Here is a 60,948-nt window from a genome sequence, read left to right on the forward strand (position 1 = left end):
TGGGTAGTTCATTCATTATTTTTTTTATTAATTTTTAAAATTTTGAGACATTTTTTAAAGTTACAATCAATAATGTAATAAGCATATGCCCATATTCTCAAATGAATCAATTATAAACATTTTTCGTATTTGTCCCATATTTTTGCTCTCTACTTTTTCATTTCTTTTTACTCCTTTTAATAGAGATATGGCTTAAATAGCACGAAAGGGCATGTATTTGAATATACAGCTGGATGAAGTTTTCCATACGTAGACTCCTGAAATGGAGCAGGACCCTATGGTCCTTGCCCCACCTCGCCATGTCCTCAGCCTGCTTTTGTCTGTGGAAAAACTTTAGCCAAGGAATAAGTTTAATCAGAGAAGTGGGAAAATGCAGAAACAAAGGAAAACTGTCAAAGGAGGCAAAATAATAGTAGTTTAGTCATGAGGCATAGTCAAGGACATTTAGTTCCTCCTTAAGGTCTCAGGTAATATTCTGGGCCACGTCCTGTGAGCTGTCTTATGGACACTGAAACCCCCACCAGGTAGAAGAAGTTAACTACATGATGACCAGGCTGTAGCCATGACATAAGCTGCCACAATTCTGAGAATTGGCCTCAAAGACATGGAAACAAATCAACCCTGGAACTGAAGATTAACTGTACCTAAAACAATCAAGATGACGTTGGTCAGACCACCAATGACCAATTTCAAGATGACTGTCAGAGATGACGGTGCTGTTTCTACATGTAGCCCCGTCCCTCCATCTATAAAAGCTCTTGCCCACTGATTGTCAGTGACGCGGATTCAGCCTTTGGACAGGTGTCCACCCCCGGTTGCTGGCATCCAAAATAAAGCAAACTTTCCTTTCCGCCAACCTTGCCTGTTTATTGGCTTTTGAGCAGTGAGAAGCTGGACCCCACTTTCGGTTACACTCCTAGGTAATTTGCCAACCAGAGTGGGATGTGGAACACTTCCTTCCCCAGGAACTTCTTTCATTCCCCCTTGACATTAATAACTACCCCTCCCCTCTGCAGAGGGAAGCACTCCTCTGACCTCCATCACCATATACTAGGTGTGCCTGCTTTTGACGTCATATTAATGGAATCACGTCACATAGTTGGTCATGTTGTTTGGTTTCTGTGTTTCTGGCTCCTCTGTTTCAGCATAATGTTTTTGAGATTCGTCCACAGCGTTCTGTGGGTCCGTAGTTCCTTTGATTGCTTAGTAGTACCTAATATTTGAATATTTCATGCTCCAATTATTCATGCTCCTGTTAATGAAAATAATCTTCTGGAGGAGACAATTAGAAGGCTTCTATCTAAAAAGATCTCCAAAGATGTTTTGGAGTCTTTATTTCCTATTTGGTCAGTTACTAAGCTTAGCTGTATACCACATCACTTTTGTTTCAAGAATTCTTATTTATAACATGAGTGATATAAAATACTACTCATATATTCTTATTTATTAAGCCATAATTATGCATATATACTAAGATTGTCCTGTTTATTATTCCTTTCCCTCTTGTTTCCTCCTGAAATCTGTTTTGATTTATATGTTGTTTATTTTTGTGAGAACACAGATTGCTGCCCCTGTCCCATTTCTGATTTGTATTTCTAACATGTGCCCAGGTGAGGCTGACGCAGCTGGTCAGAGGACCATTCTTTGAGAACCACTGCCCTAGATACAGACTGTTACCCAGGTTATGCTAAGACCACATGTCGAAGGCCTACTTCACCAAGGAGAGAGCAGTGAAACCAGCTGGGAGAGGTATGCAGGGGACTCGGAGAGCAGGAGCTCCAGAGAAGATGGATTTCCTAGTGCCCTCCCTCTCTCTGCACACCCCTCACCATCTCACTTCTTTCTTTTTTTATTTTAATTTTTATTGGAGTATAGTTGATTTACAATGTTGTGTTAGTTTTAGGTGTACAGCAAAGTAAATCAGTTATACATATATGTATATCCACTCTTTTTTTTTAGATTCTTTTCCCATTTAGGCCGTTACAGAGTATTCAGTAGAGTTCCCTGTGCTCTACAACAGGTTCTTATTAGTTATCTCTTTTATATATAGTAGAGTGTATATGTCAATCCCAATCTCCCCGTTTATCCCTCCCCCCCTTACCCCCTGGTAACCATAAGTTTGTTTTCCACAGCTGTGACTCTACTTCTGTTTTGTAGATAAGTTCACTTGTACCCTTTTTTTTAGATTGCACATATAAGCTATATCATATGATATTTGTCTTTCTCACTTCCTTCTTTGATGTGAAGCGTCAAATAAGCTTCTCCCCTTCCTTGCCTGTCCAGAGAAACCTCTGCAAATCCTCCAACCCAGAAATATAGGCATTGCAATGCAGTCAGAAAATCCTAACACCAGCATTATCAAATGCACATAGGAAGTCTCAAGAGTATACAGGTAGTGAGAAAAAAAGAAAAAAGAAAAACCACTTAAACTGGTGGAAGAGATCATGTAAATACTTCTTAACTTAATGTCCTTGCCTCAAAGCGATGAGATTCAAATATAAGGAATTTTATTATTATTTCACTTATTATTATTTTTACTTTAAGACATGATTATGAATTTACTATTAAAATAAAACCCCAATTGGCTGTCCCTGTCACAGAAATCTCTCAAAATAAAATACTTTCCAACAGATAAGACATTAAACAGATTTGAATTATTAATGTTAATATTTTTAGTAAAGATGAAACCAGGAATTTTTCATAGAAAAAAATTCAGAAGCAACCAGACTAGTTATTGCATACATAAATATACCTCGCCATAAAATACATGTCTGGAAACTAGTGCATTTTTCAGTCCTTGGGCATGAGAACAGGCCAGTCTCAGGTGGGGCTGTCTCCAGCACCACTTCTTCTCTAATGGTGGAAAAGGGAAAGAACAGAAGATAGTCATTGGAGAAATGTCTATTTAGGTCTTCCACCCATTTTTGGATTGGTTTGTTTGTTTTTTTTGATATTGAGCTTCATGAGCTGCTTATATAATTTTGGAGATTAATCCTTTGTCAGTTGCTTCATTTGCAAATATTTTCTCCCATTCTGAGCATTGTCTTTTTGTCTAGTTTATGGCTTCCTTTGTTGTGCAAAAGCTTTTAAGTTTCATTAGGTCCCATTTGTTTGTTTTGACTTCCATTACTCTAGGAGGTGGGTCAAAAAGGATCTTGCTGTGATTTATGTCATAGAGTGTTCTGCCTATGTTTTCCTCTAAGAGTTTTATAGTGTCTGGCCTTTCATTTAGGTCTTTAATCCATTTTGAGTTTATTTTTGTGTATGGTGTTAGTGAGTGTTCTAATTTCATTCTTTTACATATAGCTGTCCAGTTTTCCCAGCACCACTTATTGAAGAGGCTGTCTTTTCTCCATTGTATATTCTTGCCTCCTTTGTCAAAGATAAGGTGACTATATGTATGCGAGTTTATCTCTGGTCTTCCCATCCTGTTCCATTGATCTATATTTCTGTTTTTGTGTCAGTACCATACTGTCTTGATTACTGTAGCTTTGTAGTATAGTCTGAAGTCAGGGAGCCTGATTCCTCCAGCTCTGTTTTTCTTTCTCAAAAAGACATACAGATTGTGAACAAACACATGAAAAGATGCTCAGCCTCACTAATTATTAGAGAAATGCAAATCAAGACCACAATGAGGTATCACTTCACACCAGTCAGAATGGCCATCATCAAAAAAAATCTACAAACAATAAGTGCTGGAGAAGGTGTGGAGAAAAGGGAACCCTCTGCACTGTTGGTGGGAATGTAAATTGATACAGCCACTATGGAGAACAGTATGGAGGTTCCTTAAAAAACTAAAAATAGAACTACCATATGACCCAGCAATCCCACTTCGGGGCATATACCCTGAGAAAACCATAATTCAAAAAGAGTCATGTACCACAATGTTCACTGCAGCACTCTTTATAGTAGCCAGGACATGGAAACAACCTAAGTGTCTATCAACAGATGAATGGATAAAGAAGATGTGGCACATAGTTACAATGGAATATTACTCAGCCATAGAAAGGAACAAAATTGAGTTATTTGTAATGAGGTGGACAGACTTAGATCTGTCATACAGATCAAAGTAAGTCAGAAAGAGAAAAACAAATACAGTATGCTAACACACATATATGGAATCTAAAAAAACGGTTTTGAAGAACCTAGGGGCAGGACAGGAATAAAGACGCAGATTTAGAGAACAGACTTGGGGGGGGGGGAAGGGGAAGCTGGGACGAAGTGAGAGAGTAGCATTGACATATATACACTACCAAATATAAAATGGATGGCTAGTGGGAAGCTGTTGCATAGCACAGGGAGATCTGCTCGATGCTTTGTGGTGACCTAGAGGGGTGGGATAGGGAGGGTGGGAGGGAGACGCAAGAGAGAGGGGATATGCGGATATATGTATACATATAGTTGATTCACTTTGTTGTGCAGCAGAAACTAACACAACACTGTAAAGCAATTAAACTCCAATAAAGATGAAAAAAAAATTTTTTTTAAAGGAAACAGTCAATTTAGGTGAATGCTTCATGAATTCTCATGTTTGAAATCAGAAGATCTTCAGCCTCATTTTCAAAAGTACTACTTTATTAAAAATTATTACTTTAGGTATTAATCAACAGAGATGCTACTGCAATCAACTTTAAAAGACAAAGACAAAATTGTACTGGTAACTTTTTCAAGGGCAAATGATAGGTATATCCAATTACAAATTTGGTGAATGGAGAGAATATTCAGTTATTCTGTGCTTCCCAGATACTTTTAAAAATTAAGTATCTTAAAGTTTTGGGTACAAATCACATGGCATTTAACAGACATCAAAGAAGCTCTGTCCTATTATATATTTTTCATATAATTACGGCTCCTTTAAAAGAAACAGCACTGCTCTAGAAAAGTTTTTATTTGTAATCCAAAGAAGATCAGCTTATCTTTCCACTTATTCAGTTATAGAAATTACCACCAAGTAATAGGCAATAAGAGAATGAATGTTCTTTTAAAGTCAAAGGAAGGCATCTCCAGAGTCAGAGAGTAATCAATCCACATGCAGCTCAGTACTATTTATTCCTTCGCAAAATGCCTCAGTGACATACATTATGGTGTGTATACACGTGTGTTCTATATTTGCATTATGTGGAGGCTTAAGTACCGAATTTCAGTTATTGCACATTCACAGAGAAATGTATCCACGTATTATACTTCCATTCATACTCACTACATCAATGTTTTCTTTAAAGCTGCACAGAAAAATAAACATAACACTGCTGCAAACAGATGTCTCCACCTGAGTTTCACAGATTTATTTCTTTTTCTTCCGAATTACATCAAATATCACATGGTCCTCAAGTGGTCCCTCTGGACCACACGTGAGAGGGTGGTCATCAGAGCCCCTTCACTAGCATCCCTTTCCCTCTGGGAACCCGGAAGGAATAACGATGCTTGCTGCTGTGGTGTCGGACCATTTGCTTCTGTTGATTATCTGATGTTTCTGGAAACACCAGCTCATCTCCATCTATATGTATTTTAAAACAAAAAAAGCAATGTCATTCTTTAAACTGTTAAGAGGCCTCCCACCCAGTTTCTCATGTTAATTTCACAACTGTTCATTAACTGCACAAATATCACTGCTCTGATTTTCTAAAGTTAAAAATGGATGAATATGGCAAATTTCTCAAGAATAGAAGCAGAGTATTAATGAACAGAATTTAATGTTCAGTGTAAGCAACACTTAAAAATGAATTTATTGTGACTCTTATCTATGAAATGACATCATTTCACTGGAAGGAGAGGTCAATCATGTTGGTGTCTTTCCACTTTGATTTGCCCTCACATTTCTATGCTATGTTTTTCTCCTATCAGATTTTTGTGGCTAAAGGGTATCAAAACGGTCTGTTATGCTTCAGGGGCAAGCATAAAGGGCCAGTCATTCTGTAAATGAAAACAATTACAATAATTGTAACTGAGCAAAGCATTTCTGAGGTCCACTGCTGGAGGAAGAGGTGTTGAGGTGGGGTAAGGAGACCCCACTTCTTCTCTCCTGGAGGTAAAAGTCATTCTCTACTTGCTGCCTCTTCTGATCTTGGGGAAAGATGCACCCCTCTTTAGACTTAAGACTTACTCTGTTTAAGTTCTTAATATCTAGAAGTCAACAAAATGTCACCCAGAAACACTCAAAAGTGTCTTAGACTACAAAAAGAAAATAAGAGAGCTTCTTATAGGTTAAATTGTGTCCCCGCAAAAGATGTTGTCATACTAACCCCCCCAGAGCATGTGAATGTGACCTTATTTGGAATTAAGATCTTCGCAGATCATCAAGTTAAGATGAAATCATTGGGGTGGGCCCTAATCTGATTGTGTCCTTATAAAAAGAGGAAATTTGGACACAGACATGCACAGGGGATATGCCACATGAAGATGAAAGCCGAGATCAGGGGTGATGTATCTAAAAGCCAAGGAACACACAGATTGCCAGCAAGTCACCAGAAGTTAGGAGAGAGGCCGGGAAAAGGATTTCTCTCACAGCCCTCAAAAGGAACCAACCCTACTGACATCCTGATCTCGGACTTCTGGCCTCTAGGACTGTGAGACAATACATTTCTGTGGTTTAAGCTGTCCAACCCTGTGGCACTTCTTAGCAGCCCCAGCAAAATAATTCTCTGCTACATTAAGTATTCCATCCTATAAATAAAATAAGAAAGAAAGATAAATGAATCCCTGTGGCTTTTCTCACACTCTAAATCTGCTAGAGTCTAAAATGTAGGTGGGAGAAGTTGGAGCAGGGCGGTGGGGTGGGCCGCGTCTGCTTCCCCCGTGTTCACTGCAGCTTGGAGCACATCTGGACGCAGAGCCTGCTGGGAAGTGAATGAATTTTCACAGTGAGCATTCAAATGGTAGATTAGTGTTTCCAGGTGCTTATGTCCAACCATCAGTCCTGCTTAAAAATAGCTGGAGTGTGCCACAAGTAAATGCTTTTATCTCTACTGCTATGCGAGGATGAAGGAGAACCACTTTGCCGGGAGCGCATCCCAGGACTGTGTGTAAGGGGCACAGGTGTCCAAATCAGACCCTCTCCACTCACTAGCTCTGTGACCTTGGGCAGTCAGTTAGAGACATGGTCTCTTAGAATTACTTCTACTAAGAAGAAGTCATTTCTTACTTGTCTTCTTATTTTTGAAATATATTAATCTAATTGTCTCCAAAAGCAAAATATTTAGGGATCCTTCACTATTCAAGGGTTGAACCTAAAATAATAAAAAAGCAAGATTACCATTTCAATGAATACTTTTTTAAAATTAAGTTATGACTATTTGCTTACATATAAAGAATTAAGAATAAATATATTCTACTTAAACTCCCCCCTCAGAATAATGTAGTCTCAAAAAAAAAAGACCCCCAAAACATCAATTAAAGAAAATAAATGGTGTTACAAACTCATATTGATAAAATTTCAGAAACATGAATATCATAGATTAAAGAAATCTGAACATTACTAACTTAAATAGCAATATATTTAATTTTTATATTAACTTTTAAAACATCATTAGTAACTAAAAAATTATCCTGAGAAGATTCACCTGCCTTGTGAATTCATTTTATCAAACAGTAAATGTGACTGGTTCATGTTTAGAATGCTGAAAAAGTGTATTTTAATATTTTATATAGTGGGACCGTCCTTACAAAAGCTTTTCCCATTGCTTATATTGTTTAAAGTGAGGCAAAATCTCACATATAATTGTAAATACTTCCTTCATCCTTTCCTGTATAAACTCCTTTTTGGTGGCTCCTGCTATGTATACTCCACATATGCCAGAATTTAATCATTCTTAAATCTTCAGTGGTCTTTTAACAAAATAGAGGTTTTTACTTCTAAATTTTACGTAAATTTTAAATTATTTGTAGTAAAGATACAAAATTTTTATTTTATTATGAATCTGTGAGAATCTAATTGAGAATCCTAAAAACAGCTTTGGCTATATACTTTTCCTTTTTTTTTTTTTTTTTTGCCAGTAAAATTTTCCTTCACAGTATGCAAAATTATACTAAGTGAAAATTAGTAATAAACACAAGTAACTAAACTGAATGTGGGAAGTAACATCTATAATGTATGATATAAATATTCATATTATATTATCTACATAAATAAATAGTACATTTATTTATATCATGATAATCCTACCTTATATAGTGCAACTAAATATCACAAAATAGCTCTTGTACTAGTAAAAAAATTAACCCATGTGGGTTTTGGTGGTTATTTTCACTCTTAGCTAAGCCTTCAAATCACCAAGTACACATTAGTAAGTCCAGCAAAGGCACAATTGAGTTTCCATTTTCAGTCAGTAATTCATCAGTCACATGATCTCAATGTCAAATCACCTTCTTGAGGGGGATGGTTTGGATCCATTCCATGGAGTTCACATCAATGATATCCACTGCATTTTCACTGTACACTGAGAGATATGGGGCATTGTAACCTGGGAAAAGGAGAGGAGGTGACAGCAAGCATGGGGTTCATGATTCATTTTTTAATTGGAATTTTTATTAGGATAATTATAGATTCACATACAGTTGTAAGAAAAACACAGAAAGATCTCTTGCATGCTCTGCTCAGTTTTCCCCAATGTAACATTTTGCAAAGCTAGCATACTGACATTGATAGAGCTGACCTATCCATCTCAGGCAGATTTCCCCACTTTTACCAGCACTCATGTGTGTGTCTGTTTGTGTGTGTGAAGGTATATACAATTATATCACCTGTGTAGGTTCAGGTGTTCACAGCCACAGTCAAGATACAAAATAACTCCAAGGATCCCTCATCATGCCTTTTTATAATCTCACTCACCTCCTTTCCATCCTCCCCTCCTTCCTTAATCCCTGGGAATCAGTATAATCTGTACTCCATTTCAAAAATTTTGTCATTTCAAAAATGCTATATGAAAGGAATCAATTTCCTCTAAGATCAGGAACAAAACAAGGTTGTCCACTCTCACCACTATTATTCAACATAGTTTTGGAAGTTTTAGCCACAGCAATCAGAGAAGAAAAAGAAATAAAAGGAATCCAAATTTGAAAAGAAGACTTAAAGCTGTCCCTGTTTGCAGATGACATGATACTATACATAAAGAATCCTAAAGATGCCACCAGAAAACTACTAGAGCTAATCAATGAATTTGGTACAGCAGCAGGATACAAAATTAATGCACAGAAATCTCTTGCATACCTATACACTAATGATGACAAATCTGAAAGAGAAATTAAGGAAACACTCCCATTTACCATTGCAACAAAAAGAATAAAATACCTTGGAATAAACCTACCTAAGGAGACAAAAGACCTGTATGCAGAAAACTATAAGACACTGATGAAAGAAATTAAAGATGATACAAACAGATGGAGAGAATTACCATGTACTTGGATTGGAAGAATCAACAGTGTGAAAATAACGATACTACCCAAAGCAATCTACAGATTCAATGCAATCTCTACCAAACTACCAATGGCATTTTTCACAGAACTAGAACAAAAAATTTCACAATTTGTATGGAAACACAAAAGACCCCGAATAGCCAAAGCAATCTTGAGACAGAAAAACAGAGCTGGAGGAATCAGGCTCCCTGACTTCAGACTATACTACAAGGCTACAGTAATCAGGACAGTATGGTACTGGCACAAAAACAGAAATTTAGATCAATGGAACAGTATAGAAAGCCCAGAGATAAACCCACGCACGTATGGTCACCTTATTTTTGATAAAGGAGACAAGAATATACAATGGAGAAAAGACAGTCTCTTCAATAAGTGGTGCTGGGAAAACTGGACAGCTACATGTAAAAGAATGAAATTAGAATACTCCCTAACACCATACACAAAAGTAAACTCAAAATGGATTAAAGACCTAAATGTAAGGCCAGACACTATAAAACTCTTAGAGGAAAACATAGGCGGAACACTCTTTGACATAAATCACAGCAAGATCCTTTTTGACCCATCTACTAGAGAAATGGAAATAAAGACAAAAAAAAACAAATGGGACCTAATGAAACTTAAAAGCTTTTGCACAGCAAAGGAAAACATAAACAAGACGAAAAGACAACACTCAGAATGAGAGAAAATATTTGCAAATGAAGCAACTGACAAAAGATTAATCTCCACAATTTACAAGCAGCTCATGCAGCTCAATATCAAAAAAAACCAAACAACCGAACCCAAAAATGGGCAGAAGACCTAAATAGGCGTTTCTCCAAAGAAGATATACAAATTGCGAACAAACACATGAAAGGATACTCAACATCACTAATCATTAGAGAAATGCAAATCAAAACTTCAGTGAGGTATCACCTCACACCGGTCAGAATGGCCATCATCAAAAAAATCTACAAACAATAAATGCTAGAGAGGGTGTGGAGAAAAGGGTGCCCTGTTGCACTGTTCGTGGAAATGTAAATTGATACAGCCACTATGGAGAACAGTATGGAGGTTCCTTAAAAAACTAAAAACAGAACTACCATATGACCCAGAAATCCCACTACTGGGCATATACCCTGAGAAAACCATAATTCAACAAGAGTCATGTACCACAATGTTCATTGCAGCTCTATTTACAATAGCCAGGACATGGAAGCAACCTAAGTGTCCATCGACAGATGAATGGATAAAGAAGATGTGGCACATATATACAATGGAATATTACTCAGCCATAAAAAGAAACGGCATTGAGTTTTTTGTATTGAGGTGGAATGACCTAGATCTGTCATACAGAGTGAAGTAAGTCAGAAAGAGAAAAAGAAATACCGTATGCTAACACATATATATGGAATCTAAAAAAGAAAAAAAAAATGGTTCTGAAGAACCTAGGGGCAGGACAGGAATAAAGACACAGAGGTAGAGACTGGACTTGAGGACACGGGGAGGGGGAAGGATAAGCTGGGACGAAGTGAGAGAGTGGCATAGAAATATACACACTACCAAATGTAAAATAGATAGCTAGTGGGAAGCATCCACATAGCACAGGGAGATCAGCTCAGTGCTTTTTGACCTCCTAAAGGGGTGGGATAGGGAGGGTGGAAGGGAGAGGCAAGAGAGAGGAGATATGGGGATATATGTATATGTATAGCTGATTCACTTTGTTATAAAGCAGAAACTAACACACCATTGTAAAGCAATTATACTCCAATAAAGATGTTAAATAAATAAATAAATAAATGGAATCATATGGTATTCATGATTAATTATATCTGCTACGCCCAAATACATTATAAAAACACCTTCAGAGTGGAATCCAAAGAGAATCCCATAATAATATTATAATTATCAAAATCTTTTTTTTGATACACAGGGTTAACATAAATTAAAATGGCACATAAATGATGCACATGGGTCCAATTATATAGTACAACACGTATGTAAAATCTGACAAAAATCTTTCTAACACCTACATCTAACAGCAGCTTTTTTAAGAAATTCCATAACATTTCAAAATCTGTGGCTCCTAAACCAGGTCAACTCCCAAAAAGAATATGGTGTAAGATTAGAAAAGTATATCTGGGGAGTAAAATTAATGAACAAAGCAGAAAGAACTTCCAGCCAGTAACATTTTTGGAACTTTCCACTTTATTAATAATAACCTCTTATGGCTCTTAAATACTCACCTCAACATGAATATGTCTCCCCATTAAAGCAACAGCAATATAATTAACAACACTTCCTACACTCATGTTGTGCCTCTCTTTCCTTTTTCCTGTGGCCAACTCTTGAAAGTGTCATTTACGTTTCACATCCTCCACTTCCCAGCCCTACTGACACCCAGTCCATGGCAATCTGACTTGTGTCTTAACCCATCCATTAAAACTGCTCTCACTACAAGTCATTAACCGTCAATTATTCCTAAAACCAACAGACACGTTTCAGTCTCTGTCTTACTTGAAAGCTCAGCGATACTTGCCTCCTACAATTCTCCCTCTCAGTTTCCTTTGTGGGCTTCTTGCCCTCTGACCACCTCTCTAATATTTATGTTTCTTGGTCCTCTGGCCTATGTCCTATTCTCTCTCACTCTGTTTACTCTCGCACTGGAAGTACAAACTCAGCATGTCCAAGGAACCAGGCTGATAATGCCAGAAACTAGTCATTGATTTTAGCTTTACCACAAATGGGATGGCCAGACATTGTGTGCTCTGATGTGTTCAGTGTGACATACAAAACTAGTAAGAAATTACTCTTATTAGAAGCCGTTAATGCTCATTTTCAGTTGTAGGAAATTCAGGACATAGAGGAAGAAGTTAGAAAGCACCACGAGGAAACAGACAGATCTAGATTGTAGAACATCCTACAGGAGAGCAAATCAGTGGTGTGGAAAACCACTCAGGATTAGAAGATATTTAAGAGTTAACCACAACATGCCATGTGTGGACCATTTTTGGATTCTGATTCCAAGAAATACACTGTCAAAAGAGATGTCTTTATGACAATCAGCAATATTTTAATATGGACTATTGGATGGTAAAAAAGAATCATTGGTAATTTCTTCAGAGGTGGTAATAGTTTTATGAGAAAATGACCATATTTTTAGAGATGTATGTTAAGGTGTGTAGAGCTGGAATGAAAATAATGTTTGGGATTTTATTTCAAATACTTCAACAACTCAACAAAAAAGAAAAAAATTAAGTTATCATATTCCTTCCTCCTCTGCCCATCTGAATCTGTCCCACCTTGTGTTTTATTATCTCAGTAATATCAGTGGCATCACTCATTTGCTCAACTAGGAAATCCTGATTCTCTGGTCCCTGAGCTTCCACTTCTAATCAAAGCTTTGTAAAGCAAAGTTTTGTCAATGATATCTCCTCAATATCCCTCAACTTGTCTCCTCTCTATCCCAACTGTCTCTACCGTACATAATTTTAATCCACAATTTCTACAAAGACCTCCTAGTTGGTCTCTTGGGCTCCAGTCTGATCTCTCGTTTATCGTTTACCTCACCACTAGAGCCTAGGGATTTTTCTGAAGTGCATCTTTAACCATGTCAGTGCGTCTGTGATCTGGCTCATGAGAACTCCTCCAGTCCCATTTCTCGAACTCTTATCTTGAACTCCATGTCTGAAACAGTGACCTTATTATAGTTCCTCACAAAATGCAGTATCAATGGCCTTTTCCAGTTATGACAGAGTTGTCTGCTATTGGAATTACCCTCCCACCATCAATAATTATAAAATGGACATAAAAATATAAAAATGGACAAGTCATATGAAATAACTGTTTTTAGGCATTAGTTAGTAGACAGCACAGGACTGCCATTCCTAAAAGAAGATAAATATATAAGGTGTGTCCCACATTCCGCTGTTTCTCTGCCTAACGGAAATCTCCAAAACTGCTATGTAGGAAAATGGAACCCAAGCAGAGAGTTGAAGTTTTGCCAGGCAGAGGAAACAGATTCTAATGTGTCTGGAATTTGCAAGGCAGAGTACACAGAGGAAAGAGCCACAAAGAAAGGTGTCCCAGAAATCTGCACAGCTGTTCCCTCGAAGTTCCTGGCCAAATCCAAAACTGCACACAGACAGAGCAAGATTCCACAAGACTCAAGCAGAGCATTGAGAGTGAACAGAAATTTCATAGGTAGTACAGTGCTGGAAAGACATTAGATTTCTGAACCAGACAGAGTAGAGAGACGTTGGTGAAAACCCTAGGCATTCAGTTGAGACCCAGAAAGGCCATTCTTTGGGCATGAGGACTAGAAGAAAAGCCAAAATAGGCCCGCCCTAACAAAGTCTAATTCCAAGCCTCAGCAAAACTAAAGTGATCCATCAGTAGGTTAATTGTCTGTCAGAACAAAGCACACAACACTCTCTAGAGAAATACATAATATAACCCAGAGTCCCTGTATCATAGCATTCATAATGTCCAACAAAGATAAAAAAATAATAAGACTTGTAAAAAAGCAGGAAAATAACAGCTTTAATCAAAAAAAAAAACATTCAGTAGAAGCAGACCCATAGATGCCATATGTTGGAATAATTATAAATAATTGTATAAATAGTTTAAGACTGTGAAAAAATATAAACAAATTGGCAGAGAGGAGAAATCCAGCAAAGAAATGGAAATTTCAAAAAAATACTTGAAATTATAGAACAGAGGAATATAATACCTGAAATGCTTAAAAATCCCTGGACAAACCAGGGGTAAAAGATCGGTGAAACTGAAGATACAATCAATATAAATTATCTAAACTGAAGTAGAGAAGGAAAAAAAGATTTTTAAAAAACAGAGCCTCAACGATTTGTGGAACAAAGTCAAGAGGTCTGATATACATGTAATTGGATCTCCAGAAAAGAGAAAATAGGTTAAAAAAATTTTTAGAAAATATAATGCCTAAAAATTTTCCAAAATTAATGAAAGATATCAATCTTCAGATCCAAAAAGTCCTGAAAATCCCCAGCAGAATATATACAAAGAAAATCACATGTAAGCACATCACAGTCAAATTGCTGAAAACCAAAGATAATGAGAAAATCTTAATGTCTGCCAAATAGAAAAGACAGAGGGAACAACAATAAAAATGGTTGATTTCTCACTGGAAACAATGGATACCAGAAGAAAATAGAATGACATTTTTTAAGTGCTGAAAGAAAAAAACGCTTCTCGCTTTTTTAGCTGGCCTTTCCAGACTCACCAGTTTAGATTGTGTCCCTCCTACGTGCTCTGTAGAATACTGTACTCCCCTATCACAGCACTTGCTTAATTATTGATCTCATATCATGATTATAATCTCAATAAAGATACAGACTATTTCACCATGTTTAATATTGTGCCCTTAACTTTTAGCATAGTAAGTTCATATTAAGTGCTCAATTACTATTCTCTAAGTGAATAAAAAATGCTATATTAAATTTATAAAATGATGGCCTGCATCAATGAAATATCAAATAGGCTAAAATTATTTAGGAACATTCTATGTAGACTTTACATAAGCTAAATCTAAAAGGCAAAAAGTAATCTACTTAGTAACTATTTCTTATGGTTAATTAATGCTTATGTGGTTTTCAGTGACCATGAAGATATCTACTTAGGAGCTTACAAAAAGCAACAACCTGGATTAAGAATATATTCAAGGTAAATTATCCTATGAATATAGTATAAATTAAAGGCTAAGTTATTTCACATGTATGACTTAGATATAACTTCTTTAGAGCTATTCTACTTAAAAAGACATAGACAACTTAGGAAAATTCTTCAGTGATGTAGTTTTCAAAAATAAAACCGTCATTAACAATATTTAGTCATATGATATAGAATTGTAATAACAAGGTTGGAAATGTACAGAGAGACAAGGAAATAAATTGTAAGATAGCCTTACAGCAATAACTTGCAGTTGCTGGCCACATCAGTTCAGCTGGCCTAGATCTGAGGCCCCTGCTGTCGGTGTAAATTCCAATGCTCTTAAAACATAACAGATACTCAATACTAGAGATCTCAATTGCACAGAGAGCATCCACTGGTTGATGTGCAATAAATGACAGTGTAGGGTCATGGGAGTGCAGCATCCTGTATGGAATTCCTTCTCTCCTCAAGGGGTATCTCAGGAATCCTGATTGGAATCCTACACAGAGCTGTTCACTGAAGATGCCCATCCACTGGACATTGGTTGGGATTTGGAGCTCTTTAAATTTTCTGTGAGAAATTTTCTTGCTCTGAAACAGCTTGTAACAGAAGATTTGGCTTTTCCTAGCCACACAGAGGCATGTATGGGCCCCTTGGCACACTGTTCCAGAAGTCACGGTCTGGCACCCTTTGGTTTCTGCCAGCTTGTGAATATCAGTCTTTCGTCCATCCAAAGCTGACATGGGAAACAGCTGCACATGGTGACTTCGTCCTGAGATCACTGCAACCATCTGGCCATGGGGGATAAGCTCAATCTGGTGAATCTTCTTCATGTAGCCAATGCGAATAATTTCTACACAAATAAGCATATTTGTAAGTCATTTTAAAATTCATAATAACTTCTGTTTACTTATTTCAACTGTTCTCCAAATTTTACTCATAAGCAATTAAGAAATTTTTCCCAATAAAAATGATCTGATAAATCTTCTTAGTGTCATTAACTTGAGTAATTTCTCTACAACTAAAACAGCAAGTCACCTTCAAATAGCAATGTTTTCTTATTTTTTAATTTTCTTTATTGAGGTATATTTGACATATAACATTATACTAGCTTCAGGTGTACAACATAATGATTCAATATTTGTGTGTATTGAGAAATTGTCACCACAATAAATCTAGTTAACATCCAACACTGTAGATAATTACAATTTTTTCTTGTAATAAAAATTTTTAAGATCTATTCTCTTAGCAACTTTCAAATACACAATATAGTATTATTAACTATGATCATGTTTCTGTACATGACATACCAAGGACTTATTTATTTTATGATTGGAAGTTTATACCTTTAAAACCCCTTCACCCATTTTGCCCATTACCCCCACCTCTGGCAACCACAGATTGTTCTCTGTATCTATGAACGTGTTTGTTTAGATTCCACATATAAGTGAGATCATATGGTATTTGTCTTTCTCTGTCTGACTTCTTTCACTTAGAGTAACAACCTCGAAGTCCATTCATGTTGTTGTAAATGGGAAGATTTCTTTCTTTTTTATGGCTGAATTATATATATATATATACATATATATATATATATATATATATATATATATATATATATATGTATGTATGTATATATATCTCACATCTTTACCCATTCATCCATTGGTAGACACTTAGGTTGTTTCCATATCTTGACTATTACAAATAATGCTGCAAGGAACATGGAGGTGCGATATCTTTTCAAGATAGTGTTTTTGTTTTATTCGAATAAATATCCATAAGTGGAATTGCTGGATCATATGGTAGCTCTATTTTTAATTTCTGAGGAACTTCAATACTGTTTTCCATGTGGCCGCAACAATATACATTCCCATCAACAGTGAACAAGCGTTCTCTTTTCTCCACATCCTCACCAACACATTATTTCTTGGCTTTTTAATAATAGCTATTCTAACAGGTATGAGGTGATATCTTATTGTGGCTTTGATTTGCATTCCCCTAGTGATCTTGAGCACCTTTCATGTATCTGTTGGCTATCTGTATGTCTTCTTTGGGAAAATATCTATTCAGATCCTCTGTCCATCTTTTAATCAGATTGCTTAGGTTTTTTGCTATTGAGTTTAATGAGTTTTTATGTATTTTGGATATTAACCCCTTATCAGCTATGATTTGCAAATATTTTTTCCCATTCGATAGGTTGCCTTTTCCTTTTGTTGATGGTTTCCTTTGCTGTGCAGAAGAATGTTTTCCTATTTTAAAATTCTTTCCGATTTTTACTCCAATGGATTTAAATCAGGTTCTAATAAAATCACAGACATAAACTCAAAGAGTAGGTTTGAGAAGGACCAAAAAGGGATAGGAAGAGAATAAGAGATCAAAAATTATATAGGTTAAAAAAAAAAAGATAATTATTCCATAGATAACATAATTACCTTAAACATAAAATTAGCATAATAAAGCACTAAACTCAGTCCTGAGATTCCAGACAGCAAGGCGAACACCCTCAATGTCTAACAAGTGGAAATATACTGCTTTTTCTTTTTTTTTTTTGGCCTTGCCATGCAGCTTGCAGGACCTAGATCTGAACAGGGATCAAATCCAGGGCCCCGGCAATGAAAGTGCCGAGTCCTAACCACTGGACCACCAGGGAATTCCCAATATACTGCTTCTTTAGGGAAAAAAACTGTCCTTTTTTTTCTGGCACTAAATTGATTCCTTTATTACACAAATATTTGTTGATTGACTACTATGTGCCAGGCACTGTTTAAGTGCATAGGATACAGTGCTGAACAAAAAGAGACAAGTCCCTGCTCTTATGCTGGCACCTGGTGGACCTTTCATGGGTCTCCTCACCAGGACTGAGTCACCCACACAGCATGGGAAGCCTTCAATGGAGAATAGCTAATGCCCTTCAAATGCAGGTTCTCCTTTAACTAACTTATCATTAGAGTGCAAGACATTCAAGAGAACATCTATATTACAATGACTCCTCTTCATTTCATCTACTCCCCCATTTCTCCCTCAAACAACCATGAGAGCCAAACAAAAACAAACAAAACAGAAACAGAGAACTCTGCGGTTTTATCTGGGAAGTATTCACTTTATGTTGTTACTCTTTGTGGTGTCAATGTACTAGTGGGGGAGGGGGATTCAAGCAGAAGTGTTTCCTTTCATGCGCCAACTTGAAGATGGTAAACTAAGTTCTTACAGTGCACTTATTAGATAAAATCACTTGTGAAGACAGTTGGACACACTACTATATATAAAATAGATAACCAAGAAGGACCTACTGTATAGCACAGGGAGCTCTACTCAATCTTCTGTAATAACCTATATGGGTAAAGAATCTGAAAAAGAATGAGTACATGTATATGTATAACTGAATCACTTTGCTGTACACCTGAAACTAACACAACATTGTAAATCAACTATACTCCAATAAAATTTTTTTTAAAAAGATATTTGGACTCTGGAAGATTATGGATCTCTGAAAGTAGAAAAGTCATCAGTTGACTTGAAAACACATCGAACCAGATGTGGAAAATTTCTTTTACAGAAAAGAAGAGAAGAACCTGATATTATTACTATTAGAGTTTAAAGTTATTCCAGAACAGTAAATACTCTCCTTACCATCTATGGTAACGTGGACAACAAATAACCCTTCTTCATTTCCCAGAGCGATTCTTTTGTGATCTATATTTGACACATAAATTAAAATATCAAGTATTTTGGGGGGTAAACATTAAGTGAAGCTAATAAGATAAACTGGACAAGTTTATCAATGTTGAAAAAGTTTAGAAGTCAAATTAAGTATATATTTAGCAATACTACAGTGAAAAGAAACATAAAAATAAATAATTGGCACTATGATTTTTCTTTCACATTACAGAAATAAGCATAATAAAACATTACTTTTCTCAGCAGAAAGATCATTTTACAAAGTAATCTTTATGAATACTTAGAGAAAGTATAATATTCAAGTAATGATAAACTGTCAAATTTGCTATAAATAAGTGATGTTTCATGAATGAAAAAATTTTATAAAATAATTTGGTGACTTTGGCCTGAGCTAAAACAGCATAGGGAGGTATGTCACAACAGAGTAAGAACTAAAAAAGTGCAAAGATAGCACATTACGTGAAGGCTTTGAATACAAAGCACAGATATTACATATATAAGCTCATTTAATCCTCTCCATAACTGAAAAACTGGAATTATCTGCATTTAACACATGAAGTTTAGTAACTAGCTCCGTGACCCCCAGGAGGAAATAGCTAAGTGGCTCTATTGTCACCAGTATCTAATGCAGAAGAAATGCTGTTTAAGAAATGCAAGTATTCTTGTCTATTGATAAAACTTTCAGTATTGATCTTAGCATTTCATTCATTGATTTACTTGATTTTCACTTATTTATTGAGTATTGGGTGTTGGGATTTGAAAGACAGTCTCTGCCCTTAAGGTAGGTAGTTCACAGTTACACACAAGGTCATACCCCTTATGTGTTTGGGGCCAGATGTGTTTGGGAGCTCATAATTTTTCAGACTTGAAAAGGTAAATTGAAAAGACTTGAAAGGTAGATTAAAGAAACACCCTTTTAGGCAGGGCCTGGGGAGCCATCATATAATCAAGTATATTTTTGCAGAGAATCTGATGAGTAGCTGTGGGATAGAAGTGGAAAGACAACCCTCCACCCCCGGGTAAGCCTCATTCACTCAGGTTTTGCTGACAAATGAATTGTGGATAAAGTTAAGGTTTTCAGATTTCAACATTGGGACTGTGGTGAAAGGCAGGAACCTAGCGGGATAAATGTAAATCCATACCTATGATTGCAGCTGTCTGGGTGGTTTTGATCAGGGGTAGATTGTTGTCATAAGCCTCTTTCAGAACATAGACTGAGCGGTCTCTGGAATGACTTTTTCTCAATATTTTGTGCAATTCACTCAGCACGCTCACCCACTCACTCTTCTCATTCTCGCTATCTGCTAAGATTGGGATTGAATATCTATTACTAGGTGCTGAGAGCTGGGAAGCTGTGACCTAGAATGATTTAAGGAATATCTAGGTTATAAGAACGCAAACATTCTTTATGCCAGCCTGTCTAACATTTTTCATAAAACTCACCATTGTTAAACGAAATGTTAAATAACATTACCCTCTTCCTGGTAGTAAAATAGATGACGTGAGTATCAGAAGCAGGCCAAAAGCAAAGTGTCAGAATCACTTCTATTTTGATCCTCATAAAACCACCGGTGTTCTCTGACTACCTAAAATCTTGTACTTCATCAAATGAAAATAGCTACCATTTATTGAATGCTGACTCTGTACCAGGAACTGCTCTAAGAAATTGACATGTGTTAATTGATTAAATCCTCACAGAAACCTCAGTGCGTAGTTACTGCTATTCTCTCCATTTTATCAGTGAGAGGACAGGAGCACAGCAGGGTAGAATGCAGGCAGTCTGATGCCAGAACCTCCACTCTGAGTCTCTCTATTGCTTTAATTCTAACACACAGCTTTGCATCTTTAGATTATCTCTGAAACGGCAATGTGTTTTGCAATGGCAATCATCATAATCAATTGTGATATTACAGAATGTTCAGGAGTTTTTTGTTGTTAAGTTAGAAATATTCAAAAACACATGTTTTCCTGGTTGCTACATGCCTATAACTTGCATTATACTAGTAAATGGCAAATCAGATTTAAAATTTAAGGTATATAATTAAGCTAGCAGAACTCTAATATATAAAACTTTCTTTTGTGAGCATGAAGTTAGCAACAATGACATCATAAATTCCCACTGTAAGTCAGTTCCAAATGGCCAGGTCTTTGTAGTCTCTTGGTGGTTGGGTACAGTCTAAATAGATGTCTATCTTTGCACTAAGGAACTAAGAATACTCCTGTCTGGCCTTTGTTAAACCAAGATTCCTAGGTTGACTGTAACCACATGGGTCTCGAGGGGATAACAGTCCTTTGCTTTCTCTGTCACTTTATTTAATCCATTCCAGAATCACTTTTATTTTTTACATGAATTTTAAAGAGCAGAGTGTCTATTTTTTAGAGTTTGCAAAACAACATCTTTCCCCAATTTTTCCATTTTGTACTCTTGGTTTGAATCTGAATTATGACTTCAAAATATTGTCTCAGAGGAGACTTATTTTACAAAGTACTTCTAGTTTTAGAAGTTGCACATTCATGCTACTGTAGGTCCGTGAATCGGCGACGTTCCTCTATGTCTGATCCAGAAGTATATGGTCTCTCTTCCTCTGTTACTGTTTTTTCCTTCTTCTTTCACACCCCCCACCCCAGTACCATTCTGCTTTGTAAGCTTCCCCTGTTTTCAGCTATGAATTGTATCTGTCCTGTTACCTTAGTGTGGAATGAATGGACACCCTCAGGAACATTTGTGTTTTAAGTCTCAGATTTAACTGTAGAATGAAAGATGTGACACCTGCAAAAAAGCTATTTATAGTATTTTTGAATAAGAATAAAGGGCTAGATTTCTTGTGGCAAGTAGGAGAGGGAGGGAAACTATCCCACAACACTTCTAAAATCTCAACCTCCAGGTACCTTCAGTAACCCAAGGAGCCCTGACCCCTAGGAACAGGCAAAAAAGGGATGAAACAAAACATACAAGGGATCCAATGACAGTATGCAAGCTTACCTTAAACATACGAGGCATTTCCTTTCTCCTTGCAGGAATAAAATCAGAGGGCCAGACTGAACTAACAGAAAACGCTCCATCCCTGAAGGAAAAACAAGACACTGGGAGTGAGTAGAATCACCGGAAAGTGAATAAAACAATACATAAACATAATCCTCAATTTTAATTTCCCTGATTTTTAACATTCTTTTTTGTAGTAACTGACAGTGGTCAAAATATTGTATCAGCAGTACCCGACCTGTCGCATATCATCAGAAAACGCAAGTTAACTCTGGGCTGTCCCTGACTCACCATTCACAGGGAACTAGGAAGGAGCACCTGTCTGACCCCAAAGCCATGGTCCCTAGAACATGGGCCATGTGCCCTCAGATCAGCTCATTTGTATATTTTTAAAATGTTACCAAGATAGACTTGACATATAATAAACTGCACGTTTTTAAAGTGAACAATTAGGTAAGTTTTGATCTATGTATACACCTGTGAAACCATCACCACACTGTAGGTAATGAACATGTCCATCACCCCCAAAAGTTTCCTTGTACAGCTTTGTAACCCCTACCCCCCATCCTTAGCACTCTTCCCTCCTCCCCCACTGATCTGCTTCCTGTCACTCTAGATTAATCTGCATTTTCTAACATTTTATAGAAATGAAATATACAATATGTGGTCTTTTTGTCTGGCTTTTTCTCAGCATAACAATTTTGTGATGCATTCATGTTGCCACATGGATGAACACTTCATTTCTATGTATTGTTGAGTAATATTTCATTGTATGGATATGCCACAACATATCTGTTCACCCATTAATGGGCATTCGGGTTGTTTCAAGTTTGCGGCTATTTTAAATGAAGCTGTTATGAATGTTCATGTATGTCTTTATGGACATATGCTTTCTCTGGTAGAAATACCTAGGAGGAGAATGACTAGATCGTATATTAGGTGTGTGTTTAGCTTTTTATGAAACTGCCAAACTCTTTTTAACAGTGGTTATATGATTTACAAAGCAATATATGAGAGATCTAGGTCCTCCACATCTTCCCAATACTTGAAATAATCTTTTTAATTTTAGTCTTTCTTATGATGTGAAGTGGTACCTCATGGTTATTTTATTTGAATTTACCTAATAATTAATGGTGTTGAGCATGTAAGTATCTGTTATGTGCTTATTTGACATATGTATCTTCTCTATTGAAGTATCTTTTCAAATCCCTTGCACATTTTTTTTAAATTGGGCTATTTTCTTATCATTGGGGTGGCCAAAAATTGCCTTTGGTTTTTAAATAAAAATAAAAGACACATTTTTCATTTTCACCAAGAACTTTATTGTACAATGTATTCACCCTTTTTTTCCACTACCTTCTGCCATTTTTCAGGCAACTCCATAATTCCATCTTCCCAAAACTTTTTATCTTTTTGAGCAAAGAACTGTTCCAGGTGCCTTTTACAGTCTTCCAGGGAATTGAACTTTTTTCCATTAAGAGAATTTTGTAAAGACCGAAATAAATGGAAATCTGAAGGTGCAATGTGTGATGAATACGGAGGATGAATCAGAACTTCCCAGCCAAGCTGTAACAGTTTTTGCCTGGTCATCAAAGAAGCAGGCAGCCTTGCGTTATCCTGATGGAAGATTATGCATTTTCTGTTGACTAATTCTGGACGCTTTTCGTTGAGTGCTGCTTTCAGTTGGTCAAATTGGGAGCAGCACTTGGAATTAATCCTTTGGTTTTCCGAAGGAGCTCATAATAGAGGACTCCCTTCCAATCCCACCATATACACTTTGGTGTGGTTTGGTGGTGGTTCATTTCTCTTGCCCCACGATCTCTTCCATTCCACATTGTTGTACAGTATCCACTTGTCATTGCCCATCACACTTTGTTGCAAAAATGGAACTTTTTCATGACATTTAAGTAGAGAATCTCACACGGAAATATGGTCAAGAAGGTTTTTTTCACTTAACTTATGTGGAACCCAAACATCAAAGTCATTAACATAACCAAGCTGGTGCAAATGATTTTCAACACTTGATTTGGATATTTTGAGTATGTCGGCTATCTCCCACATAATCATAACGTTGATTGTTCTCAACTAATGTCTCGATTTAATCGCTATCAACTTCAACTGGTCAACCCGACCGTGGAGCATCAGCCAGCAAGAAATCTCCAGCACGAAACTTCGCAAACCACTTTTGACGTGTTTGATCAGTCACAGAACCATCTCCATACACTGCACAAATCGTTTTTTGCATTTCAGTTGTGTTTTTACCTTTCTTGAAATAATAAAGCATAATGGGCCGAAAATGTTGCTTTTTTCCTTCCATCTTCAATATTAAAATGGCTACACAAAAATCCACCAATTTTGATAAGTTTTTTCTAATGCACACTGATATGACAGCTGTCACATACAATCTAACAAAACTGTTTCGAATGAAGTCAAAGACAACTTAGTGCTACTAGAGCCATCTTAGAGAAAAAAACAAATGGACCTTTTGGCCAACCCAATATTAAGTTTTAAGAATTTTTATATATTCTAGATATAAGTCCTTTGCCAGATATTTGATTTGCCCCCAGTCTGCAGCTTTTATTACTTCTCTTGACAATGTATTTCAAGGAGCAGAAGTTTTAAATTTTGATGAAGTCCAATTTATCAATTTTTAAATTTTGCCTGTTGTGCTTTATGCTGTATCTAAGAACTATTTGCCTTATCCAAGATCAGAAATGTTTTCTCCCATGTTTACTTCTAGGTGCTTTATAGTTTTAGGTTTTACATTTAGTTCTATGGTCTATTTTGAGTTAAATTTTGTATATTGTAAAAAGTATAAATCAAAGTTGATTTTTTTACACATAGATATCTAAAATTCCAATTTCATTTGTTGCTAGATTTTGCAACTTGTTGAAAATATTGTATATATTAAAGTAACAGAAAATGCAGAAATATAGTTACAAATGTTTTATATATGAAAGTATATTTTATGTGCATGTTAAAAATATATATGTAAATATATTTTATATGTATATTAGAAATATTATATATATTTGTATATATATTTCTAGGTTTGTTTTTTTTTTTCAAAGCTGTTTTGGCTCTTCTAACTCTTTTGCATTTTCCTATGACTTTTAGAATCGGCTTGTCAATTTCTACAAAAAGAATTAACAAGCCTACTGGGATTTTGATTAAGATTGTGTTAAAACTATAGACCAATTTTGAGAACAATCACATTTTTAAAATATTGAGTTCTGCAATGCATGAACACAGTCTCTCTCTCTATTTATTTAGATCTTTGTTAATTTCTTTCATCAATATTTTATAGTTTTCAGTGTACAAGTCTTGCACATCTTTTGTCAGATTTATTTCTAAGTATTTTTTTTAATATTTATTTATTTTATTTATTTTCCTTATTTATTTATTTTTTAATTATTTTTGGCTGCGCCAGGTCTTAGTTGCAGCACATGGGATCGTCCTTGAGGCATGCGGGGTCTTTTTGTTACAGCACATGGTCTCTTTGTTGTGGTGCTTGGGCTTCTCTAGTTGTGGTGTGTGGGCTTCTCCCTAGTTGTGGCGCAAGGGCTCCAGAGCACATGGGCTCTGTAGTTTGCAGCACGCAGGCTCTCTCATTGAGGTGCACAAGCTCAATAGTTGGGGCTCGCAGGCTTAGTTGCCCCAGGGCATGTGGGATCTTAGTTCCCCAACCAGAGATGGAACCCGTGTCCCCTGCATTGGAAAGCAGATTCTTTACCACTGGACCACCAGGGAAGTCCCTATGTTTTGATGCTATGGCAAATGGCATTACTTATTTAATTTTGATTTCTGATTATTTGTTGCGAGTATAAAGAAACGCAATTTATTTTATATATTGATCAAGCATCCTGCAAACTTGCTGAATTCATTTATTAGTTCTAATAGCTTCTTTGTAGATTACATTGAATTTTCTCCATAGGTATTCATTTTGTCTATGAATAATTTTGCTTCCTTCTTTCCAACACGGATGTATTTTATTTCTATTTCTTCCCTGGCCTGGATTTCCAATACAATGTTAAATAAGTGTGGTGAGATCAAACATCTTTGTCTTGTTCCTGATCTTAGGGAGAAAGCATTGAGTCTTTTGCCACTAATTATGATGTCAGCTGTGGGATTTTCATAGATGCCCTTTATCAGGATGAAGAAGCTCCCTTCTAAGTGTTCATCAAGAATATATGATTTTGTCAAATGTGTTTACTGTATCTACTGACATGATCTTTTTCATTTTTTGATATGGTAAAATACATTGATTTTTTAATATAAACCAGCTTTCCTGAGATACACTACACTTGCTCAAGATGCAATATAATTTTTACATAATATTGGATTCGATTTGCTAACATTTTGTAGTTTTCCTCACATGCATGTGCTGATCAGTAATCTGCTGAATCCTCAAGCTAGATCCTCTGTAGATCCATGCAGAGCTAGTGCATGCTCTCAATCTCTCCCTCCCTCCCTCTCTCCCTCTCTCTCTCTCTCTCTCTCTCTCACTCTCTCCTCTCTAGCTCTGTACTTTGTCCTGTGAACTCTGGCTACTGTGTCTCTCTGGACTCTCAGCTTCATCTCTTCAGTTCAGGGAGTTCACCTGGGTCTGCCTGGGATTCCAATTTCTGTGTTATATACTGGAAACTCTCACAAGGCAGTAACCTGGGGCAAGTATAGAGCTCACCTCATTTACTTCCCTTCATTGTCTGATATCCAGAACCTTAAATCAGTTCTTTTGTTATTTCATGGGGAAGGTTAAATATAAATATGGCCCCTGTTACTCCGTCTTGGTTGAAAGTAGAAGTCTGTTTGATTCAGCTCACTTGATAATTTTTGGCTTCTCCAACACTTAAAACAAACTCATTTCTTTCCCCCAATGCTACCATTCTCCATTATATCCCTACAGCTCTCAATGTGACCCTCAGTTTTTCAGTCTTGATGACTTAAAACCTCAGTACCATCTGGTATTGCAACTCTTTTCTTCATCTTCCTTTTTCTGCCACTCACCATGTCCCACGAGGTCACTTTAGTAATATTTCCTGCACCTGTCTCTTGTTTTGTAATTCCTGCAGCCACCGCTTTAATGCAGACACTCATTTGATCTGAAGGATGGACAATTGTAAGCTGGACTCCTTGGCTCCAGCACCACTTTAATTTTCCCTGTCCCCAAAATGAAACACACACACACACACACACACACACACAAACACACACACTCCCAAACCAACTTATTAAAAATCTACATCAAGAGTAACTTTCTAAAGTCACCTTCAAGATTATCTAGTTTCCTGTATCAGTTATTCAAGGTAATACCAAATTTCTGACAAAGATGACATTAGCTGAGGTGAAGAATACAAAACAAAGTTTGTGAGTAAGGAATCAAAATAAGACAGGATGAATGTAGAGACCCACAGAATCTGTGATAAGGAGAAAGTTCAGGCTGAGCAAGCACACAGCCATCACAGTGCAGGTTACACCTGGAAAAGAAGTATAAGGGAATACTATGAATAAATGTCTCGCTACCTGGAGCCACAGGAAGTGAAGGGACCACCCAGGGAGTGTGCAGAGAAGGAAGAAAAGAAGGCCAAGGACAGATGCTCAGAGACACTAAGAGAAAGGTGTAGAGGAGCCGAAAAGATGCAGAAGAATCAGGGGGAGCAGAGAGCATATTGCCTTTCCCCGAAGGATACACTTTCTATAAGTTCACCGATTCAATATTCTTTATTAAACACTTAAAGAGTGTCTGGAGTGACATTTGCAACAATGGCAGAGTAAGGATCTCTGAAGATTCTCTCCTTCATAAAAGAAATGAGAAAACTAGCAAAATTCATCAGAAACAACTTTTTTAGAACTCTATAAATTAACCAAGTTTTGTGGCAATCTGAGGAGGATTTATTTAAAATAAAAAAGTAACAAAAAGCCGAATCTTGGTAAGAAGTATGAGCTTTGTGGTAGCTTAACTCGCCCTAGTCCCATGCTCCATTTCCAACTCCTCAGTAGCCTTGAAAAATGGCAGCCTGCATTCACAGTGCATCCTAGAAGCCACTGGACACCTGAGGGACCTGGAAAGAGGAGGAGGAAGGAGAAAGGAGCTGGAGTATTAGGCTTGATTCAGAGGTCTCCCAGGGAAAAGTCTATTCCCCAAGGGGAACTTATAAAAAACTATTTCATGCAAGCATTTTAACTGCATAGCTGCCTATGCAGTGCTTAACAGCTGGACAAAATAATAGATTAACCAAAACTCTTAAAAGGAAAAGTTAGAAAATGAGATATCCATAGGGGTTTTGAAAAGGTCTGACATATTGCTAAGAATCTAGAGCATCATGCACATGCATAGAACTGTGAACATGCCTAGGGTTATGCATATGCTCAGGAAAGACCAGAGAAGGACATAAGTTCTCACCTCTGGCTGACATTGGATGCATAGATAAATGTTTTTCATCAAATTTGGGAGGTTTTCTGCCATTATCTCTTCCAATATTCTTGAGGCTTTGCACAAGTATAACGTGTTGTCAACTGCCTGGCTGAGTGTTGAAGAAGTGACCCCACTTGCACACAGAGCTCTTCAGCAATGTGTGGGAGATTCACTGGTTCCAGATGTTTAAAGAAATCTCTGCAAAATCATTAGCTAACTACTAAGCTAACAAAGTAGAGACGTCAAATAACTACACATGACTAAGAATAAAGACTTTATAGATTAGTTTGAAAAATTCACTGAACAAACAAACAACAACTACAACAAACAACAATAACAAATCCTGGAGAAGAAGTAGAATTTGATAACTAGAGCTGACAATAGTATTATTTGAAATGTCCAGTTTAAAAAAATATATACTGTATGACTTGCAAGGAAGCATAAAAGTATGACCAATACACAGGAAAAAAGCAATCAATAGAAACTATCTCTGAGGAAACCCAGATGTTGGATTTACCAGACAAAGATTTAAATCAGCTATTTTAAATATGTTTGAAGACCTAAAGGAAATCATGCCTAAAGAACTAAATGAAAGTATGAGAATGATGTCTCACCAAGTAGGAAATATAAATAAGGAAATAGAAAATACAAAAAAGAACCAAACAGAAATTCGGAGGTTGATGAGTACAATAACTGAAACGAAGAATTCACCCGAAGGGATCAACAACAGAACTGAGCAGGCAGAAAGCAGAATCACTGAACTTGAAGACAGGTCAATTAACATTATCCAGTCTGAAGAAAAGAAAGAAAAAAGAATGAAGAAAAATTAATAAAACCTCAGAGTTCCTTGGGACACCATGAAGAATACTAAAATATATATAATGGGAGTCCCAGAAGGAGAGGAGAAAGAAAAGAGGTCAGAAAGGATAATTGAATGAAAATCTCAAATCAATATATAACCTAACTTTCCATCTTGAGAAACTAGGAAAAGAAGAGCAAACTAAACTCAGAACAAGCAGAAGGAAGGAAATAATAAAGTTTAGAGTGGAAATTAATAAAACAGAAAATAGAAAAATAAGAGAAAATCAAGAAAACCAAAAGTTGGTTTTTTTTAAAGATCAACAAAAATTGATAAACTTTTAGCTAAACTGACCAAGAAAAAATGAAAGAAACCTCAAATTACTAAAGTCAGAAGTAAAGTGGGAACATTACTTCTGACCTTTCAGAAAATAAAAGGGAATACTATGAACAAGTGTATGCTCCCAAAATTAGATAATCTAAAGAAAATGGAAACATTCCTAGAAAAACACAAGGTACTAAAGCTGACTCAAGAAGATGTAGAAAATCTCAATAGACTTATAACAAGTAAAGAGATTGAACTAGTGATCAAAAAATATCCCATAAAGGAAACCCCAGGACCAGATGACTTCACTAGTGAATTCTACCAAACATATTTAATACCAATCCTTCACAAACTCTTTCAAAAATAAAAGAGAAGAGAGTACTTTCCAACTTAATCTGAGGTCAGTATTATCCTAATACCAAAACCAGGCAAAAATATCACAGGGCAACAAAACTATAGACCAATATCCTGTGTTAATATAGATGCAAATATCTTCAAAAATTCTATTGAACCCAATCCAACATATTATAAAAAAGATTAGATACCATGACCAAGTGAGATTTATCCCAGGAATGTATGATTGGTTCTATATACAAGTAACAATTAATGTAATACATCATGAGAATTAAGGGGAAAACAATCATGTGATCTTCTCAATAGACACAAAAAAAGCATTTGTCAAAATCCAACACCCCTTACAGATAAAAACACTCAACAAACCAGGAAGAGAAGGCTGTTTTCTCAACCTGATAAAGGGCATCAGCCATGAAAAATAATGAAGTATTGATACATGCTACATGGGTGAGTCTTGAAACATTATGCTTAGTGAAAGAAGCCAGTTACAAAACTCCACATGTTGTATGATTCCATTTATATAAAATTCAGAATAGGCAAATCCATAGAGATAGAAACAGATTAATGGTTGCTGGGGCTGGGGGCAGGGGTGAATGTAGAGTGACTGCTAACTAATAAAGGTTTCTTTTTGGTGTGATGAAAATGTTCTAAAATTAGATTGTAGTGATGGTTTTACAACCTTGTGAATATACTAAAAACCACTGGGTTGCCCATTTTTAAATGATGAATTTTATAATATATGAATTATATCTCAATATAAAGAGCATCTGGTTTTAAGGTTGTATTTCCTTTTCTGCTACACACACACATACACACACACATAAGAATATAAACTTCTGACTGAAAAAAATAAATAAATAAACTATTACAAATATTACACAATTATAATCCATACCCAAGAGGTAATGATGCAAACTTTAGGCAGAAATCTTCTATTTTAAAGTTCACATGGCAATGGAGAAAATTAGAAACTTAACATAAGTTAAATGACAACACTATTTTTAAAAATTTCAGAAACCATTTTTATTCCCAGATTTTTTTGATAAAAAATACTCTCCCTTTCGAAGCTTACCTCATGTCAATCACTTGACTAACTACAACACTGGGTTTTGAGTCTTCTTCTTCATCCATATCATACAGGAAGAGTTTGAAGTCACACACTACAGCCAATGCCCTCTGCCATCCTTTTTTCATCCCTGCTTTCTTTGGAATCTTTAGTTTTTATTTTTCAAAAAACAAATAAAAGCAATCCAAGCTGAAACATCAAATACTACCCAATTATTACATATAAAATTAAAATAATAAAAATGAAAAAAATAATGTGTTACAAATCTACCACTTGTTAAAGATTGGAACAGAACTATATAACATAATTCCTTTGAGGACTAAACAAGTCTTAGGTTGTGAAAATAAGATCAATACCATTTCCATTAACACTAGTCACAGCGTTGCCTCTACCTAAGATTAAATTCAATTTTGGTAGCCTCAAATTCAACTCAGATTTTAAATATTTCTGAAGAAGATTCTTTCACTTTTAGTTTCATAATTTATTATTATTGACCGGAAGTCAAAGTTACACCATTAGAAGGGATTTTAGCATTTGTTCATTGCAAAGTAAGGTCTAAACAGAAAATTTGGGGAAATTTGAAAATATCCTATCGGGGACACTTAAACTTTATTCTGAAATCATATTCTTCAGATGATTTTCAATTGCATATAATTAATATCATATAACATATCATAAATATTTCTGAAAAATATTGTGCACACATTGTGAAAAGTGATTAATAAACTCTTTAAGACTTCATCTGAAACAAAAATATTGACACTTACCCAGACATGGCCTTCATAGGCTGTTCCCATGCCTTTCTGTGAGTCTAGACAGAAGGCACCTTTCTTCTGATGAAAAGGCACGGGACAAGTTTTTGGAGCTTTTTCTACACAGGTTGTGTGACATGAGAACCCACATGCTTTTTGAGGGAAATAAAGAGATATGATTGTAGGGGATATGATGGTTTGACTCCCTCAACCCCCATTGCAATTCTGTCTACTACTGTAGAGGTGAAATGCTAAAAACTACATTTCCCAGACTCCCTTGGAACTAAGTTTTGGACCTGATGTAAGCTCCACTAATAAGATAACTCTGTAAGACTTTGAGTTGAGTCAAGATGGGAGAGATGCCTGATGTAGCACATCCATTTTACTGGCTTGGATCTTGACAGAGGGAGTGTGAGGTCACAGCTGCAGTGGTGGTTTCTGAATTTGATGGAAGCTCTCTTAACTCTGCAGCAACAGGGTCTTTCCTGACTCTGGCAGAAGTTGCAGGTTCTGAGGGCTGCAGCAGTGGTGGCAGCTTCCAGATTCACCATCTTCTTGTGACAAAGGTGGAGCTGTCCCAGGCTCAGCAGAGACTGAGTAATGCTGGCAGCAGGAGATGCTCCTGGGAGCTCAGCTCAGAGCCTGCCTCTGCTGCCCTAGGAGAATTGTATGGGCACATAATTCCCCATTTAAAATCCTATTTTCTTTAATATGCTAGGACACATTTATGGTTAAGGCATCTCTGACTGTCACAATGCTGAGGGCAGGAAAGTTGTCCTGCTCAGCGCTGTGTGTCCCTGAGTGGACACTCGACAGGACTGGCTGGGGAAACCAATGAGTACGGAGTCTGTTCCCTAGGATGACGTATGAGGTGCCTGTGCAGCACTGTGATCCACTGTTTGATATTTCCAAAAAATATATTTCTTTCTTTCAACGATATCTACTGTAATAAATTCATTGAGTAAAATAGAAGGATTACAACTCAAGGATAGTATTCCATTTTCCTGTCACATAAGCTGGTGGATGTCATCCTCATACTCTACTAGTGCTACAGAGAACAAAATTTCATTAAACACATTTTCCTAATAAGTGTGGCCCTGCCTGCATGGGCAGACTACACAGCATGCCTCCCTGGGGTGCTGTTCACACAGGCTATGAGGGCATGAGGCTCTTTGGAGCTGCACAATGCAGAGGTCCCCCCCAAATGCTCCCAAAGATCACCCGTTCATATGAAACAGATTCAGAGGAATTTTTAGTAAAGTAATCAGTTCACCGTCATGCTTCTACAATTCAAAGAGAACGAAATTTCTTCTTACCAACTAAATGCAGTGGACTGAGTGTTTGTGTTCCTTCAAAATTGACATGTTGAAATCCTAATCCTCATGTGAGGGTATTTGGAGGTGGAGACTTTGGGAGGTCATGGGGGTGGAGCCCTCATGAATGGGATTAATGCACTTAAAAAAGAGACCCCACAGAGTTCCCTGGCCCCTTCCACCACATGAGGACACAGCAAGAAGTCAGCAGTCTGCAACCTGGAAGAGGGTCCTCACCAGAACTGGACCATACTGGTGCGCTGATCTCAGACTTCCAGCCAGTGAGGAATATATGACTGTGTTTAGAAGCCACCCAGTCTCTGTGGTTTGTTATGGCAGCTGACTAAACCACCGAGTTGACTAAAACACTTAGGTACAAGTATTATGGCTCTGACTCCATGTGTCCCTTCCTCGGGTCTTACCTTCACAGGTGCAGCCTTGTCTTATCAAGCCCACCATCAGAGATGTGCACTGGTGACACTTGGTGGGAACGGTAAAGGACGTGAGGAAAAACCTGTGGGTCTTATGCTACAAAATGAAGAGACCAAACATACATCGACGGTTAAATAACTATGAAAAGGTGATTCTGGTGATTCCTTCAACCCACCCTGCCCAAAATATCATTTTATATGCCAAGAAAAGCAGCTCCCCCTTTTCTTACCAGCATTTAAGATTCTTGCCCTTAATCACTTCATAGTTGGAAAATACTGATTAAAGGATCCAAAAATTATCAAGAAGAGAAGGGAAGAGGAGGAGAAGAAGAAGGAGAATTATTTAAGTGGTGATCAAATATTCATTACTACTATTTGGAACCAAATAAATTAAGCCTGGCCTTTATTTGAGCTAATATATCCTGAACATTTAAAAATTCTAGATTGATAAATTCTTCAAATGATTCCTTAACTAGGAATGGAGTCAGAATTGCCTATGTATACATATTTTTACTGGGGAGGGGTAGCAAAAATAATATGTTTTTTTTACCTTCTTTGAAAAAAAAGAATAATTTTAAATTTTTTCTCTATAGAAAATTATGTTTCATTTTCTATTATCAATAAAAAAATAATGTGCTCCGGGAATTGGAACACTCCGATTAAGCAAGCCATATTACACTTTCTAGGTGTAGAAACCCCAACAAATAAAACTGCAGATGTCTTCACAAAATTATCAACAATTTGACAATCCACTATGGATTTTCCATTTCTGTATCATGCCTCTTTGACTTGAAATTACTGTTATCGTAAATTAGCAATATCTAAATTACAATAAAATCCAGTTTCTCCAAATACTAGTTGGGAAATTTTCTCACCTTCATTGTCTCTGTTTCCTGATTTGTGACATGGACAGATTGCAGTCCCTGCCATGGGCCCTGAGTGTGTACAGGGGCTACCTGCTTTTTCTCAGATCTTCAATTTATTCCCCTCTTTTCAGCACCACATGTCACCTCTGCCTCCTAAAGGACTTGGTGTCCCTAATCCCTGAATCCTTCTAGGTTTCCAAAGTATTAATTATCTTGTGACTTTTTGGCAAGTCATTTCTAAGCACCTGACATTCATATTTCTCAGCTCTCCTAACCCCTCACTCAGGTTCTTCCATCTTTCAAAATTATGTTGACTTATTTGTCTACTCTCTCTCTTTAGTCTGTTTAACAAGTTTCATTAGAAAGCAAAAGTGTAGGCATTTTTGAATCTACTATGTTTAACCAGAAGTCTCCAAGAAAAAAGGAAGAAAAGAAAGAAGGGAGGAAAGGAGAAAGGAGGGAGGGAAGGGGAGAGGAGGGAGGGAAGGGGAGAGGAGGGAGGGAGGGGTTAGAGACCAAAACGAACTTATTCTCATTTTTCAAGGACCTGCTAAGTTTATAACTAAATCAAGTACCTGAGTTGGAAAGAGGATTCTATTATGATATTCCTTTCTCTTTATCGTTGGTGTGTGAACTGGAAGGTGAGCAGAATCTGTGATCTGAATCAAAGAGACAAAAATAAATATAGGCAAGTTACCTATGTCACCAAAATTATAAGAATTAAATTATTTCTCAAGTAAGACAAAAGAATAATACTTGTTAGACAAAAACACAATAAAATTAAAATTCTCACAAAGTTGAAAATATATTTTAAGTAATTTAAATCTATGCTTTCAATTTCTACAAACAAAATATATGTATATTTCATATACTTTATGTCAATTTGGCTATTTTTAAATGTGTGTCATAGCATGTGCATGTAGACTACATTAAAAGGAGAATATTAATCATAAACGTATTTAAAGATACTTTCATTAAGTAGATATACGATCAGAATCTTCAAAAGATTTCTTGAACTACTTGTCTTATAAATGTAGAAGGGATTTATGGCTGTAAATATGTAGAAATACATTAAAATCAATTATAGAGGGTTCGCAAGATTTTGTGAATACTAATAATCTAAAAATGGGTGCAGGTAACTCAGATTACATTTCTTAAATTAGACTTCAAAAGCATATGAAATTTGGCTGTCTATATGATATAAAATTTTTCTTTCCGAGGAAATAGTAGAAAATACGTTTTGAAATGGAAAGAATTGGATGCTTACAGATGTTACTGGGGAATAAGGTTTGATTGTAAGTGAAGATGCTGCACAGCTGAGCAGAGCATATAAGTACATAGACTTGAATAATGACAAATACAATGGAGAAAAAATACAAGAAATTGATAGTAAATGCAGGAGATTCAGAACATTTGCCAAATTTTCAAAGTTATGAAGAAAAAAATGCCTCTTTACTATGCATCCCAATAAATAGACTTTTTCATATGGATTCATAGAATGAATATAATAAAGAATCCCTCCCATGAGGCAATTTATTGATACCTTAGCTCCAATTTAATTTTATTTTATTTAAAAAGAGACTATCTGCAGTCCGAAGGGGGGGGGGGGAATTATAATATCAGTTGATGCAGAAAAAGTATTTGACAAAATTCAACACCCATTCATGATAACTCTCAACACACTAGGAATAGAAGAGACTTCCTTAACCTGATGAAGGGCATTTACAACAAATTAAGGCAAGCACTACCACTAATGATGAAAACCCAAATGCTTTCCCCTAAGAATGGAAACAAGGCAAAGATGTTCACTACCACTTTTCCTATTCAGGCAGAATAAGAAATAATAAGCAGTACCATACTGTCTTGATTACTGTAGCTTTTTAGTATAGTCTAAAGTCAAGGAGCCTGATTCCTCCAGCTCCATTTTCCTTTCTCAAGATTGCTTTGGCTATTCAGGGTCTTTTGTGTTTCCATACAAATTGTGAAATTTTTTGCTCTAGTTCTGTGAAAAATGCCATTGGTAGCTTGATAGGGATTGCATTGAGTCTGTAGATTGCTTTGGGTAGTATCGTCATTTTCACTGTGTTGATTTTTCCAATCCAAGAGCATGGTATATCTCTCCATCTGTTTGTATCATCTTTAATTTCTTTCATCAGTGTCTTATAGTTTTCTGCATACAGGTCTTTTGTCTCCTTAGGTAGGTTTATTCCTAGGTATTTTATTCTTTTTGTTGCAATGGTAAATGGGAGTGTTTCCTTAATTTCTCTTTCAGATTTGTCATCATTAGTGTATCGGAATGCCAGAGATTTCTGTGCATTAATTTTATATCCTGCTACTTTACCAAATTCATTGATTAGCTCTAGTAGTTTTCTGGTAGCATCTTCAGGATTCTCTACGTATAGTATCATGTCATCTGCAAACAGGGACAGCTTTACGTCTTCTTTTCTGATTTGGATTCCTTTTATTTCTTTTTCTTCTCTGATTGCTGTGGCTAAAACTATGCAAAGCTATGTTGAATAATAGTGGTGAGACTGGACAACCTTGTCTTTTTCCTGATCTTAGTGCAAATGGTTTCAAGTTTTCACCATTGAGAATGATGTTGGCTGTGAGTATGTCATACATGGCCTTTATTATGTTGAGGTAAGTTCCCTCTATGCCTACTTTCTGGAGGGTTTTTATCATAAATGGGTATTGAATTTTGTCAAAAGCTTTTTCTGCATCTATTGAGATGATCATATGGTTTTTCTGCTTCAATTTGTTAATATGGTTTATCACATTGATTGATTTGTGTGTATTGAAGAATCCTTGCATTCCTGGGATAAACCCCACTTGATCATGGTGTATGATCTTTTTAATGTGCTGTTGGATTCTGTTTGCTAGTATTTTGTTGAGGATTTTTGCATCTATGTTCATCAGTGATATTGACCTGTAGTTTTCTTTCTTTGTGACATCTTTGTCTGGTTTTGGTATCGGGTGATGGTGGCCTCATAGAATGAGTTTGGGAGTGTTCCTCCCTCTGCTATATTTTGGAAGAGTTTGAGAAGGATACATGTTAGCTCTTTTCAAAATGTTTGATAGAATTCGCCTGTGAAGCCATCTGGTCCTGTGAAGCCATCTAGGGGTGGGATAGGGATGGTGAGAGGGAGGGAGCTGCAAGAGGGAAGAGATATGGGGATATATGTATATGTATAGCTGATTCACTTTGTTATACAGCAGCAACTAACATAACAGTGTAAAGCAATTATACTCCAATAAAGATGTTAAAAAAAAGAAAAAGAAATAATAGGCATACAGATCAGAAAGCAAGAAATCGAACTATCTTATTTGCAGATGACATGATTAATTATCTGAATAGAAAATGCCTAGTAATGTCAAAGAAAAAGAAAATCTTGAACTGTTAAATGAATTTGACAAAGTCATGACACAAAATTAACACAAAAGTTAATCATATTTCTACATAAGTGCAATAAATAACTGGAAATAGACTTTTTTACTGAGACTTAATTTTTTTAGAACACTCTAGGGTTCATAACAAAATTGAGGGGAGAGTACAGATATTTCCCATACAGCCCCTGCCCCACACAAGGATAACCTCTCCCTTTATCAAAATCCCCCAGCATAGTGGTACATTTGTTACACTTGATGAACCTACACAGACACATCGTAATCACACGAAGTCCATAGTTTACATTAGGGTTTACTCTTGGCCTTGTACATTCTGTGGGTTTGGACAGATGTATAATGACATATGTTTATCATTATGGCACCATACAGAATAGTTTCACTCTCATAAAAATCTTCTCTACTCTGCCTGTTCATCACCTCACCCCCAACCCCTGGAAACTACATGATCTTTTTACAGCATGTAGTTTTGCCTTTTCTAAAATGTCATATAGTTGGAATCATACAGTATGTAGCCCTTTCAGATTGGCTACTATCACTTGGTAAGATGCACTTTAGATTCCTATGTCTTTTCATGGCTCCATAACTCATTTATTTTTATCACTAAATAATATTCTATTGTCTTGACGTATCACAGTTTATTTATCCAGTCACCTACTGAAGGACATCTTGGTTGCTTCCAAGTTTGGGCAATTATAAATAAAGTGGCTATATACATCCACGTACAAGATTTTGTGTAGAGGTAAGTTTTCATTTCATTCGGGTAAATACCAAGGTGCTAAACTGCAGGATTGTTTGTTTTCTTATTGTAGAGTTTTAAGAGTTCTTTGTATGTTTTGGATAACAGTTCTTTATCAGATTTGTCTTTTGCAAATATTTTCTCCCTGTCTGTGGCTAGTCTTCTTAGTCTCTTGACATTGTCTTTTGCAGAGCAGAGGTTTTTAATTTTAATAAAGTCCAGCTTATCAATAATTTAGTGGATCATGCTTTTGGTTTTATATTTAAGAACTCATTACCAATCTCAAGGTCAATGAGATTTTCTCCTATGTTGTAGTTTTGCATTTTATATTTAGGTTTATGATCAATTTCAAATTAATTTTTATAAAGAATGTAAGGTCTGTGTCTAGGTTTATATTTTTGCATGTGGATGTCTAGTTGTTCCAGCACCATTTGTTGAAGAGACTCTCTTTGGTCCACTGTATGCTTCTGGGCTCTTTATTATATTCCATTGATCTACTTGTCCATTCTTTCGCCTTAAAAAGGATTGAAATTCTGACACGTGCTATAACATAGATGAAATGTGAAGATATTAAGTGAAATTAACCAGACAAAAAGGGGCAAATATTGTATGATTCTACTTATATAAAATATATAGAATAGGCAAATTCATAGAGACACAAAGTACTTCAGAGTTTACCAGGGACTGAAGGGAAGGGAAATGACAAGTTATTGTTTAATGAGGATAAAACTTACTTCTGTGCGGGGAGATGGAAAAGTTTGAGAAATAAATACTGTAATGGTGATGTTTGCAGAACATTGTGAACGTAATTTATGCCACTGAACTCTACACTTAAAATGAATAAATAGAAAATTTTATGTTATGTATATTTTACAACAAAACAAATAAGTAACTAACTAAAAATAGCTCGTATGTGACAGAAGTGACATTACAAATTATTAGGGAAATGATAGACTAGTCAGTGAATGGTACTTGGACAACTAACTTTCATGGTATCAGGGTGGCAAAAGTTAGATTCCTACTTCACAGCAAACAAAGATATAATTTCCTGGTGATTTAAGGACCTAAATGCAAAAAAGCAAAACTTTAAATCTTTTCAAAGCTTTGGGGACAGAAAGATACTATAGAAATGGATTTCTTAGAAAACAATTAAAAAGCTCACGCAATAAAAGGAAAGACTGATAAATTTTAGTAATTAGAATTAAAAATCTCTGCATGACAAAATGAAAGCAATAATAAGACACCACTTCATCAGAACTACAAAATTTCAAATGTCTAGTAGCAGCAACGGTTGACATGGGTATAACAAAATGAGAACTCTTACATGCTGCTAAGTGAGAGTGGAAACTGGTTTTTAAAAACTCTATTGCCCAGCAAGGTGAGAAGAGCATGCACATGGAGGGTAATTTAAGGTGGGGATGCAGAGCCCATGTAGTGTGAGAAGTGATGGGTTAGCTGCAGAGATGGCAGATTGGTCACAGAGAATAGAGTCACTCAAATAATAAGCATATTGAGAATAATAAAAGGCAAGTTTTTCACTATCATCACAGAAAGGAGCTACAAATATGGAAAGAGAGAAAACCAGAATGAACCCTATAACGTTGGATTGAAATTAGAGGTATGAACATGTGTATGAACTCATAGTTTTTATAGGTAAGTAAGTAGACAGCTAGGTAGGTAGAGATGATAGATGGACAAATAGATGATAAATAGATACATATAGAGAGACTGATATATAATATATTTTTCTCCATCTCTATCCAATAAAAAGTTCTGGAATACTGATACCCCAATAGCAATAAACACACCTAACACCCAGATATTGACTTCTAAATACCATTTTCCACTAAAAGCAATCAGAGTGCCTTGGAGAAATGGCTAAATCTAGGGCTGGGAAAATACAGATGAGCTGTACAGCCATTTGAATGCCAGAATAAATTAAGACTATAATGGATTATAAGCCATGGATAAAATTAAAAATACTATGTGTCCATACAGATATAAATAAATTGCAAGTTTGGTGAGAAATGGGGTACTTACCATTTCAGAGTACCTCTCTACAAAGTACTTATTAATTACAAAGGAGAAAAAGTCATTTCAACATGGAGAGGCCTGGAAAAATCTCACCTTAGTGCAGAGGTCAAAGTAAACATCATCAATAATGGAATAAATCAAAATCATATACCACCTGAAAGGATACAATGAGAAGACCCCAGTATCACTTCTGTGATATTCTTAACAAAGATGCATAATCTGAATCAAGTCGTGAGGAAACACTTGTATAAAAAGAGAGACATTCTATTCTACACCAGCTTGTGACTTTCAAGAGTATCAAGGTAATGAAGTAAAAGAAAGACTAAGAAACTCTTCTATATGGAAAGAGACTAATGAGAGATGACAACCAAAAGCAAAGTACAATTTTGAACTGCATCCTTTCGCTATAATGGACACATGGGGACAGTTGGTGACACCTGAAGTGGTCTGAGGATTAGATGATAGTAATGCATCAATGTTAGTGAGATGGTTGTATTATATATGTATAGGAAGTAGGAGAATATTCTTATTGGTCAGAGTACAAGATAAAGAACTCAAGGTGATGGAAAATCAAATGACAACTTTCAAATAGTCTAGGAAAAATAAATTTATACTCTACTTGAAATATTTCTGTAAAATTTGTGATTGTTTCAAAAAAATTAAGCCATCAGTTGGCAAACTTTTACATTGAAAATATGCATTTCACCACCCAACAACTAACAAATTCTCCCATATGTATATAGGCAAGTGGGTCCCAACAGGCTCATTATAATAGAGAAATTGTAATAAGGAAAAAAAGTCATCAACCGATCAAAAGGAGCATGGTTATGTGAATCCAAGTATATTTATACACTGGAATACTACACAGAAGTTAAAATTAATGAGCTGTTTTGACATGAATAAATAGTGTGAAAATAATAAGTTGTAAAACAATAGGGATAATATTTGTGTGTTTTAAGCAGACCAAGAAATCCTGTGAACTTGAAGGATACATGCTTATGATATAAAATATAAGAAGGTGAAGGGAAGAATGCACACCATTTCAGAATATTCAATCACCTCCCAGGAAAAAGAAGAATGAAGTTAGATGGGCTCAACTGTTCAGTATCAAGTTAATTTTCTTTTTATCTGAATCAAAAATGGCAAACTGTTTTGCTAAATGTGTGGGTAGTAGGTATATGGGCTTGTGATAGATTATTCCTTGTACCTTCTTCCATGATGGAAATATTTTATTATTAAAAATTTAAAACAATAAAATAAAAGTGTTATCAAAATTTTAGAGGCTCTGAGCAGAATTTGAAAACAAGGTCTGGCCTGGCTATAAACCACACTGAAATTTTCGAAAGCAGACCACATGTCTCCAGAAGAACTCTCCATCTAGCCTCCAGGATTCCAAAATGTGCAGCAAAGAACCCTGCCCAGATTATTCAGGGTGAATGAGATGCAGAGAAAGAAGGGAATAGCATTTTTGAAGAGGGAGAATATGAGCTGGGAGACACCAAACCCTTTCACTTGAGGAAACATTTTCTTTTGCAGAGAGTCAAGCTCTCTGATTAACATGAAGGGCAAATAGTTGTTTTATGTCCCATTATATAGGAGATATGAAATTATCTTTAATTTTAAGTGCAGTCGCAAATGTATTTCTTTGTTTTGTTTTTGTTTGTTTGTGGTTTCTTGCATGATGGATGGCCTCTGAGGGCTATTTGTATTTTTTGTTTGTTTGGTTTTTTTTTGATTTTATATTATAGTTGATTTACAATGTTGTGTTAGTTCCAGGTGTACAGCAAAGTGATTCATTTATACATATAAACATATCCATTCTTTTTCAGATTCTTTTCCATATAGGTTATTACAGAATACTGAGTAGAGGTCCTTGTGCTATAAAGGAGGTCCTTGTTGATTATCTATTTTATATATACTAGTGTGTATTTGTTAATCCCAAACTTCTAGTTTATCCCTCCCCCCCCATGTTTCCCCTTTGGCAACCATAAGTTTGTTTTCGAAGTCTGTGAGTCTGTTTAGCAAATGTATTTTTATGCCTTACATAATACCAGACTTGATGTTATGATATGATTGTGTAAAATATTCCTGTTATAGCATGACTCTGTAATGTTAATTAAAACAATGCAAATAACAAGAAAATTTTCCCTGCCAGACCATGTCCCCTCATGCTTTGTACCACAAGTTTTACTGACCATTTCATCATTCACCTAACTGTGCTCTCTGCTCTTTTAAATCCTCGCTTCATAGTAGACCCCATCATTAAGTTCTCTGTTCAAGTGCAGGTAGAATTTTTTCTTTTTTCACTGATTTTCAGGAGCAGTTTTCTCATTTGAATTTCAAATCTTCCTGTGTTATCAGTTAAACTTAATATTCTCTATAGACTCTTCCTAAGCAATGCATCTGATTAGGAGAGAAACAGCAATGTTTCTGAATGGGATTCAGTCTCCCTTTATTTGTTACAAGTGAAAAGTTCTGAAGCAAAGCTACCCCAGAGAGGCACCTTCACTGGGTCTGCTTCGTCTCCACTGTATGAGGATGGAGATGTGGATCTGGAACTGATGTAAAACTTGATATTTAGATTCTGTTCAAATATGTTCTCAATTGGATCAGCCTAGAAAAACAAGTTAGGGAAAACAAAAATTTAAGAGATCACTGTGAAGAATTCAGGACTCTTAATGGAAGTCATGAACATTACAATGCTTCCTAATAATGGGTGACAAAATTATTATTTTAGTATATTTGTTAGAAATATGTCAACCTACAAAACCATAGCCATAATGCTTCAATAGTGGACACAGCTGTTCCCACCTGCACCTTCTCTTTAGCAGGTGCTGTTGCACATCCATCATTCCATCCCATGTGGAGGTACCATGACATCAAAAAAAAAAAAAAAATTGAGCAGGTAGATTTCATCCACAGTGGGTAATAGAGAAATGAACTAGAAACTAAAGGTAAGAATTCTACCCCTGAGGGTACCTAGTAAAAAGCTTCAGAATATATCACCCCAAAATATGCCACTTTGACATATTAATTATTTGAATTAAAATACTTGAGAAACAGCCATGCAAGGACACTGTGACCCTCCTTTGTCCTCCTGAAGACAAGATATAGACCTCCCCTGTGAAAGGCACCCTCCCTGTACCAGGAGGAGGGAAGACATTCTTATCACCAGACACAGCGAATTTAAGGCCATGAAGGCTGCATAAACAAACCTTGTTAAACAACCCATATCTTCCTTGTTACTTCACCATTCATTACCCATAACCCAAACCACTTTGTCTATCAATTCTTCACAAATTTACTGTTTCTTTGACTAAAAAAGTGTAAAAGCTTCTTACTCTGGTCACTTCAGGTCTTCTTTCTCTTGGGAAGGCTCCCATGTACATGTAAAAATTCAATAAAATGTGTATGCTTTTCTCCTGTTAATCTGTCTTACGTCAATTTAAGTCTTAGGCCCAGCCAAAGACCCAAAGAAGGTAGACAAGAATTTTTCCTCCCCCACACCAGATTAGGCATTAAATGAAAGTAAAAGAAACTAATCATTGTGATTAATAATTTTGACTAATGGTGCAAATGCAAACCCCTGCTTATTTCACAGTGTAGAAATACTGGCACTCAGGGGTCGCCATCTTTTATGTTTAGAAATTTTTAAACTTTACTTTGGAAGATCATATTGTTACCAAGCCGGCTCGCCACATGACAGGCCAATAAATTGGGAGACAAGGTGCTGAGGCAAGGAATAAGGACTTTATTCGGAAAGCCATCGGACTGAGAAAATGGCAGACTAGTGTACCCAAAAAACCCATCTTATGGGGTCTGGTTGCCAGTTTCTTTTATAGAACAGAGAGGAGGAGGAGGGGAGGAAGTAAAGTGAAAAGGCCATTTATCTTGCAAAATATCTCCTGCTCACTTGGCCCGCATTGGGGAGGGGATGTGTTAATTTCTTCTTTTCTGTAGCAATTCACAGGTGGGCAGGGTCAGAATGTCTCCCTGTGAGGTGAACAAAGGCCTTTTAGTTTAACAGTCAGGAAGAGGGGCAGGGTTCCCTGTGGCAGGCCAGTGATTGTAACAATAACGAAAACAATGAAAAGCAAACGTTAAAGTAAAAGAAACAGAATCACGGAGTCAGAATTTGCTCTTCCCTGTTACACTATAGTGCATAATTTAGTGAGGAGGCTATAGGGCAGCCCTCCTGGAGTTGCATACACTCCATATGGTACTTCATATGGTTCTAGAGAATAAAAATAGTGTTTTGCTATTTTCTTTACACATAATATGTAATATACATGAGATGGTTGTGGTGGTGATAGCAGTTGTAACTGGGATTTAGGGGTGGGGGGAGCTGGTAGAGATTATAGAAAGGCTAACACAGCCCTGAGCACACCTTAGTCGTAGACTCTTAGAAAGTTCTATGGGTTTGTATGAGCACGTTTTTTGGCTAACAGAATAAACTCTCTTTAGAGAATAAGGCCAAATAATAAGGAACAGAATTAATAGATGATGTGCAAAGCAAAAACCTTTGGTTAGTAAATTACTTCTTAAGCTTGCTTTCATTTCAAGGTGGCATCAGACATGTGGCTTAAATCCCCAAATGCCCAGTTTATTTTCTCAGTATCTTCCATTGTTAATTCACGTGACCACTGTTATGAAATACAGTGTACTACTATTCATATAACATTTGATTAATTTTTTTTTTTTTTTGGTGTGGCGAATTTAAAAGTCTGCTTTTGGATTGATTCCTGGTACAATTTTCTATGTGGCTAATACTTTAGAGATCAACAAGTCTCCCAACAAAATACTTGAGCCTAACACTGAAGGCTGGAACTTTAAAACCAGCAAGATTTGCCTGTTGCTAATAGACGTGTTTCCTGGTAGGGCCATGAGCCTCACTGGGACAGAGTCCTCATCCACCGTGCGCGTGCAACTCTCAGCACAATGCCTGGCACAACTGAAACTCAAGTCTTCCCACCTCCATTAGCTGCCTTCTCCATATGCCACCCTCCCACCCTCAGATCACAGCCACATCCTTCACAATCACTACCCTCTACTTCACCAGCTGGTCTGTTTATATCCTCTCTCTCTCTCCTTTGTTTTTTTTTGCAAACTAGTTTTTCAGTGTGAGGTGTAGCAACTAAATGGAAAAAGGGCATAACTCAAATATATAATGCTAATTAAGTATTATGATGCAAACAAGCAGGGACATACCGCCTATGGCAAAAGAAGCCCCTCTTGTGTCCCAGTCAACTGCCTTCCTTCCCCAAAGGAAACTACCTTTGATCATCTCTTTGCATTTGTTTAGAATTTTAGCACATTACATCTGCATCCCTAAACACTACTGTAGTGTAAGTGCCTGACATTAAACTTTGGATTGTAGTGTAAGTGCATGATATTAAACTTTGGATTGCTGAGGCATCCATTACAAAAGACATCCATCGTGAATAAACATCTTGCCTGCCTATGACACAGCTACCAGCATAACAACCATATAAGGAGTTGTCACCCCCAGCCATGAAGTTTCCTTTCAGAAAGCCCTCAGCAACCTAGATAACTGACCACTTGAGCCACCCGTTTATCCCTTCCCATGCCCTGAATCCTGCTCTTAAGCTTTAAATTAGACAATAGTGAAACCCTGAAACCCGAGACACCCTACCCTCCATCCTAACAAAAGCAGAGCCCTGGGTCCACTTTCTCTCCCATTCTCTCTACCTGCCACCTCGTTGTGTGGCCACTGGGTATGCCATGTACCCTCCAGGACCTGTGAGTGATCAATCCTGTTCCTCAAAGTTCCCTGATAGTGTTTACTGAAGCACATCCTGCTATCATAATAAGAACCACAAGGCTTGGTCCAGCCACAACAATGGCCCCTGTGGTGGTGGAGAGGAATGTCTGTGGGACTCACTACAAGTACTATGGCCCAGGTGAGTGTCCCGGGCATTCCTAGCCAAGAGCATCACTACCAATAGGCTGAAACTAACACAAAAACCATAGTTTAATTTTGCTCATAGTGTGTTCTTTTTTGTGCCTGGCTTTTTTCACTCAACATTATGCTGAGAGATTCATTCATGGTGTTGTGTGCAGCTATAATTTATTCATTTTTATTACTATAGTGCATTCCATTATATTCACATAACATAATTTCTTTATTCATTCTACACTTTGATGAACACTTGTGTTTTAGCTGTTACAAACATTCTTCTACGTATCTCCTTGAATAAAATGTGCAAGCATTCCTGTAGGATGTATTTCTAGAAATGAAATTATAGTATATGCAGGTTCATATTGCTTCAAATACTCACCAACACTTGCTTTTATAGTCATTTTATTTTAATTATTTTAACTAGTGGCATCTCATGAGGTTTAGAACTTTTAATACGTTTATTGTCTATTTGGATTTCCTCTTTTATGAGTAGCCTGTTAAATTTCTTGCCACTTTCCCACTGGGTTGACTGTCTTTTTTGTATTGATTTACAGGGCTCCTCACATATTCTGGATATGAGCCTTTGTTAGTTGTATGTGTTACAAGTATCTATCTGCACTCTAAGGCTTGTGTTTTAATGGTCTTTTCCCCACTGTTCTACACTACTAGCATTATAATAAATTAAGTATTCCTAATACATTTTTTCTGGGAACTGTTGTGTTCCACTGGTCTATGTGTCTATGCTTTTGCAAATACCATACAGTTTTAATTACTGTAGTTTTATAATGTCTTGATACTTTTTAGTGCCAATTTGTTCTTCAAAAGCATTTTTACTTTCTTGGCTTTTTGTGTTTCCATATAAATTGCGAATTCCATAAAAAAATAGGATTTTAATCAAGATTATATTGAATCTTGATATATTATATTGAATCTTCAGTCTTGATGGAATCTTGATTGAACTGATATATTATCAGTTAAGGGAGAATTAATATCTTTATAATATTCAGTCTTTCAATCTAGGGTTATAGTGTTACTCTCTATTTAATTTAGGCCTTTTCAAGTGTCCCTCTTTAAATTTTATAATATTTCTTCCTAGAGGCCTTTTAGCTACTGTTAGATTTGTTTCTAAATACTTGATTTCTTATGCTATTGTAAATGGTGTGTGTTTAAAAAGGTAATTATTTAATATTTCTTCTTTGTCTATAGAAAGACATTTGAGTATATTGATGTGATATATATCTATTTCTGTATATTACATTGTAGTCAATATATTCTGTACATACAATATACTCTGTATATTGATTTTTGTACATTGACATGGTAGTTAACCACCTTGTGAAACTCTTTTATTAATTCTAAAAATTTATTGAAAGACCCTGCATTTCATAATGATTAGAAATAGTCATAGCAGGCATCTTTGTGGTGTCCCTAAATATAAAAATGGAAAAGTTTCAGTATTTTACCACTAATTACACTGTTTGCTATGAATTCTGTTGGTGGTGCTGATACCTTCCATCAGATTAAGGAAGTTCTTTTCTATTTCTAGTTGGGAAGAGGGGTTTTGCTTTTGCTTTTGTATCATAAAAGAATGTTGAATTTTATCAGATGTTCTTATGCTTTTATTGATATATGGTTTTTATTTTTAATCTGTTACTATGTTATGCTCATTCATTTTCTAAAGTCAAACTTTGTGTATCAGGGATAATACCAAATTAGTCATGCTGTGTTATTCTTTTTATATATAACTGGATTCCATTTAGCAATGCTTTTTAAAGAATTCATTATGTTCAGCATTTCATGGGAATTCCCACTGTAGAGCTAAGAGTGTACAAAAGATCAGATTTGGTATGTGTTTTATGAAGATGTTCTACCATTGGGCAATAATGATGAAATATACTGAAAACAATGTATATAATCTTTGAAGTGTTCCAAGGAATGCCATTGCTATCAGCACAGATAAAGCCGTACATGTTCTTCTTAAAATTCAAACTACAGTTCAAAGAATGCTTCTGTATTTTCAGCCAAAAGCCTGGATTGTGTACCTTTGTCTTTAACAGCCATAGGAACATTGTTATCCTAGCCTTACCCTCAATAATCTTTTAAATCAGTGGCTAAAAATTAAAGCTCTGTTTTCAGTTAAGACAAAACCTTTATTTTTCACAACAGGTATAAAACCAACAATATACTCATTAATGTCAAAAGAAGAATTCTGTATGTTCACAAGTAAGATTAGACTACAATCTTCCCTTCTAATATTGTCCTCATCGGGTTTTGGTATCAGGTTACAGGAGCCACATAAAATAATTTGGAGAGTGTCTTAGTCAACTACAGCTGCCAAAACAAAATACCATGGACTAGGTGACTAAACAACAGGGATTTATTTCTCTTCGTTCTAGAGGCTGGAAGTTTCAGATCAGGGTGCCACCGTGGTTGGTTTCTGGTGAGAATTTTCTTTCTAGTTTGCAGACAGCCGGCTCCTCACTATGCCCTCACATGGAAGAGGCCACCAATACTAACAGACTAGGGTCTCACCCTTATGATCTCATTTAACCTTAATTACCTCCTAAAAACACTATCTCCAAATACAGTCACACTGGGGATCAGGGTTTCAATATGAGAATTTAGCAGGGGACAAAATTCATTTCATAGTTTTCTGCCCCACAAAATTCATGTCCTTCTCATATGAAAAATACATTCATTCCAGCACAACAGTCACGAAGTCTTAACTCATTTCAGCATCATCCCTAGTGCCTGAGATCCAAAGTCTCATCTAAATATCTAAATCAAGTATGTTTGAGATTTGAGGCACAGTTCATCCTGAGGCAAACTTCCTCTCCAAGCTGTGAATCTATAAAACCAAACATATTATGTGCTTCCAAAATACAATGTTGGGACAGGCATAGGATAGACTTTCCTACTCCATAAGGGAGAAATAGGAGAGAAGGAAGGGGTGGCAGGTCCCAAGCAAGTTCAAAACATAGCAAGGCAGACTCCATTAGATCTTAAGGCTCCAGAATAATCCTCTTTGCCTCAATGTCCTACCTTCCTGGCCCACCGAGGTGGCAGCATCACCCTCACCCCCCACTCCTCTGTGGGGTGACCCCGCCCCTTCAGCTAGATGGGACCTGCCCACATGGCTTTCTACAGAAGCTCTGCCTCTGAAACAGAGGAGCAAATAGTTTTGTCCCCTGGGGCTATGATGCGAGTGGCAGCCCTTATGATCTCTGAATTGCCTTTCGGGTCATTCTTGCCTTTCCTTTAAGAATAGTGCATGTTCACAGCCACATAGCTCTAGGTCCTCTTCTGTAGAACCCAAGAAGTCTGACAGCTTTCCTTCATTCTCCCTGGCTTTCTCGGTCCCCTTTACTTCAAACTGGCAGTGTCTCTGCTGGTTTAATGCCATCTCTATTCCTGGCCTCTGCTGAGATGACTCATTAAATCCCTGCGTCATACCCGTGATCTTGTTATCAAGTGGCTGTTCAGCCACACCCTCAGTGTTCTCTTCAGAACAAGCTTTCTTTTTTTGCAATATGATTGGGTTGAGAGTTTTCTAAATTTCTAATTTCTGGTTCCTTTTTGCTTAATAATTCCTTCTTCAATTCATATCTCTCCTCTTGCATTTTACTGTAAGCAGTAAGGCGAACCCAAGCCACACCTTCAATACCTTGCTTAGAAATCTCATTTGCTAAATATCCAATCTCATTGCTTGCAAGTTCTACCTTCCACAAAACACTAGAACACCCTTCAGCCAAGTTCTTTGCCACTTTATAACAAGGATCACCTTTCCTCCAATTTCCAATAAGCTCTTCCTCATTTCCATTTGAATGGCCCTGAACATCTACACTCCACCAATATTCTGTTCATGAATATTTACATATTTTTCTAAGTAGATGGAGGCTTTCTCTCCACCTCTCCCTTTTTCTTTTTGAGCTGTCAGCAGAATCACCTTTAATGTCCATATTTCTACCAACAATCCCTTCATAGCAATCTGGGCTTTTCCCAACATGCACCTCAAAACTCTCCCATCCTCTCTCCTTTACCCACTTCCAAAGCCGTCCACATTTGTAGGTATTTGTTACAGCAGCACTTCTCTTCTAAGCACCAAAATCTGTCTTAGTGTTCTCGAGAGGAACAGAAACACCAGGAATGTATATCAGTATCTGTATCTATATATTTATATCTCCTATTGGTTATGTTTCATAATCATGTGAGCCAATTCTTTTTAATATCTGTATCTTTTTATGTATCCTTATGTGTATATATATATATATATATATATGTTTTTATCTTATATAAATATATATTTATATGTATATTTTATATATATTTATTTATTGTAAGGAATTGGTTCACATGATAATGCAGACTTAGAAATCTCAAGACCTGAAGTCAACAAGCTGGAGCCCCAAAAGAGTCAATGATGTAGTTCCAGTCAAATCTGAAGGCCTGGGAACCAGGAGAGCTGATGGTGTAAGTTCCAGTCCAAAAGCCAGCAGGCTTTCAGACCCAAGAAGAGCCAAAGTTCCAGTTCAAATCCAGAGGCAGGAAAAGACTGATGTCCCAGCTCAGTAGTCAATCAGAAGAAGTGATTCTCTGGAGGGTTAGTCTTTGTGACCTATTCATGTCTTCAACTGATTAGATGAGGCCCACTCACATTGGGGAGAGCAATCTTCTTTACTTAGTCCCTCAATTTATATGTTAATCTTATCCAAAAATACACTCACAAACACACTCGAATAATGTTTGGCCAAATGTCTGAGCACCCTGTGGCCTACTCAAGTTAACACATAAAATTAACCATCACAAGGATTTCCTTCTTTTCTTATTTTCTGGAAGATTTTGTGTAAATTAAAATTATTTCATCTTGAATGTTTGATAGAGCTATTTTGGCCTGGAGTTTTATGTGTGGGGAGATATTTAAAAACAGATTCAATTTCTTTAATGATTATAGGAATATAAGCTTTTCTCCATTTTTTTTTTCTTGAGTTGATTACGATAAGTGATACTTTCTAACAATTTGTCCTTTTTTTCATATATTGACATGATTTTCTGCATATTTTGAAATGGTCTAAAGTTATTATATACTTTATTATCTTTAACTATCTGCCCCAGATATAATGTCTGTTTTATCATTTTTCATATTGGTTTTATGTGTCTTTGTTTGTTTCTTAATGAACCATGTCACACTTTTGTCAATTTTATTAGTTTTATCAAGGTTGAAACTATTGGCTTTACTGTTCCATTCTATTTTATGTTACTTTTTTACTTCATTATTTTTTTAATTTTGCCTTCCACCTTCTTTGGGTATAAATTGCTTTTCTTTTTGTAACTTCTTAAAATGGATGCTTAGTCCATTAACTTTTCAGTCTTTCTTCTTGTCTAGCTTATGTACATAAGGCTATAAATTTTTTCTAAATACTGCTTTAGCTGCATTCCACAAGTGTTGATATGTAGTATTTTATTACTGACTTCAAACTATTTTCTAATATCCATTAGAATTTCTCCTTTGATTCATAGTTTACTTAAAAAGGTATTTCTTGATTTACATTAGGAATTTAACATATATTTTAAAATATTGATTTATAACTTAGCTTTCTCATGGTCAGAGAGCATACTTTCCATGAGTCCAATCCATTTACATTTGTTGTTGAGTCTTAGTTTGTGGTCCATCTGCTTATTTTTGTTAATGTTTTTGTGATTTTAAAGAGAAAATGCATTCAGCATGTGTTATGTGAACTGTTCTATATTTGTCCACTTTCCATATTTGTCCACTTCTGTTAATCATTTTATTCAAATATTGTCTGTCAATTACTGAGAAATGCGTGTTCAGATCTTCCACTGTAGTTGTCAGTTTGTCTATTTCTTCTTGTAGTTCTGTCAAATTCCGTATTATTTATATTTAGACTACATTATATGGTCAATATATATTTAAGATTAGTGTGACTTCCAGGTATAATAACCTTTATTATATAATTGACTTGCTTTACCTACAATAATTTTTTTTGCTTTAGATTTTATTTTATCTGATATTTATGTAACTTGTTTTAGCTAATGTTTAGATATCAATGCTTTCTGTATACTTATGTTTTAGATGTTTCCCTTATGGACAGTATATGTTAGATTTTATTTTTATCTAGTCTGACAATCTTTATTTTTTCACTGGCGTAATTTTCTTCACTTTTAATCATTTTAGTTACTGACTTACTGAGATTTATTTCTATCATCTTAGTTTGTGCTATTTGTCCCATCTATTCCTTGTTTCTTTTCCTCTCCTTTCTTGTCTTGTTAGATTAGCCAAATATGGTTATAATTACTTTTTCACCTTTGAACTTGTTAATACTGTTCCTATCCTATTTGTAGTTTCCCTAGAAATTAAAGCATGTACAATTAACTCCACAAATCTGAATTTGATCAAATCCTTACCCTCCTCCTGAGCAATACATGGATCTTGGAATACTTTCAATTCATTTACCCCTCTTTTGAATTAAATGTTATTATCTCCATTTGAAAGTCCATCTTGGTTTGTTTTTTAATTCTGTAGAGATTATCACTGTTTTATTCAGTCAATGCTAATTTACATTTGCTTATATATTTACCACTTTCTTTGTTCTTTTTTCCTTTCCTATCTTAGACCTACCATTTGGGATCAGTTTCCTACTGCCTAAACTACACTCTTTAGAGTTTCCTTTAATGAGATTTTGTTCCTGACAGAGCCTCTTCTCTTAATTTTCATTTATCTGTAAATAAAAAATTCATCCTCATTTTTGATAGATAGTTTACAGTTATTTTCTTATAGTACATTGAATATATCTTTCCTCTTCCAGCTTCTGTTGAAATTTTTAAGAATTCAACTATCATTCCCTCTGTTATTATTTTTAGGGTAATCAATCTTTTTTCTCTGGATGACTTAAAGATTTTGTTCTTCATCATTTTCTGCAGCTCTACAATGTATCTAGACGTGAATATATTCTCCTTTATCATGCTTGGAATTTCTAAGCTTCTTGCATCTGTGGATCTAGTCTTGAGTCTGAAAAAGTCTCCGCTATGACATTTTTAACTATTGCTCTGCTCTCTCTACTCACCTTTCAGGACTGGGGCCAACTGCTGGGAATTTCTCACTTAATTCCTACAATTTTTATCCTCTCTGCTGTATTTTCTATTTTCTCTCTCCATCTTGTTCTGGTTTGTCTTTTAATTCACAAATTCTCCCTTCCACTGTCTTCATTTTGCTGCCAGTTATGTCCACTGATTCTTTTTTTAAATATGCCATGTCATATTTTATTATTGCTTCCCTGAATTTATTACCAAGTTTATCATTGACCATATTTTACAAATTCTAAGATGCACATTTTTTTTTACATTTTAACATCTTTGAAATAGAGATATTTCTGAAAATCACTATTATTTTACAATTATCATCAGCCAAAAAAGCAACCAAATCATTTTGTGCACAAAACCGAACCTACAAATTGGTATAAAAGGAACAAAAGCATTTGTAAGATTGGTAACTATGAACCAGGTACAAGAGCTTCTTAAAATTTTTCTCCCATAAATATAAGAGATGCAGAATAGGAACTGAAACTACAGCCACCATTTGATTAAGCTTCAATAAACTACTGCATTCTCCAATATCTATGTGCTTTTGCACAGGGCAAGTAGGTGATTAAAAGAGATTGAAAAAGACAACCAGCCCTGCATTTTTCAAATCTTTGCACTACCCTCTTCAACTGCCCCCAGGACATTGGTATTGCTTTTGCTTTACTATTTGCATTAGTTTTCTGTTGCTGAGTAACCATTTACCACAAACGTGGCACCTTGAAACAATACCCATTTATTATCTCACAGTCATGCATGTCAAGAATCTGGGCTTGGCATGGCTGGGTAATCTGCTCAGAGTCTCACAAGGCTGAAATCAAAGTATCAGAAAGGCTGGTATCCCATTTGAGGTTTGGGGTCCTCTTTCCAGTTCATGTGGCTGTTAGCAGAACTCATTTCCTTGCAGCTATAAAACTCACGGGGGCTGCATCTTCAAGGTCAGCATAATAGCATCTCTCTGACACTCAACCTTCTTGTAAAGAGTTCACCTTATTATGTCTGGTCCACCTAGCATAGTCTCCCTTTTCATTAACTCAAAGTCAGCTGATGAGTAACCTAATGATAAGAATGATATTCTATCATTTTCACTGATCCTCCCCACACTCAAGGGGAGGGGATTTTACAGGGTATGTACAGCAGGTGGCAAAAACTAATTCTAAAGGTCAATTCAAATTCTGCCTACCAGACTACCCCAAAGAGAAGGCCTCAGGGCTTCCATCTGGCTCTTCTTACTGTAATAGGCCTCCCTCACTCCCCAGACTGCAGAGATCATGCATGGATCATACCAGTTTTTTAGTATATTTATTCAAATTATATATTCAGTAACCACAGGTTAGATTCACGGTCCCTTTGAGTCCACTGAGACACAGTCCCAGCCCAAAATGTCATTTACCTCCTATATGATGTAGCTCCAGGCTGACTTGTGGACATTGGTGGTGCTTTGTGTCCCAGAAATTAGCATTGACAAAGAGCCAGTGTTTACCATCTCTGAAAAGTCTGGTGTTTCCTTTTGCCTAGTGCACAACGATTCTGTAATTGCCTGCAGAGCCCTTCCTTCCAGCAGCAGTGGGTCCTGGTCTGCAGTCTCCTTCTACACTCTGTGAACCAGCCCCGTCTTCTATGCTTCTAGGTTCTTAAACCCCAACCCCTTCCTTTTGTTTTTCAAGCTCCAGAGATGGTAGCTTCTCCTGCCTCTGTGTCACCTCACCGTTTGCTTTTTGCATTTTTAGTCCTCCAATATCTGTTTAACCAATTCTCTGTTTTAAAATGAAGGAATGAACCCAGAGGACATTATGCTAAGTGAAATAAGCCAGTCACAGAAGGAAAAATACTGCATGATTCCACTTATAAGAAGAATCTAAAATAGTCAGACTCATAGAAGCAGAGAGTGGAATGGTGAATGTCAGTGACTGCGGGGAGAGGAAAATGGGGAAATGTCTGTCAGTGAGTGCAAAGTTTCAGTTACGCAAGATGAATAAATTCTAGAGATCTGCTGTACAACGTTGTGCCGATAGTTAACCATATGGTTAAATGCACTTAAGAACTTGTTAAAAGGGTTTATGTTAAGCGTTCTTACAGGAATTCCCTGGCAGTCAAGTGGTTAGGACTCCGAGCTTCCACTGCTGGGGCCCAGGGTTCAATCCCTGGTTGGGGAACTAAGACCCCGCATGCCACACAACAAAGAAGCATAAAAAACAAACAAACAAAAACAGTGTTCTTACAACAACAAAGAAGAAGCACAAGGAAATTTTTGGAGGTAATTGATATATCTATTACTTTGTGGTGATGGTTTCATGGGTGTATGTGTATGTACAAAGTCATCAAACTATATATGTTAAATATGTACATCAGTTGTATATCAACTGCACCTAAATAAAGCTTTTCAAAATAAATAGATAAAATAAAATGTCTCCATTAAAATAACTGTTATAGTTCCTATTTTTCTGACTGGAGCCAGACATATTTCCAAGGGTTCCTCAATAATAGAATGGGTAAATAAACTACAATATATTCATATAATGGACCATCATATATATTGAAATACAGTTGAACATATTATTGCTGCACATGGATGAAACTCACCCATGCTGTGACACAAAAGGACATATACAGTATGATTCCACTTACATACATTCTAAAATTAAATCCTCTTGTGTAGGGATGCATACATAGTGTGTAAAAACATAACAAAAACAAGGACGTCCTTACCATGAGCAGCAGAGTAGCAGTTGCCCACAGCAGAGACGGAGGGCTTGCTACCAACTAGAAGGGCACACTTCTGGGGCATCAGTCGTGTTTCCTGTCTTCACCTGAGTGCGGGCTATAGAGGTGTTTTTTACACTTTTCTGTACATGTGTCATAGTTCACAGTGTAAAATATTTTATTTGTTATTTTAATTCTAATACAGATGACCTTGTAACTTACATAAACTTGCAGCCTTACTTTCCATGAAAACTGTTTCTTTCCTATGTGCTTATATCAAGACTTCAGGCCTCTCTCAGGGAATAATATTAAAAACAGTTTTATTGCAAGAAGAAAGTGCTACTCTGAGCACATCAGTGACTTCTGAAGTGGCTGTAGAACATACTCAAGAAGTTTAGTACTTACTTCACACTGAGCCACGGCATAGGTAGTTGTATTAAAACGTGCCAAGGAAGATGAACTTGGGTCTGGTAGCACTAAATCTGGAACACAACAGCAAACATTTATTAAACTCAGAAAATTGAAACTAACGTTCATGACTTTTTGGACCTTAATCTCTTTAAAATTGTTCTCAAACCATATTTTCAGAGGTAATCTGATTTATCATCTATATATACTTAAGTCAAAGTATGTTTATATTTATTTGTGTATGTTAAGTACATTTAATATATCTAAGCATTCTGCATCTCAAACGAAATAATAATTTTTAGCAAATTTATGGTAAACTTATAATGGAAGTATATAAATAAATTATATAAGTTTTCATGAATTAACTCCTGTGTGTCAAATCACAGCTTTCTTTTCCCTAATAGTATTAGGTTTATATAGAACTTGAAACAATTTTAGAAGCCCCAAGGGGATTTCAGCAATATGGTCATGCCAATGATGGCTGCTTTTCCTATGCTAGTTTCTCCCCACTTCAGGAATCAATTTCAAATGATTCCTCTTAGGTACCTAGTACAATTACCCCTCAGTATCCAGAGGAGATTCATTACAGTACCCGCTGCAGATACCAAAATCCTCTGATGCTCAAGTTCTTTATATAAAATGATGTAGTATTTACATATAACCTACCCACATCCTCCTGTATACTTTAAATCATCTCTAGATTACTCATAGTACCTAATACAATGTAAATGTTATGTAAATAGTTGCTGGCAGGTGGCAAATTCAACGTAAATTCTATGTAAATAGTTGCTGGTGCATGGCAAATTCAAGTTTTCCTTTTTGGAACTTTCTGGAATTTTTTAATTTAATGTTTTTGATCTGAGTTGGTTGAATCCACAGATGCGAAACCCGCAGATATGGAGGGTCAAATGTATGCATTTCTTTGGCTAAGTTTCTATAAGAAGAACACAGGCAGACATAAAACAAATATTAATTATACTTAAAACTTTTATCATATTGTCAAGGCTTTATTTATTTAGACAGAATAAAATATCCAATTACAAGGTTTTTTTCCTTAAAGGAACTTTAAAGAAATTCCATGCATTATCATTTAGCAATTTTACTAACTTTAAATATATTCAAAATGAAGTCTTATTGTAAGATTATAATTTTACTTAAATATGAGAGAAGAAAAAGCACGAATTCAGACTCTCTCTAACAAGCACACCTTTAGCAACTGACATTGCCGGGAGTATGAATTTTCCAGCTATAAATCACTAAACACAATTGCTGAATAGTCAAATAAGGAAAGGTGTTCAGAAATGCCACATAATACCGCACAAAGATTGTATTGCTCTGCAGCATTTAGAGAAAAACTAATGGTAAAAATAAAATTCCAGGATAAAAATGTTAACTTGATAAAGTATTGTGATTATATATAGATAGATAGATAGATATAGATAGATATATATGTAGTCTTTCTCTTTTAGGTTCCTTCTAAAAATTGTCAAACCTATCATTACTCCCACCTATCAGTGTTTTGTTATCCAGAGTACCCCATCCGCTGGTGCTGTGTAGTGAGCGATACTCTGGCCTTGACTTCTCTGCTGGAGCCTCAGCCTCAGCCCCGGAAGCACCACCACCTGACCACGCTGCATCACTTATCCTACATTCAGTGCTTCCTACACCTCTCTTGAATTAGAACCTGTCTTGGTTCTCATCTTTGCAAGGGTACTCAAGTTCTCTTCAACTGTTTCTTCTATTGCCCATAAAAAAGTCCACTCACAAATATTTATAGGACAGTTTTATTTACTTCCAGAGTTTGCCTATCCTGAATTCCTTATGAGCCTACTCCCTCCCCTCCAGAATATTCATCAGCTGGCACCGGCCCAGAGTCATTGGACTCTAATCCAGTCCAATGTGAGCCAAAAAACTGTGGCATGAAAGGAAAGGGGAACTCACACAGGTAGAAGCTCCACTAACTCATTTGCATAAGAAGTGGCTTCTGTTAAGACAATAAAATACCCCTTCAGTTAAAAGTAACATCCACAGTTGTTTTCTTTAAATTAAATTCTCATATTATTAATACCCTCATAATGAGAAAAATTTAAGAAACCCATGTATTGAAAAGGGTGACACATTCTTAGCTTCCAGAGTCATGGGCAAATGTCAGGAAATCTTAGTGGAGAACAAAAAGGTTAAGAGATAGTTGAAAATGGCTTAAAGCGGGCTCCCGGAGGATGAAGAGTGGAGGAGGATCAGGGGCATCGAGATGCAAGTCTGAGGGAGTCTCCCATGACATCTCCGCAGCTGCGCTTTGCCGTATCCCACTCTGCCTCTTACAGCTCTGAACACACGGACCCGTGTTGCCTCGACTCTGTCCAATTTGAACAACAGCCGACTTCCCCATCGCCAGAGTGGTTTGCCTCATGCTGCAACACATGGGAGCATTCCAAAACTGGGAAGTGACTGGTATGAACTGAAAAATTTTACCCATGACAAACATGTTTTTAGGAAATATAACATGATGCTGAAAAAAAGTAGTTCCACTGAAAGATCTGACAACTGCATCAAGGTTTGTTTCATAAGGAACCCAAATAATGGAGCAAATAAATGTGTATATATATTAACTTTCAATCTGATTTACATGCCTGCTTTTGAGCAGATATGAGAACTGAGACGCCCTAAGCATAAGATGAAATAACATGTTTATTGTGGACGATTACACAGATGTTATTTGATAGCTCTTTACACTGTATCATTCACACAATGAGAAATGTCTTTTCCTTTTCATGTTTAATAAAGTATACTGGTCTTATAACTGGATCATTTGCAGCATATAAAGCTTTTGGCTTTAAATAATTCAACTTCTTGCACTGAAGTTGATCCACATGTTAACGATTACAGTTAAGTGAATAAGGCTTTAGGCATGAAAGTGGCCCTCAGAGGCTTATGTTTCTTCTCATCTCACTAAAATGACTCTTTTGGAGCATGTTTATGTAAGAAACGGATGTCATATATAGTTTTTCACACTGGTTTGAATTTTCTTTCTTTTCTTCCTTTTACTCTCCAATATTACACCACCTCACCTACACTGATGTATTCATTAGCTATGTTTATTGTCTATTTGTATGATTATCATCCACAGTGTTGGAGTTTAATTTGCTCTATTTTTGTGGTAAGAATGAAACAAACTGCTTCACTAACCAGCAAACAGAATGGAGAGAGGAGCCCTTTAAAAAATATACATGTTGCAATATACAAGTTACAAGCTATAATTAAAAATATGAGAAAACCAACCTCAGTAGACCCTTTAGAAGTTAAAGGTCTATGGGAAATAGGCCACATTTTGAGTTTACCTCATTCTATTTTCATTCAAAAATTTTTTTCCTACATATACGAGGTGTTTCTTACTAGAGGATTTTGGGTGCCTGTGAGTCAAGGAAATTTTGCAAATAAGGAGAAAACAACAGAAACTTCATTCACAGATGATTCAGTTTTCAGTATTATTGATACCATTTTGTAGAGATGCCAGAATCAATTAAAGCCTGTTGAAAGTACATATGTTAAAAGTAACTAATTGCTTTCAAATTTTCATTACTTTTCATTTCATAGAAAAAAACTATTCTTTAAAAAAAAAACACTAAACTTTATGTCATAGGAAGAAACTAAACACATAACTATGCTTTAAGTACTTTGCAACCAGATTATAAATAAGTCGTTTTAAAAACGGTGTCAGTCGGTCTCACCAGTTTAGAGTGCTTGGAGCAGCCTCTGGGAGGATCTTTCTGGAAATTCGTTCTCTGTCGAAAGCCGGCTCCAACTTAAGCATAGCTGACATATCCAGTTTATCAAATCGCTCCATTGCCCCTGGCATTTTCTACAAAATCAGATAAGAAGGTTTTGATTTCCATCTTATATTTACAAAATTTTAAATCACTTCTAGAAAAACTTAGGAGGTGCTGGGGACCATTAGTTTTCTTGAATAGTGAATAGAAAAACTGATTGTTAAATTGTATTATTTTCATTAAATTTGGGGATATTATTAAATATTCATATGAACAGTCTCATTTTTCTGCTTATAACTATGATAGCTGCCTCCCCTCCCAAAAAAGCAGAGCTCATCTCTTATGAAAAGGCATTTTTCAGGTTGAGATCTAGACAAATTGACATTATTCAGCAACTTTATTATCATCATTTTTAGCTTTCCTTTTTTCCATTCTACGAGTCTTCCTGGGCTGTGACTGACACTCACTCTTGCTCCTTTAACCAAGCTGGAATTTCGTAAAGACTCCACTTCTTTGGTTTTTTCTAAGATCAAGTCCTGGGCATCCTTTTCATCCTTGATGCTGCAATATAGAAAGAAAAAAGATATAAAATGCAAACATGGAAAAAAATTAATCAACCTAAATGAGGATATGAGAAAGATACATGACAGCAAATCTTAGCATAAGACTATTTAAGGAGTCATAACAAGTAATTTACAACCAACAGAAAAGAGTAAAAATCTAGAGATGCTACCAAAATATATAGCCCTGGATTTTCACAATGCTCTTAGAAAATGTGAAGTGGCTGGCTGGATTTAAGAAACATTGAACAGGAGTAGACGAAT

At 36.2% G+C, this 60,948-nt stretch overlaps 1 protein-coding gene across 1 annotated transcript; it reads right to left on the reverse strand.

Annotated features, from left to right (window-relative positions):
- Window positions 1–5,366: 5,366 nt before the first annotated feature.
- LOC137771004 (serine/threonine-protein kinase MRCK alpha-like) lies at window positions 5,367–57,994 on the reverse strand. Its single transcript, XM_068554028.1, has 13 exons — window positions 57,925–57,994; window positions 56,355–56,431; window positions 42,735–42,845; window positions 33,182–33,287; window positions 31,462–31,598; window positions 30,701–30,840; window positions 21,737–21,818; window positions 19,896–20,112; window positions 18,706–18,768; window positions 15,329–15,925; window positions 8,362–8,459; window positions 7,142–7,226; window positions 5,367–5,497 (listed from the first exon to the last, which is right to left on the reverse strand). The coding sequence occupies exons 1-13, from the start codon at window positions 57,992–57,994 to the stop codon at window positions 5,367–5,369; spliced, it is 1,914 nt and encodes a 637-aa protein (XP_068410129.1).
- Window positions 57,995–60,948: the final 2,954 nt, after the last annotated feature.

The sequence above is a fragment of the Eschrichtius robustus genome, chromosome 10 (assembly GCF_028021215.1).
Source record: "Eschrichtius robustus isolate mEscRob2 chromosome 10, mEscRob2.pri, whole genome shotgun sequence".
Classification (NCBI taxonomy): Eukaryota; Metazoa; Chordata; class Mammalia; order Artiodactyla; family Eschrichtiidae; genus Eschrichtius; species Eschrichtius robustus.

What these genes read in the sequence shown, in the direction of transcription:
- LOC137771004 (XM_068554028.1), bottom strand. Translation starts at nt 57,994, where the DNA reads ATGCAGCGTGGTCAGGTGGTGGTGCTTCCGGGGCTGAGGCTGAGGCTC. An exon ending in CCTATGAAGGCCATGTCTGG is followed by an intron (nt 30,841 to 31,461) that starts GTAAGTGTCAAT and finishes TAAAAACTAAAG; the next exon opens with ATTCCAAAGAAAGCAGGGAT. An exon ending in CCAGACAGCTGCAATCATAG is followed by an intron (nt 18,769 to 19,895) that starts GTATGGATTTAC and finishes TGTCAAATATAG; the next exon opens with ATCACAAAAGAATCGCTCTG.